General features: G+C 39.4%; 2 protein-coding genes across 2 annotated transcripts; both read left to right on the top strand.

Moving 5' to 3' along the window:
- The first annotated feature begins 13121 nt into the window (after nt 1–13121).
- On the top strand, nt 13122–24989 carry LOC139424170 (Fc receptor-like protein 5). Its single transcript, XM_071175853.1, has 5 exons — nt 13122–13134; nt 16678–16938; nt 17326–17568; nt 23470–23595; nt 24872–24989. Exons 1-5 carry the CDS (start codon nt 13122–13124, stop codon nt 24892–24894), a joined length of 666 nt encoding a protein of 221 aa, XP_071031954.1. The 3' UTR covers nt 24895–24989.
- A 4867-nt stretch (nt 24990–29856) lies between these two features.
- Nucleotides 29857–43199, top strand: LOC139424169 (butyrophilin subfamily 2 member A2-like). Its single transcript, XM_071175852.1, has 4 exons — nt 29857–29884; nt 38731–39075; nt 39333–39635; nt 43060–43199. The coding sequence occupies exons 1-4, from the start codon at nt 29857–29859 to the stop codon at nt 43197–43199; spliced, it is 816 nt and encodes a 271-aa protein (XP_071031953.1).
- Nucleotides 43200–72089: the final 28890 nt, after the last annotated feature.

Raw genomic sequence — 72089 nt, 5'->3', positions numbered from 1 at the left:
CTAGAGGTCATGCTATATATAGTCTATCTAGAGGTCATGCTATATATAGTATATCTATAGTTCATGCTATATATAGTGTAGAGGTCATGCCATATATAGTGTAGAGGTCATGATACATATAGTGTAGAGGTCATGCTATATATAGTGTAGAGGAGACTCTATAGTGTAGAGGTCATGCTATATATAGTGTAGAGGTCATGCTATATTTAGTGTAGAGGTCATGCTATATATAGTTTAGAGGTCGTGCTATATATATATAGGCTATCTAGAGGTCATGCTATATATAGTGTAAAGGTCATGCTATATATAGTGTAGAGGTCATGCTATATATAGTGTAGAGGTCATACTATATATAGTGTATCGAGAGGTCATGCTATATATAGTGTAGAGGTTGTGCTATATATAGTGTAGAGGTCATGCTATATATAGTGTAGAGGTCATGCTATATATAGTGTAGAGGTCGTGCTATATATAGTGTAGAGGTCGTGCTATATATATATAGGCTATCTAGAGGTCATGCTATATGTAGTGTAGAGGTCATGCTATATATAGTGTAGAGGTCATGCTATATATAGTGTAGAGGTCGTGCTATATATAGTGTAGAGGTCATGCTATATATAGTGTAGAGGTCGTGCTATATATAGTGTAGAGGTCGTGCTATATATAGTGTAGAGGTCGTGCTATATATATATAGGCTATCTAGAGGTCATGATATATATAGTGTAGAGGTCATGCTATATATAGTGTAGAGGTCATGCTATATATAGTGTAGAGGTCGTGCTATATATATATAGGCTATCTAGAGGTCATGCTATATATAGTGTAAAGGTCAAGTTATATATAGTGTAGAGGTCATGCTATATATAGTGTAGAGGTCATACTATATATAGTGTAGAGGTCATGCTATATATAGTGTAGAGGTCATGCTATATTTAGTGTAGAGGTCATGCTATATACAGTGTAGAGGTTGTGCTATATATATATAGACTATCTAGAGGTCATGCTATATATAGTGTAGAGGTCATGCTATATATAGTGTAGAGGTCATGCTATATATAGTGTAGAGGTCATACTATATATAGTGTATCAAGAGGTCATGCTATATATAGTGTAGAGGTCGTGCTATATATAGTGTAGAGGTCGTGCTATATATATATAGGCTATCTAGAGGTCATGCTATATGTAGTGTAGAGGTCATGCTATATATAGTGTAGAGGTCATGCTATATATAGTGTAGAGGTCGTGCTATATATAGTGTAGAGGTCATGCTATATATAGTGTAGAGGTCGTGCTATATATAGTGTAGAGGTCGTGCTATATATAGTGTAGAGGTCGTGCTATATATATATATATAGGCTATCTAGAGGTCATGCTATATATAGTGTAGAGGTCATGCTATATATAGTGTAGAGGTCATGCTATATATAGTGTAGAGGTCGTGCTATATATATATAGGCTATCTAGAGGTCATGCTATATATAGTGTAAAGGTCAAGCTATATATAGTGTAGAGGTCATGCTATATATAGTGTAGAGGTCATACTATATATAGTGTATCTAGAGGTCATGCTATATATAGTGTAGAGGTTGTGCTATATATAGTGTAGAGGTCATGCTATATATAGTGTAGAGGTCATGCTATATATAGAGTAGAGGTCATGCTATATATAGTGTAGAGGTCATGCTATATATAGTGTAGAGGTCATGCTATATATAGTGTAGAGGTCATGCTATATTTAGTGTAGAGGTCATGCTATATACAGTGTAGAGGTTGTGCTATATATATATAGGCTATCTAGAGGTCATGCTATATATAGTGTAGAGGTCATGCTATATATAGTGTAGAGGTCATGCTACATATAGTGTAGAGGTCATACTATATATAGTGTATCAAGAGGTCATGCTATATATAGTGTAGAGGTTGTGCTATATATAGTGTAGAGGTCATGCTATATATAGTGTAGAGGTCATGCTATATATAGTGTAGAGGTCATGCTATATATAGTGTATCTAGAGGTCATACTATATATAGTGTATCTAGAGGTCATGCTATATATAGTGTAGAGGTCGTGCTATATATAGTGTAGAGGTCATGCTATATATAGTGTATCTAGAGGTCATGCTATATATAGTGTATCTAGAGGTCATGCTATATATAGTGTAGAGGTCATGCTATATATAATGTAGAGGTCATGCTATATATAATGTAGAGGTCATGCTATATATAGTGTATAGGTCATGCTATATATAGTGTAGAGGTCATGCTATATATAGTGTAGAGGTCGTGCTATATATAGTGTAGAGGTCATGCTATATATAGTGTAGAGGTCGTGCTATATATAGTGTAGAGGTCATGCTATATATAGTGTATCTAGAGGTCATGCTATATATATAGTGTATCTAGAGGTCATGCTATATATAGTGTATCTAGAGGTCATGCTATATATAGTGTAGAGGTTGTGCTATATATAGTGTAGAGGTCATGCTATATATAGTGTAGAGGTCATGCTATATAGAGTGTATCTAGAGGTCATGCTATATATAGTGTAGAGGTCATGCTATATATAGTGTATCTAGAGGTCATGCTATAGTGTATCTAGAGGTCATGCTATATATAGTGTATCTAGAGGTCATGCTATATATAGTCTATCTAGAGGTCATGCTATATATAGTCTATCTATAGTTCATGCTATATATAGTGTAGAGGTCATGCCATATATAGTGTAGAGGTCATGATACATATAGTGTAGAGGTCATGCTATATATGGTGTAGAGGAGACTCATTTAGATAGACATCACTAGGATGTGTGATTTGATCCCTCATTTAGATAGACATCACTAGGATGTATGATCAGGATCTGGGGACACATTTAGATAGACATCACTAGGATGTATGATCAGGATCTGATCCCTCATTTAGATAGACATCACTAGGATGTATGATCAGGATCTGATCCCTCATTTAGATAGACATCACTAGGATGTATGATCAGGATCTGATCCCTCATTTAGATAGACATCACTAGGATGTATGATCAGGATCTGATCCCTCATTTAGATAGACATCACTAGGATGTATGATCAGGATCTGGGGACACATTTAGATAGACATCACTAGGATGTATGATCAGGATCTGATCCCTCATTTAGATAGACATCACTAGGATGTATGATCAGGATCTGATCCCTCATTTAGATAGACATCACTAGGATGTATGATCAGGATCTGATCCCTCATTTAGATAGACATCACTAGGATGTGTACATCTGGCAGTGACATGACCAGAGTGCTCATCTCTGGCAGACTGTGGGCCAGGCTTGTGAGAACGAGGTTCACTGAGTTGGGTGAACCTGCAGAAAGAGAGAGTCAGGGGGTGTAAATCTGGCAGTGACACGGAAATCCACCCAGGCTTGTGAGAGCGAGGTTCACTGAGTTGGGTGAACCTGCAGAAAAAGAGAGTCAGGGGGGTGTAAATATGGCAGTGACATAGCAGAGACTTCCTCCATAAAGCCACCCAGGCTGCCGCAGCAGGTGGTGGAGGGAGTCCAAGCTACCGGGTTCATTCAGCGAGCTGGTGAAGCATGGTGGTGGAGGGAGTCCAAGCTACCGGGTTCATTCAGCCAGCTGGTGAAGCATGGTGGTAGTGGGAGTCCAAGCTGCCGGGTTCATTCAGCGAGCTGGTGAAGCATGGTGGTAGAGGGAGTCCAAGCTACCGGGTTCATTCAGAGAGCTGGTGAAGCATGGTGGTGGAGGGAGTCCAAGCTACCGGGTTCATTCAGAGAGCTGGTGAAGCATGGTGGTGGAGGGAGTCCAAGCTACCGGGTTCATTCAGAGAGCTGGTGAAGCATGGTGGTAGAGGGAGTCCAAGCTGCCGGGTTCATTCGGCGAGCTGGTGAAGCATGGTGGTAGAGGGAGTCCAAGCTGCCGGGTTCATTCAGAGAGCTGGTAAAGCATAGTGGTGGCAGCATCAGGCTGTGGGGATGTTTTTCAGCTGTTGGATTGGGAGACTAGTCAGGATCGAGGGAAAGATGAATGGAGCAAAATACAGAGAGAACCTTGATTAAAATCTACTCCAGAGCGTTCAGGATCTCAGACTGGGGCGAAGGTTCACCTTCCAACAGCACAACGACCATAAGCACACAGCCAAGACAACGCAGGAGTGGCTTCGGGACAAGTCTCTGAATGTCTTTGAGTGGCCCAGCCAGAACCCGGACATGAACCCGATCGAACATCTCTGGAGAGACCTGAAAATAGCTGTGCAGCGACGCTCCCCATCCAACCTGACAGAGCTTGAGAGGATCTGCAGAGAAGAATGGGAGAAACTCCCAAATACAGGTGTGCCAAGATTGTGGCGTCATACCCAAGAAGACTTGAGGCTGTAATCACTGCCAAAGGTGCTTCAACAAAGTACTGAGTAAATGGTCTGAATATTTACAGTACCAGTCAAAAGTGTTAGAACACCTGCTCATTCAAGGGTTTTATTTTTTACTATTTTCTACATTGTAGAATAATAGTGAAGACATTAACACTATGAAATAACACATATGGAATCATGTAGTAATCAAAAAAAGTATTAAACAAATCAAAATATATTTTAGATTTTAGATTCTTCAGATTGCCACCCTTTGCCTTGATGACAGCTTTGCACACTCTTGGCATTCTCTCAACCAGTTTCATGAGGTAGTCACCTGGAATGCATTGCAAATAACAGGTGCATCTTATTAAAAGTTAATTTGTGGAATTTCTTTCCTTCTTATTAATGCGTTTCAACCAATTGTATTTTTATTTTATTTATTTCACCTTTATTTAACCAGGTAGGCAAGTTGAGAACAAGTTCTCATTTACAATTGCGACCTGGCCAAGATAAAGCAAAGCAGTTCGACACAAACAACGACACAGAGTTACACATGGAGTAAAACAAACATACAGTCAATAATACAGTATAAACAAGTCTATATACGATGTGAGCAAATGAGGTGAGATAAGGGAGGTAAAGGCAAAAAAAGGCCATGGTGGCAAAGTAAATACAATATAGCAAGTAAAACACTGGAATGGTAAATTTGCAATGGAAGAATGTGCAAAGTAGAAATAAAAATAATGGGGTGCAAATTATAGGTGGGCTATGTACAGGTGCAGTAATCTGTGAGCTGCTCTGACAGTTGGTGCTTAAAGCTAGTGAGGGAGTGTTTCCAGTTTCAGAGATTTTCGTAGTTCGTTCCAGTCATTGGCAGCAGAGAACTGGAAGGAGAAGCGGCCAAAGAAAGAATTGGTTTTGGGGGTGACTAGAGAGATATACCTGCTGGAGCGTGTGCTACAGGTGGGAGATGCTATGGTGACCAGCGAGCTGAGATAAGGGGGGACTTTACCTAGCAGGGTCTTGTAGATGACATGGAGCCAGTGGGTTTGGCGACGAGTATGAAGCGAGGGCCAGCCAACGAGAGCGTACAGGTCGCAATGGTGGGTAGTATATGGGGCTTTGGTGACAAAACGGATTGCACTGAGATCCAATTTGTTGAGTAGGGTATTGGAGGCTATTTTGCAAATGACATCGCCAAAGTCGAGGATTGGTAGGATGGTCAGTTTTACAAGGATATGTTTGGCAGCATGAGTGAAGAATGCTTTGTTGCGAAATAGGAAGCCAATTCTAGATTTAACTTTGGATTGTAGATGTTTGATATGGGTCTGGAAGGAGAGTTTACAGTCTAACCAGACACCTAAGTATTTGTAGTTGTCCACGTATTCTAAGTCAGAGCCGTCCAGAGTAGTAATGTTGGACAGGCGGGTAGGTACAGGTAGCGATCGGTTGAAGAGCATGCATTTAGTTTTACTTGTATTTAAGAGCAATTGGAGGCCACGGAAGGAGAGTTGTATGGCATTGAAGCTTGCCTGGAGGGTTGTTAACACAGTGTCCAAAGAAGGGCCAGAAGTATACAGAATGGTGTCGTCTGCGTAGAGGTGGATCAGAGACTCACCAGCAGCAAGAGAGACCTCATTGATGTATACAGAGAAGAGAGTCGGTCCAATAATTGAACCCTTTGGCACCCCCATAGAGACTGCCAGAGGTCCGGACAGCAGACCCTCCAATTTGACACACTGAACTCTATCAGAGAAGTAGTTGGTGAACCAGGCGAGGCAATTATTTGAGAAACCAAGGCTGTCGAGTCTGCCGATGAAGATGTGGTGATTGACAGAGTCGAAAGCCTTGGCCAGATCAATGAATACGGCTGCACAGTAATGTTTCTTATCGATGGCGGTTAAGATATTGTTTAGGACCTTGAGCGTGGCTGAGGTGCACCCATGACCAGCTCTGAAACCAGATTGCATAGCAGAGAAGGTATGGTGAGATTCGAAATGGTCGGTAATCTGTTTGTTGACTTGGCTTTCGAAGACCTTAGAAAGGCATGGTAGGATAGATATAGGTCTGTAGCAGTTTGGGTCAAGAGTGTCCCCCCCTTTGAAAGGGGGATGACCGCAGCTGCTTTCCAATCTTTGGGAATCTCAGAAAGAGCAGGCTAGTAATAGGGGTGGCAACAATTTCGGCAGATAATTTTAGAAAGAAAGGGTCCAGATTGTCTAGCCCGGTTGATTTGTAGGGGTCCAGATTTTGCAGCTCTTTCAGAACATCAGCTGAACGGATTTGGGAGAAGGAGAAATGGGGAAGGCTTGGGCGAGTTGCTGTGGGGGGTACAGTGCTGTTGACCGGGGTAGGAGTAGCCAGGTGGAAAGCATGGCCAGCCGTAGAAAAATGCTTATTGAAATTCTCAATTATGGTGGATTTATCAGTGGTGACAGTGTTTCCTATCTTCAGTGCAGCGGGTAGCTGGGAGGAGGTGTTCTTATTCTCCATGGACTTTACAGTGTCCCAGAACTTTTTTGAGTTCGTGTTGCAGGAAGCAAATTTCTGCTTGAAAAAGCTAGCCTTGGCTTTTCTAACTGCCTGTGTATAATGGTTTCTAGCTTCCCTGAACAGCTGCATATCACAGGGGCTGTTCGATGCTAATGCAGAACGCCATCAGTTGTGTTGTTACAAGGTAGGTGTTGTATACAGAAGATAGCCCTATAAGTCCATATTATGGCAAGAAAAACTCAAATAAGCATTCTTCTCTCTCTACCCCCCTTACATCACCACACGGTCTTTCACACCTCCCAGCCCTTCTCAGCAGAGAGGAAGTGGGCAGTGTGGAGGGAATAGGTGGGGTGGACAGGATATAAGTCATTAAAGAGTTTAGAGAGAGGAAGTGATAGAATACATTGAGATGGAACACACCTGTCTTCTACTCTGTGAGTAACTTTATGGTTTAATACCTGTATAGTTTAATATCTGTATAGTTTAAGATCTGTATAGTTTAATATCTGTATAGTTTAAGATCTGTATAGTTTAATACCTCTATAGTTTAATATCTGTATAGTTTAATATCTGTATAGTTTAATATCTCTATAGTTTAATATCTGTACAGTTTAATATCTATATAGTTTAATATCTGTATTGTTTAATATCTATATTGTTTAATATCTATATAGTTTAATATCTATATAGTTTAATACCTATATAGTTTAATATCTGTATTGTTTAATATCTGTATTGTTTAATATCTCTATAGTTTAATATCTATATAGTTTAATATCTGTATTGTTTAATATCTGTATTGTTTAATATCTCTATAGTTTAATATCTATATAGTTTAATATCTCTATAGTTTAATATCTGTATTGTTTAATATCTGTATTGTTTAATATCTCTATAGTTTAATATCTATATAGTTTAATATATGTATTGTTTAATATCTGTATAGTTTAATATCTATATAGTTTAATATCTCTATAGTTTAATATATGTATTGTTTAATATCTGTATTGTTTAATATCTCTATAGTTTAATATCTATATAGTTTAATATATGTATTGTTTAATATCTGTATAGTTTAATATCTATATAGTTTAATATCTCTATAGTTTAATATATGTATTGTTTAATATCTGTATTGTTTAATATCTATATAGTTTAATATCTCTATAGTTTAATATCTGTGGAACAGCTCAGTGTTTACATCATGTACCATAGTGATAGTTTTCTCTGTGTTTCAGTGCTGTTCAGTACACTGGTATACTCCGATCTCGGTCATAATGGAGGTACGTATCTATTTATTCATCACCTGCTCAATTTTCCTCCTCCTCTTCTTCTCCTCTTCTTCTCCTCTTCTTCTCCACTTCTTCTCTTCTCCTCTTATTCTCCTCTTCTTCTCCTCTTCTTCTCCTCTCCTCTTCTTCTCCACTTCCTCTCTTCTCCTCTTATTCTCCTCTTCTTCTCCTCTTCTTCTCCTCTCCTCTTCTTCTCCTCTTCTTCTCCTCTTCTTCTCCTCTCCTCTTCTTCTCCTCTTCTTCTCTGCTCCTCTTCTTCTCCTCTTCTTCTCCTCTTCTTCTCCTCTCCCCTTCTTCTCCTCTTCTTCTCTTCTCCTCTTCTTCTCCTCTTCTTCTCCTCTTCTTCTCCTCTTCTCTCTCTCTGTTTACTCCTGCTACTCCTCTCATATCAAGTCTCTCCTTCCTCTTCTTCTCCTCTTCTTCTCCTCTCCTCTTCTCTCTCTCTACTCCTGCTACTCCTCTCATATCAAGTCTCTCCCTCCTCTTCTTCTCCTCTTCTTCTCTTCTCTTCTTCTTCTCTTCTTCTTCTCTTCTCTCTCTACTCCTGCTACTCCTCTCATCCCAAGTCTCTCCCCCCTCTTCTTCTCCTCTTCTTCTCCTCTTCTCTCTCTCTCTACTCCTGCTACTCCTCTCATATCAAGTCTCTCCCTCCTCTTCTTCTCCTCTTCTTCTCTTCTCTTCTTCTTCTCTTCTTCTTCTCTTCTCTCTCTACTCCAGCTACTCCTCTCATATCAAGTCTCTCCTTCCTCTTCTTCTCCTCTTCTTCTCCTCTCCTCTTCTCTCTCTCTACTCCTGCTACTCCCCTCATATCAAGTCTCTCCCTCCTCTTCTTCTCCTCTTCTTCTCCTCTCCTCTTCTCTCTCTCTCTACTCCTGCTACTCCTCTCATCCCAAGTCTCTCCCCCCTCTTCTTCTCCTCTTCTTCTCCTCTTCTCTCTCTCTCTACTCCTGCTACTCCTCTCATATCAAGTCTCTCCTTCCTCTTCTTCTCTCCTCTTCTCTCTCTCTACTCCTGCTACTCCTCTCATATCAAGTCTCTCCCTCCTCCTCTTCTTCTCCTCTTCTTCTCCTCTCCTCTTCTCTCTCTCTCTACTCCTGCTACTCCTCTCATCCCAAGTCTCTCCCCCCTCTTCTTCTCCTCTTCTTCTCCTCTTCTCTCTCTCTCTACTCCTTCTACTCCTCTCATATCAAGTCTCTCCCTCCTCTTCTCCTCCTCTTCTTCTCCTCTTCTCTCTCTCTACTCCTTCTACTCCTCTCATATCAAGTCTCTCCTTCCTCTTCTTCTCCTCTCCTCTTCTCTCTCTCTACTCCTGCTACTCCTCTCATATGAAGTCTCTCCCTCCTCTTCTCCTCCTCTTCTTCTCCTCTTCTTCTCCTCTTCTCTCTCTCTACTCCTGTTTCTCTTCTCATATCAAGTCTCTCCCACCTCTTCTCCTCCTCTTCTTCTCCTCTTCTCTCTCTCTACTCCTGCTACTCCTCTCATATCAAGTCTCTCCCTCCTCTTCTTCTCCTCTTCTTCTCCTCTCCTCTTCTCTCTCTCTCTACTCCTGCTACTCCTCTCATATGAAGTCTCTCCCTCCTCTTCTCCTCCTCTTCTTCTCCTCTTCTTCTCCTCTTCTCTCTCTCTACTCCTGTTTCTCTTCTCATATCAAGTCTCTCCCTCCTCTTCTCCTCCTCTTCTTCTCCTCTTCTTCTCCTCTTCTCTCTCTCTACTCCTGTTTCTCTTCTCATATCAAGTCTCTCCCTCCTCTTCTCCTCCTCTTATTCTCCTCTTCTCTCTCTCTACTCCTGCTACTCCTCTCATATCAAGTCTCTCCCTCCTCTTCTCCTCCTCTTCTTCTCCTCTTTTTCTCCTCGTCTCTCTCTCTACTCCTGTTTCTCTTCTCAATTCAAGTCTCTCCCTCCTCTTCTTCTCCTCTTCCTCTCCTCTCCTCTCTCTCTCTACTCCTGCTACTCCTCTCATATCAAGTCTCTCCCTCCTCTTCTTCTCCTCTTCTTCTCCTCTCCTCTTCTCTCTCTCTCTACTCCTGCTACTCCTCTCATATCAAGTATCTCCCTCCTCTTCTCCTCCTCTTCTTCTCTTCTTCTTCTCCTCTTCTCTCTCTCTACTTCTGTTTCTCTTCTCATATCAAGTCTCTCCCTCCTCTTCTTCTCCTCTTCTTCTCCTCTCCTCTTCTCTCTCTCTCTACTCCTGCTACTCTTCTCATCCCAAGTCTCTCCCCCTCTTCTTCTCCTCTTCTTCTCCTCTTCTCTCTCTCTCTACTCCTGCTACTCCTCTCATATCAAGTCTCTCCTTCATCTTCTTCTCCTCTCCTCTTCTCTCTCTCTACTCCTGCTACTCCTCTCATATGAAGTCTCTCCCTCCTCTTCTACTCCTCTTCTTCTCCTCTTCTTCTCCTCTTCTCTCTCTCTACTCCTGTTTCTCTTCTCATATCAAGTCTCTCCCTCCTCTTCTCCTCCTCTTCTTCTCCTCTTCTTCTCCTCTTCTCTCTCTCTCTACTCCTGTTTCTCTTCTCATATCAAGTCTCTCCCTCCTCTTCTCCTCCTCTTCTTCTCCTCTTCTTCTCCTCTTCTCTCTCTCTACTCTTGTTTCTCTTCTCATATCAAGTCTCTCCCTCCTCTTCTTCTCCTCTTCTTCTCCTCTTCTCTCTCTCTCTACTCCTGTTTCTCTTCTCATATCAAGTCTCTCCCTCCTCTTCTCCTCCTCTTCTTCTCCTCTTCTTCTCCGCTTCTCTCTCTCTCTACTCCTGTTTCTCTTCTCATATCAAGTCTCTCCCTCCTCTTCTTCTCCTCTTCTTCTCTTCTCTCTCTCTCTACTCCTGCTACTCCTCTCATATCAAGTCTCTCCCTCCTCTTCTCCTCCTTTTCTTCTCCTCTTCTTCTCTTCTCCTCTTCTCTCTCTCTACTTATGCTACTCCTCTCATATCAAGTCTCTCCCTCCTCTTCTTCTCCTCTTCTTCTCCTCTTCTTCTCCTCTCCTCTTCTCTCTCTCTCTCTCTCTCTACTCCTGCTACTCCTCTCATATCAAGTCTGTAGTTGTGATTCTCTGTCTGGTGTAGTGATCTTGTGTGTGTGTGTGTTGTGTGTGTTGTGTTTCTGCAACCAGTCAGTGAGCAGTACATAGGTTACTGAGTAGCTTACGCATGAGCAGGGCCAGAAGGAAGGTCTTGTGGTCAAGCAGGTAAAGCGTTTCTCTTCTCAGTTCCCTTCTCAGTTCTCTTCTAGCTAGACAAGACGACAACAAAAAACTGCACAGGAATACAATTGGGAGGTCTGTCTCCAACAACGTAGTAGACACAAGCTAGTTGTTTCTCTCTGTGAGGTCACCTTCCTGACAACCAAAGCTAGTTGTTTCTCTATGTGAGGTCACCTTCCTGACAACCAAAGCTTGTTGTTTCTCTCTGTGAGGTCACCTTCCTGTCAACCAAAGCTAGTTGTTTTTCTCTGTGAGGTCACCTTCCTGACAACCAAAGCTTGTTGTTTCTCTCTGTAAGGTCACCTTCCTGACAACCAAAGCTAGTTGTTTCTCTCTGTGAGGTCACCTTCCTGACAACCAAAGCTAGTTGTTTCTCTCTGTGAGGTCACCTTCCTGACAACCAAAGCTAGTTGTTTCTCTCTGTGAGGTCACCTTCCTGACAACCAAAGCTAGTTGTTTCTCTCTGTGAGGTCAACTTCCTGACAACCAAAGCTAGTTGTTTCTCTATGTGAGGTCACCTTCCTGACAACCAAAGCTTGTTGTTTCTCTCTGTGAGGTCACCTTCCTGTCAACCAAAGCTAGTTGTTTTTCTCTGTGAGGTCACCTTCCTGACAACCAAAGCTTGTTGTTTCTCTCTGTAAGGTCACCTTCCTGACAACCAAAGCTAGTTGTTTCTCTCTGTGAGGTCACCTTCCTGACAACCAAAGCTAGTTGTTTCTCTCTGTAAGGTCACCTTCCTGACAACCAAAGCTTGTTGTTTCTCTCTGTGAGGTCACCTTCCTGACAACCAAAGCTAGTTGTTTCTCTCTGTGAGGTGACCTTCCTGACAACCAAAGCTAGTTGTTTCTCTCTGTGAGGTAACCTTCCTGACAACGTAAGCTTGTTGTTTCTCTCTGTGAGGTCACCTTCCTGACAACCAAAGCTAGTTGTTTCTCTCTGTGAGGTGACCTTCCTGACAACCAAAGCTAGTTGTTTCTCTCTGTGAGGTAACCTTCCTGACAACGTAAGCTTGTTGTTTCTCTCTGTGAGGTCACCTTCCTGACAACCAAAGCTAGTTGTTTCTCTCTGTGAGGTCACCTTCCTGACAACCAAAGCTAGTTGTTTCTCTCTGTGAGGTCAACTTCCTGACAACCAAAGCTAGTTGTTTCTCTATGTGAGGTCACCTTCCTGACAACCAAAGCTTGTTGTTTCTCTCTGTGAGGTCACCTTCCTGTCAACCAAAGCTAGTTGTTTTTCTCTGTGAGGTCACCTTCCTGACAACCAAAGCTTGTTGTTTCTCTCTGTAAGGTCACCTTCCTGACAACCAAAGCTAGTTGTTTCTCTCTGTGAGGTCACCTTCCTGACAACCAAAGCTAGTTGTTTCTCTCTGTAAGGTCACCTTCCTGACAACCAAAGCTTGTTGTTTCTCTCTGTGAGGTCACCTTCCTGACAACCAAAGCTAGTTGTTTCTCTCTGTGAGGTGACCTTCCTGACAACCAAAGCTAGTTGTTTCTCTCTGTGAGGTAACCTTCCTGACAACGTAAGCTTGTTGTTTCTCTCTGTGAGGTCACCTTCCTGACAACCAAAGCTAGTTGTTTCTCTCTGTGAGGTGACCTTCCTGACAACCAAAGCTAGTTGTTTCTCTCTGTGAGGTAACCTTCCTGACAACGTAAGCTTGTTGTTTCTCTCTGTGAGGTCACCTTCCTGACAACCAAAGCTAGTTGTTTCTCTCTGTGAGGTCACCTTCCTGACAACCAAAGCTTGTTGTTTCTCTCTGTGAGGTCACCTTCCTGACAACCAAAGCTGTGATGACACCTGGATGTGAGTCAGTGCTTTTTACAAGACTATTCTCTCTGTGATGACACCTGGATGTGAGTCAGCTAGTGCTTTTTACAAGACTATTCTCTCTGTGATGACACCTGGATGTGAGTCAGCTAGTGCTTTTTACAAGACTATTCTCTCTGTGATGTCACCTGGATGTGAGTCAGCTAGTGCTTTTAGACTATTCTCTCTGTGATGACACCTGGATGTGAGGCAGTGCTTTTTACAAGACTATTCTCTCTGTGATGTCACCTGGATGTGAGTCAGTGCTTTTAGACAATTATCTCTGTGATGACACCTGGATGTGAGTCAGCTAGTGCTTTTTACAAGACTATTCTCTCTGTGATGTCACCTGGATGTGAGTCAGCTAGTGCTTTTAGACTATTCTCTCTGTGATGACACCTGGATGTGAGGCAGTGCTTTTTACAAGACTATTCTCTCTGTGATGTCACCTGGATGTGAGTCAGTGCTTTTAGACAATTATCTCTGTGATGACACCTGGATGTGAGTCAGCTAGTGCTTTTTACAAGACTATTCTCTCTGTGATGACACCTGGATGTGAGTCAGCTTTTAGACCATTATCTCTGTGATGACACCTGGATGTGAGTCAGCTAGTGCTTTTAGACTATTCTCTCTGTGATGACACCTGGATGTGAGTCAGCTAGTGCTTTTTACAAGACTATTCTCTCTGTGATGTCACCTGGATGTGAGTCAGTGCTTTTAGACCATTATCTCTGTGATGACACCTGGATGTGAGTCAGCTAGTGCTTTTTACAAGACTATGCTCTCTGTGATGACACCTGGATGTGAGTCAGTGCTTTTAGACTATTCTCTCTGTGATGTCACCTGGATGTGAGTCAGCTTTTAGACTATTATCTCTGTGATGTCACCTGGATGTGAGTCAGTGCTTTTAGACCATTATCTCTGTGATGACACCTTGATGTGAGTCAGCTAGTGCTTTTTACAAGACTATTCTCTCTGTGATGACACCTGGATGTGAGTCAGTGCTTTTTACAAGACTATTCTCTCTGTGATGACACCTGGATGTGAGTCAGTGCTTTTAGACTATTCTCTCTGTGATGACACCTGGATGTGAGACAGTGCTTTTAGACTATTCTCTCTGTGATGACACCTGGATGTGAGTCAGCTAGTGCTTTTTACAAGACTATTCTCTCTGTGATGACACCTGGATGTGAGTCAGCTTTTAGACTATTCTCTCTGTGATGACACCTGGATGTGAGTCAGTGCTTTTTACAAGACTATTCTCTCTGTGATGTCACCTGGATGTGAGTCAGCTAGTGCTTTTTACAAGACTATTCTCTCTGTGATGACACCTGGATGTGAGTCAGCTTTTAGACTATTCTCTCTGTGATGTCACCTGGATGTGAGTCAGTGCTTTTTACAAGACTATTCTCTCTGTGATGTCACCTGGATGTGAGTCAGTGCTTTTTACAAGACTATTCTCTCTGTGATGACACCTGCATGTGAGTCAGCTAGTGCTTTTTACAAGACTATTCTCTCTGTGATGACACCTGGATGTGAGTCAGCTAGTGCTTTTTACAAGACTATTCTCTCTGTGATGACACCTGGATGTGAGTCAGTGCTTTTTACAAGACTATTCTCTCTGTGATGTCACCTGGATGTGAGTCAGCTAGTGCTTTTAGACTATTCTCTCTGTGATGACACCTGGATGTGAGGCAGTGCTTTTTACAAGACTATTCTCTCTGTGATGTCACCTGGATGTGAGTCAGTGCTTTTTACAAGACTATTCTCTCTGTGATGTCACCTGGATGTGAGTCAGTGCTTTTTACAAGACTATTCTCTCTGTGACGTCACCTGCCTGCAGTCTCAGTCAGCCTCTTCAACAGCCAACAGTTTGAATGACTGAGTCAATGATTTGGTTTAGTTGGAAAGGCTACTGTGTAACAGAGGTGGTTTCTTGAAACACGCCCCCACGTGATGACAAGTAACCTGGTCTGAGACATGATGACATGTATTGGGTACACGAGGCTTAAGCTCAGCGGGCTAAAACAGCCATTTGCAGTGCAGGAGATCTGGGTTCAAACCAGGGTCTCATATTGAATCCGGTGTAGACTGGTAGAACTAATCAATGGGTTTCATATTGAATCTGGTGTAGACTGGTAGAACTAATCAATGGGTTTCATATTGAATCTGGTGTAGACTGGTAGAACTAATCAATGGGTTTCATATTGAATCTGGTGTAGACTGGTAGAACTAATCAATGGGTCTCATATTGAATCTGGTGTAGACTGGTAGAACTAATCAATGGGTTTCATATTGAATCTGGTGTAGACTGGTAGAACTAATCAATGGGTCTCATATTGAATCTGGTGTAGACTGGTAGAACTAATCAATGGGTTTCATATTGAATCTGGTGTAGACTGGTAGAACTAATCAATGGGTCTCATATTGAATCTGGTGTAGACTGGTAGAACTCATCAATGGGTGTCATATTGAATCTGGTGTAGACTGGTAGAACTAATCAATGGGTTTCATATTGAATCTGGTGTAGACTGGTAGAACTAATCAATGGGTCTCATATTGAATCTGGTGTAGACTGGTAGAACTAATCAATGGGTTTCATATTGAATCTGGTGTAGACTGGTAGAACTAATCAATGGGTTTCATATTGAATCTGGTGTAGACTGGTAGAACTAATCAATGGGTCTCATATTGAATCTGGTGTAGACTGGTAGAACTAATCAAATGGTTTCATATTGAATCTGGTGTAGACTGGTAGAACTAATCAATGGGTCTCATATTGAATCTGGTGTAGACTGGTAGAACTAATCAATGGGTCTCATATTGAATCTGGTGTAGACTGGTAGAACTAATCAAATGGTTTCATATTGAATCTGGTGTAGACTGGTAGAACTAATCAATGGGTTTCATATTGAATCTGGTGTAGACTGGTAGAACTAATCCAAGGGTTTCATATTGAATCTGGTGTAGACTGGTAGAACTAATCCAAGGGTTTCATATTGAATCTGGTGTAGACTGGTAGAACTAATCCAAGGGTTTCATATTGAATCTGGTGTAGACTGGTAGAACTAATCCAAGGGTTTCATATTGAATCTGGTGTAGACTGGTAGAACTAATCAATGGGTTTCATATTGAATCTGGTGTAGACTGGTAGAACTAATCCAAGGGTTTCATATTGAATCTGGTGTAGACTGGTAGAACTAATCCAAGGGTTTCATATTGAATCTGGTGTAGACTGGTAGAACTAATCCAAGGGTTTCATATTGAATCTGGTGTAGACTGGTAGAACTAATCCAAGGGTTTCATATTGAATCTGGTGTAGACTGGTAGAACTAATCCAAGGGTTTCATATTGAATCTGGTGTAGACTGGTAGAACACATCAAAGAGTAACTTGGATGTGAGATTGATACAGCTCTCAGACTGACCCTTTCTCTCTCTTTCTGTCTCCCCTTCCTCTATCTCTCTCTGTCTCCCCCTCCTCTGTATTTCTGTCTCTCTGTGTCCCACTCCTCTCTGTCTCCCCCTCTCTCTTCCTCCAGTCTCTCTGAGCGTCCGTCCCAACCGATCTCAGTTCTTTGAATATGAGTCTTTAACTGTGAGCTGTGAGGTTCAGGGGAGCTCTGCTGGATGGACACTGAAGAGATACACATCGACTGGGAAGCTTTCAGCTTGTGGAAGCGACTGGGGAAAACAGCAAGGTTCTTCATGCATCGTGTCACTAATACTATCAGACAGTGGAGTGTACTGGTGTGAGTCTGGGTCTGGAGGACACAGCACTGCTGTCAACATCACAGTACACGGTGTGTCCACAAATCTACTGATATTATAGTGTTTAGTGTTTAATCTGGTTTCAGATAGCTGATGTTATGTTTATATATGATGTTTATATATTATATACAGCTGGGGCTGTGATCCTGGAGAGACCTGTTTATATATGATGATTATATATTATATACACCTGGAGCTGTGGTCCTGGAGAGACCTGTTTATATATGATGTTTATATATTATATACAGCTGGGGCTGTGATCCTGGAGAGACCTGTTTATATATGATGTTTATATATTATATACAGCTGGGGCTGTGATCCTGGAGAGACCTGTTTATATATGTTTATATATTATATACAGCTGGAGGTGTGATCCTGGAGAGACCTGTTTATATATGATGTTTGTATATTATATACAGCTGGAGGTGTGATCCTGGAGAGCCCTGCCCTTCCTGTGACTGAGGGAGATTCTGTGACTCTGCGCTGCAGATATCAGGGAACTCCCTCTGACCTCACAGCCGATTTCTACAAAGATGGATCCCTCGTCAGGACCGAGACTACGGGAGAGATGACCATCCCTGCAGTATCCAGGTCAGACGAAGGACTCTACAAGTGTTCCAACTCTGAAGGAGAATCACCGGAGAGACGGATGACTCTGACAGGTGTGAATTAAATCCCTCTTTGTACCATTAAGTTGATGCCTACGGTAAATACATCTATTAAACCTACGGTAAATACATCCATTAAACCTATGGTAAATACATCCATTAATTTGAAAACTACGGTAAATACATCCATTAAACCTACGGTAAATACATCCATTAAACCTACGGTAAATACATCCATTAAGTTGAAACCTACGGTAAATACATCCATTAAGTTGAAACCTACGGTAAATACATCCATTAAACCTACGGTAAATACATCCATTAAAGCTACGGTAAATACATCCATTAAACCTACGGTAAATACATCCATTAAACCTACGGTAAATACATCCATTAAACGTACGGTAAATACATCCATTAAGTTGAAACCTACGGTAAATACATCCATTAAACCTACGGTAAATACATCCATTAAGTTGAAACCTACGGTAAATACATCCATTAAACCTACGGTAAATACATCCATTAAACCTACGGTAAATACATCCATTAAAGCTACGGTAAATACATCCATTAAAGCTACGGTAAATACATCCATTAAACCTACGGTAAATACATCCATTAAACCTACGGTAAATACATCCATTAAACCTACGGTAAATACATCCATTAAGTTGAAACCTACGGTAAATACATCCATTAAACCTACGGTAAATACATCCATTATACCTACGGTAAATACATCCATTAAACCTATGGTAAATACATCCATTAAACCTACGGTAAATACATCCATTAAACCTACGGTAAATACATCCATTAAACCTACGGTAAATACATCCATTAAACCTACGGTAAATACATCCATTAAACCTACGGTAAATACATCCATTAAACCTACGGTAATAACATCCATTAAACCTACGGTAAATACATCCATTAAGTTGAAACCTACGGTAAATACATCCATTAAGCCTACGGTAAATACATCCATTAAACCTACGGTAAATACATCCATTAAACCTACGGTAAATACATCCATTAAGTTGAAACCTACGGTAAATACATCCATTAAGTTGAAACCTACAGTAAATACATCCATTAAGTTGAAACCTACGGTAAATACATCCATTAAGTTTAAACCTACGGTAAATACATCCATTAAACCTACGGTAAATACATCCATTAAGTTGAAACCTACGGTAAATACATCCATTAACCCTACGGTAAATACATCCATTAAACCTACGGTAAATACATCCATTAAAACTACGGTAAATACATCCATTAAGTTGAAACTTACGGTAAATACATCCATTAAACCTACGGTAAATACATCCATTAAACCTACGGTAAATACATCCATTAAGTTGAAACCTACGGTAAATACATCCATTAAACCTACGGTAAATACATCCATTAAACCTACGGTAAATACATCCATTAAGTTGAAACCTACGGTAAATACATCCATTGAACCTACAGTAAATACATCCATTAAACCTACGGTAAATACATCCATTAAACCTACGGTAAATACATCCATTAAACCTACGGTAAATACATCCATTAAACCTACGGTAAATACATCCATTAAGTTGAAACCTACGGTAAATACATCCATTAAACCTACAGTAAATACATCCATTAAGTTTAAACCTACGGTAAATACATCCATTAAGTTGAAACCTACGGTAAATACATCCATTAAGTTGAAACCTACGGTAAATACATCCATTAAACCTACGGTAAATACACCCATTAAACCTACGGTAAATACACCCATTAAACCTACGGTAAATACATCCATTAAACCTATGGTAAATACATCCATTAAACCTACGGTAAATACATCCATTAAACCTACGGTAAATACACCCATTAAACCTACGGTAAATACATCCATTAAACCTACGGTAAATACATCCATTAAACCTACGGTAAATACATCCATTAAACCTACGGTAAATACATCCATTAAACCTACGGTAAATACATCCATTAAGTTGAAACCTACGGTAAATACATCCATTAAACCTACGGTAAATACATCCATTAAACCTACGGTAAATACATCCATTAAACCTACGGTAAATACATCCATTAAACCTACGGTAAATACATCCATTAAGTTGAAACCTACGGTAAATACATCCATTAAACCTACGGTAAATACATCCATTAAACCTACGGTAAATACATCCATTAAACCTACGGTAAATACATCCATTAAACCTACGGTAAATACATCCATTAAGTTGAAACCTACGGTAAATACATCCATTAAACCTACGGTAAATACATCCATTAAACCTACGGTAAATACATCCATTAAGTTGAAACCTACGGTAAATACATCCATTAAGTTTAAACCTACAGTAAATACATCCATTAAGTTGAAACCTACGGTAAATACATCCATTAAGTTTAAACCTACAGTAAATACATCCATTAAGTTGAAACCTACGGTAAATACATCCATTAAACCTACGGTAAATACATCCATTAAACCTACGGTAAATACATCCATTAAGTTTAAAGCTACGGTAAATACATCCATTAAACCTACGGTAAATACATCCATTAAGTTTAAAGCTACGGTAAATACATCCATTAAACCTACGGTAAATACATCCATTAAGTTTAAACCTACGGTAAATACATCCATTAAACCTACGGTAAATACATCCATTAAACCTACGGTAAATACATCCATTAAGTTTAAAGCTACGGTAAATACATCCATTAAACCTACGGTAAATACATCCATTAAACCTACGGTAAATACATCCATTAAACCTACGGTAAATACATCCATTAAACCTACGGTAAATACATCCATTAAACCTACGGTAAATACATCCATTAAACCTACAGTAAATACATCCATTAAACCTACGGTAAATACATCCATTAAGTTGAAACCTACGGTAAATACATCCATTAAACCTACAGTAAATACATCCATTAAACCTACGGTAAATACATCCATTAAACCTACAGTAAATACATCCATTAAACCTACGGTAAATACATCCATTAAACCTACGGTAAATACATCCATTAACCCTACGGTAAATACATCCATTAAGTTGAAACCTACGGTAAATACATCCATTAAACCTACGGTAAATACATCCATTAAGTTTAAAGCTACGGTAAATACATCCATTAAACCTACGGTAAATACATCCATTAAACCTACAGTAAATACATCCATTAAACCTACGGTAAATACATCCATTAAACCTACGGTAAATACATCCATTAAACCTACGGTAAATACATCCATTAAACCTACGGTAAATACATCCATTAAACCTACGGTAAATACATCCATTAACCCTACGGTAAATACATCCATTAAGTTGAAACCTACGGTAAATACATCCATTAAACCTACGGTAAATACATCCATTAAGTTTAAACCTACGGTAAATACATCCATTAAACCTAGGGTAAATACATCCATTAAACCTACGGTAAATACATCCATTAAACCTACGGTAAATACATCCATTAAACCTACGGTAAATACATCCATTAAACCTACGGTAAATACATCCATTAAACCTACGGTAAATACATCCATTAAGTTGAAACCTACGGTAAATACATCCATTAAACCTACGGTAAATACATCCATTAAACCTACGGTAAATACATCCATTAAACCTACGGTAAATACATCCATTAAGTTTAAACCTACAGTAAATACATCCATTAAACCTACGGTAAATACATCCATTAAACCTACGGTAAATACATCCATTAAACCTACGGTAAATACATCCATTAAACCTATGGTAAATACATCCATTAAACCTACGGTAAATACATCCATTAAACCTACGGTAAATACATCCATTAAACCTACGGTAAATACATCCATTAAACCTACAGTAAATACATCCATTAAACCTACGGTAAATACATCCATTAAACCTACGGTAAATACATCCATTAAACCTACGGTAAATACATCCATTAAACCTACGGTAAATACATCCATTAAACCTACGGTAAATACATCCATTAAACCTACGGTAAATACATCCATTAAACCTACGGTAAATACACCCATTAAACCTACGGTAAATTCATCCATTAAACCTACGGTAAATACATCCATTAAACCTACGGTAAATACATCCATTAAACCTACGGTAAATACATCCATTAAACCTACGGTAAATACATCCATTAAACCTACGGTAAATACATCCATTAAACCTACGGTAAATACATCCATTAACCCTACGGTAAATACATCCATTAAGTTGAAACCTACGGTAAATACATCCATTAAGTTTAAACCTACGGTAAATACATCCATTAAACCTACGGTAAATACATCCATTAAACCTACGGTAAATACATCCATTAAACCTACGGTAAATACATCCATTAAACCTACGGTAAATACATCCATTAAACCTACGGTAAATACATCCATTAAACCTACAGTAAATACATCCATTAAACCTACGGTAAATACATCCATTAAACCTACGGTAAATACATCCATTAAACCTACGGTAAATACATCCATTAAACCTACGGTAAATACATCCATTAAACCTACGGTAAATACATCCATTAAACCTACGGTAAATACATCCATTAAACCTACGGTAAATACATCCATTAAACCTACGGTAAATACATCCATTAAACCTACGGTAAATACATCCATTAAACCTACGGTAAATACATCCATTAAACCTACGGTAAATACATCCATTAAACCTACGGTAAATACATCCATTAAACCTACGGTAAATACATCCATTAAACCTACAGTAAATACATCCATTAAACCTACGGTAAATACATCCATTAAACCTACGGTAAATACATCCATTAAACCTACAGTAAATACATCCATTAAACCTACGGTAAATACATCCATTAAACCTACGGTAAATACATCCATTAAACCTACGGTAAATACATCCATTAAACCTACGGTAAATACATCCATTAAACCTACGGTAAATACATCCATTAAACCTACGGTAAATACATCCATTAAACCTACGGTAAATACATCCATTAACCCTACGGTAAATACATCCATTAAGTTGAAACCTACGGTAAATACATCCATTAAGTTTAAACCTACGGTAAATACATCCATTAAACCTACGGTAAATACATCCACGGTAAATACATCCATTAAACCTACGGTAAATACATCCATTAAACCTACGGTAAATACATCCATTAAACCTACGGTAAATACATCCATTAAACCTACGGTAAATACATCCATTAAACCTACGGTAAATACATCCATTAAACCTACGGTAAATACATCCATTAAACCTACGGTAAATACATCCATTAAACCTACGGTAAATACATCCATTAAACCTACGGTAAATACATCCATTAAACCTACGGTAAATACATCCATTAAACCTACAGTAAATACATCCATTAAACCTACGGTAAATACATCCATTAAACCTACGGTAAATACATCCATTAAACCTACGGTAAATACATCCATTAAACCTATGGTAAATACATCCATTAAACCTACGGTAAATACATCCATTAAACCTACGGTAAATACATCCATTAAACCTACGGTAAATACATCCATTAAACCTACGGTAAATACATCCATTAAACCTACGGTAAATACATCCATTAAACCTACGGTAAATACATCCATTAAACCTACAGTAAATACATCCATTAAACCTACGGTAAATACATCCATTAAACCTACGGTAAATACATCCATTAAGTTTAAACCTACGGTAAATACATCCATTAAACCTACGGTAAATACATCCATTAAACCTACGGTAAATACATCCATTAAGTTGTATTTTGCAGTAACAAATATATTCATTTCAGGGGGAAAAAATCCTTCAGTTAAAATGTGTGTATTAGTGTGTATGAAAGATTTTGTCAACTTTCTCCCCTGTCTCCAACCCCAAGACCCCACTACAGTGCCGGTGTTGTCCATGTCTCTGCCCAGGCTGCTGGGTAGTCTACTGGTGGTGTGTCCCTACCTGCTGGTGACCGTCATACTGCTGGTGAAAGGCAACAGACGTAGGGCTCAAGGTAAGAACCTGAGTTCATACATTCCACTGGCTCCAACAACCTGTTGTCCAAATACATTATAACGGGGTCACGACGCTGAACCATGTCTTAGTGTTGATTACTGTATCTCTGATTGAACCATGTTGTTATGTGTTGATAACTGTAGCTCTGATTGATCCATGATTTAAAGAGTTGACAACTAGCTCTGATTGAACCATGTCTTAGTGTTGATTACTGTAGCTCTGATTGAACCATGATTTAGTGTTGATCACTGTATCTCTGACTGAACCATGTCTTAGTGTTGATAACTGTATCTCTGATTGAACCATGTTGTAATGTGTTGATTACTGTAGCTCTGATTGAACCATGATTTAAAGAGTTGACAACTAGCTCTGATTGAACCGTGATTTAAAGAGTTGACAACTAGCTCTGATTGAACCATGTAATGTGTTGATAACTAGCTCTGATTGAACCGTGATTTAAAGAGTTGACAACTAGCTCTGATTGAACCATGATTTAAAGAGTTGACAACTAGCTTGACAAGTAGCTCTGATTGAACCATGTTGTAATGTGTTGATAACTAGCTCTGATTGAACCATGTTGTAAAGTGTTGATAACTGTATCTCTGATTGAACCATGTTGTAATGTGTTGATAACTGTATCTCTGATTGAACCATGTTGTAAAGTGTTGATAACTGTAGCTCTGATTGAACCATGTTGTAATGTGTTGATAACTGTAGCTCTGATTGAACCATGTTGTAAAGTGTTGATAACTGTAGCTCTGATTGAACCATGTTTAAAGTGTTGATAACTGTATCTCTGATTGAACCATGTTGTAATGTGTTGATAACTGTATCTCTGATTAAACCATGTTGTAAAGTGTTGATAACTGTATCTCTGATTGAACCATGTTAAAGTGTTGATAACTGGAGCTCTGATTGAACCATGTTGATTGACAGGTGACTAACCCTACTGATTCTATGTAATACTGTATATCTCTTAGTAACTAAACACATACTACATTACCACAGTATTTCTGTGTGATTGACAGGGGTTAAACCCTACTGATTCTATGTAATACTGTATATCTCTAAGTAACTAACCACAGTATTTCTGTGTAATTAACAGGGGTTAAACCCTACTGATTCTATGTAATACTGTATATCTCTAAGTAACTAAACACATACTACATTACTACAGTATTTCTGTGTGATTGACAGGGGTTAAACCCTACTGATTCGATGAAATACTGTATATCTCTAAATAACTAAACACAGTATTTCCGTGTGATTGACAGGTGACCGTTTTGAAGAACAGTGAGGCTGAGAAACACCTGATCACCATGACAACACTCAGAATGGAACACACAACATTCTAATTCTGGACCTGTTATTTACACCCAAAACATTTATTCTTCTCCTGGCCCATAGTGGCATTTAAAAAATAAAATGAAACGATTTATTTAACTGCTTTGATGTATTTGTCTTATTTTAAGGTGTTTCAATATATGTTGTGTTGTATAATTCATTCAGCAGCAGTCCTTTTAAATGGGTAATCTGCAGATCAAAAATACAATACCACCCAGCCACTGTTTTGGTAAACAGCTGTGTAACCTATACAGCCGACGTGTGTTTTTGTTCATGACATTGATATGACTACGACTATCTGAGAATATAACTGATTGATTTGAATATACAAGTAATATAGGCCTCGTGTTTTTTATTTTTCAATTTAACATCTAGATACTATCTGACATTTTGTAACATAAATGAATTTCCTCATTCCTTTCTCCGTGCTTCCAAAACCAACTAAACTCACGGTGAAACAAAGTGAAAGTAACTTTTGTTTTGTTTCACTCTTCTACTTGCCGTCTTTCCTTGAACACGTTTGTGTCGCATTTAATTGTTATGTTGGTCCTAGATTATGTTCCTATGAGACTTTTGGGCTTTTCTTCCCGGGTTTACTGACTGGAACTCAGTTTTAATTTCCTATTACAAACAGCTTTCAGCAACAATATTTACATTTTAAAAAACATGTGAAATGAAGACGTCAGCAGCTTGTTGTTTCGGGGGAATTATTCTGTGCATCGGCCTTTCGTTGAGAGCAGCAGGTAGGTTTAAACTTTAATTATAGTTTTTAATTCCGATACCAGAGAAATGTTATTCAAAAACCGGCACTTGTTTTTATCAAACCCTCCCGTTGATTTTCGGCCCCATCGTCAAAAAGACAGAACGACATGTTTTTTATTTCCTTGCGCTCACAACGTAAGTACATACTCTGTCCAGCGTCATGTCTGGAGACCATTCCAAGGCGACAGGTGTCGTTGACAACAAACCTTGGTTACATTCCAAACACTTAACAGACACACCTTCACATCTGATGACGTTTCATGACGTCTGACGAGTTTACACTTACAAGGGGAGGGAGGAAGGAGAAGGCCTATTCTGTTTACAAATTTACGAAGAAGACTGAAAAGTTGTATTTTTTATGTATACAGTAACTAAGATGCTGTGTTACAGGTCTGCTCTGACTGTACACGATTATTGCTCTATTTAGTTAACATATTTCCAAGTGAAAAAGGTCTTAGGAACGTGTATTTGTAAAACCTTTTTTATTCCATTTTTTGGGTGATCAGTTTTCATATGCAATTAAAATAGTAGGTACCCTTTAATTTAAATTATTATTTTGTATTTTATTTCTCAGAATAGTTCCTGATTACACTAAAGAGGGTTTTTGGTCTCTCTTACTACAGAGAACCCTTGGTTTGGGTTTGAACATAATTTTCTGTTCAGTTGAATTTCAAACGCCGGATAACGTCTAGCTCAGAGTTGATGGAATCAGCTATTTTCACTTGAAATTGACTTAAATGGTGCAGATCTCAGTTCCTTGTCGATTTACATTCACTGCTCCTACAGTTATTCATTTTATATAATCTTTGTTGTTTTGTCTTTGTCTATAGTTTCTCTTAATGCTAGGGGGGATACGAAACAATGTAAAAAGCACAAGGCCTTATTTTTATTTGCTAAACAATTTAGAACAGATTTTGAGTCTCACTCAATTTCGGCTGAGGCCAACTTCTGGAGGTCACAGTGGGGCGACGATATTTGTCTTTCCCATGGCTCTGAACGCTCCGCTGGTGTCACTACAATGAAAAATACCTTTGGTGGTAATATTCTACACTCTGTTACCCCTTTGGTGGTAATATTCTACACTCTGTTACCCCTTTGGTGGTAATATTCTACACTCTGTGACCCCTTTGGTGGTAATATTCTACACTCTGTGACCCCTTTGGTGGTAATATTCTACACTCTGTGACCCCTTTGGTGGAAATATTCTACACTCTGTGACCCCTTTGGTGGTAATATTCTACACTCTGTGACCCCTTTGGTGGTAATATTCTACACTCTGTGACCCCTTTGGTGGTAATATTCTACACTCTGTGACCCCTTTGGTGGTAATATTCTACACTCTGTGACCCCTTTGGTGGAAATATTCTACACTCTGTGACCCCTTTGGTGGTAATATTCTACACTCTGTGACTCCTTTGGTGGAAATATTCTACACTCTGTGACCCCTTTGGTGGTAATATTCTACACTCTGTGACCCCTTTGGTGGTAATATTCTACACTCTGTGACCCCTTTGGTTGTAATATTCTACACTCTGTGACCCCTTTGGTGGTAATATTCTACACTCTGTGACCCCTTTGGTGGTAATATTCTACACTCTGTGACCCCTTTGGTGGTAATATTCTACACTCTGTGACCCCTTTGGTGGTAATATTCTACACTCTGTGACCCCTTTGGTGGTAATATTCTACACTCTGTGACCCCTTTGGTGGTAATATTCTACACTCTGTGACCCCTTTGGTGGTAATATTCTACACTCTGTGACCCCTTTGGTGGTAATATTCTACACTCTGTGACCCCTTTGGTCACTTTATTTGTCTTGTGATCTGTTACAATGACATTACACTCATTACTGTAAACTTCTACGGGTACAACACCAAACATGAGAATGATCAGTTACAATGACATTACGCTCATTACTGTAAACTTCTACGGGTACAATACCAAACATGAGAATGATCAGTTACAATGACATTACACTCATTACTGTAAACTTCTACGGGTACAACACCAAACATGAGAATGATGAGTTGCTTGAATCTATAGAGAAACATATACTTCATTGGTTATCTAAATGTATCTATTATCTACGTTTCCCACTTCGTTATTATTGATAGGAGGGGACTTTAACATCACTATAGATAATTCAACTGATAGATGGCCCCCAGGTAGGCCAACCAATCAGAATTTGGGTGTAATACTTTTTATGGAGAAGTTTGATCTTACTGATATATGGAGAGAGAGGTTTCCAACAAAACAGGTTCCAGACAACCCAGAATAGATTTAGGTTTATATCGAAATGTATTGAAAGTGAGTGTGTTACTACATATTTGTACTGCTCCCCTCACAGACCATAGGGCTATTTACATTGATATCAACATATTTACCCCTGATACTAACCTTGGTAGAGCATCCTACTGGAAGCTAAATAGCTTGTTATTAAATAATGATTTAGTTAAGTTTGAGGTTAAATATCTGCTTTCACACTTTTGGGAAAGGGCTTGTGAAGAAAAATCTTACTGCAAGAACTGGGAGCTCTTTAAATTTGAGATCTTGCTAAAACCAGAAGAGCTGAGGAGGAAAGGGTGATCGTTAAGGTAACTTGCCTTTCTCAGAGGTCCCCATCCAGCCTCTTGGCTCGTTAAGGTAACTTCCCTTTCTCAGAGGTCCCCAGCCAGCCTCTTGGCTCATTAAGGTAACTTCCCTTTCTCAGAGGTCCCCAGCCAGCCTCTTGGATCATTAAGGTAACTTCCCTTTCTCAGAGGTCCCCAGCCAGCCTCTTGGATCATTAAGGTAACTTGCCTTTCTCAGAGGTCCCCATCCAGCCTCTCGGGGAAGAAGAAGATGGAACTGATGGAGTTACAAAACCAACTGGATAATAGAGATGTATTAAATCAACTGGATAATAGAGGGAGATTAAAATCAACTGGATAATAGAGGGAGATTCAATCAACTGGATAATAGAGGGAGATTAAAATCAACTGGATAATAGAGATTGATTAAATCAACTGGATAATAGAGGGAGATTAAAATCAACTGGATAATAGAGATGGATTAAATCAACTGGATAATAGAGATGTATTAAATCAACTGGATAATAGAGATGGATTAAATCAACTGGATAATAGAGATGGATTAAAATCAACTGGATAATAGAGATGGATAAAATCAACTGGATAATAGAGGGAGATTAAATCAACTGGATAATAGAGATGGATTAAATCAACTGGATAGTAGAGGGAGATTAAAATCAACTGGATAATAAAGGGAGATTAAATCAACTGGATAATAGAGAGAGATTCAAATCAACTGGATAATAGAGATGGATTAAATCAACTGGATAATAGAGGGAGATTATAATCAACTGGATAATAGAGAGAGATTAAATCAACTGGATAATAGAGGGAGATTAAATCAACTGGATAATAGAGATGGATTAAATCAACTGGATAATAGAGGGAGATTAAATCAACTGGATAATAGAGGGAGATTAAATCAACTGGATAATAGAGGGAGATTAAATCAACTGGATAATAGAGAGAGATTAAATCAACTGGATAATAGAGGTAGATTAAATCAACTGGATAATAGGGATGGATTAAATCATCTGGATAATATAGGGAGATTAAATTCTTCACACAGATATTATATATGGAATAATCGGGACATATTGTATAAAAATAATTATTTGTTTTCAGAATATTGGTTCCAAAATAATATCCTATTGGAGCCTCTGGTAAATGCAGAGGGTCTTTTACTCAGTTATAAAGAATTCTGATCACTTTACAAGGTCCCTGTAACACCTAAAGATTTTGCCATTGTTTTAGATTCCATTCCCTCCGGTGTTGCTGTATTATTCAGGAACCTGTCAAGACCCTCAGACCTTCCATTGACCCTGTTGACTCATCGGTCGCGGCCGGCCCAGGTATCTTCCATTGACCCTGTTGACTCATCGGTCGCGGCCGGCACAGGTATCTTCCATTGACCCTGTTGACTCATCGGTCGCGGCCGGCCCAGGTATCTTCCATTGACCCTGTTGACTCATCGGTCACGGCCGGCACAGGTATCTTCCATTGACCCTGTTGACTCATCGGTCGCGGCCGGCACAGGTATCTTCCATTGACCCTGTTGACTCATCAGTAGGGTCATGGCATCATGGGTCTCCAGGTCGCGGCCGGCCCAGGTATCTTCCATTGACCCTGTTGACTCATCAGTAGGGTCATTGCCTCATGGGTCTCCCGGTCGCGGCCGGCACAGGTATCGACCCAGCATCTGTAGCAACGCAGTTTGCACTGCGATGCAGTGTCTTAGACCGCTGCGCCACCCGGGAGCCCCCATGATATAATGCCTTGCACAAAGTATCAAAATACAAAAATACTACTTACACCTGTTTGGGCTGAGCCAACGAATCCGCTAACGGGATCGATATGACAACAGCCAGTGAAAGTGCAGGGCGCCAAATTCAAACAACAGAAATCTCATTAAATCTCATTAAAATTCCTCAAACATACAAGTATTTTACACCATTTTAAAGATTTTAAAGATATACTTCTTGTTAATCCCACCACAGTGTCTGATTTCAAAAAGGCTTTACGATGAAAGCACACCATGCGATTATGTTAGGTGAGTGCCTAGTCACAGAAAAACACAACCATTTTTCCAGCCAAAGAGAAGAGTCACAAAAAGCAGAAATAGAGATAAATGAATCACTAACCTTTGATGATCTTCATCAGATGACACCCATAGGACTTCATGTTACACAATACATGTATGTTTTGTTCGATAAAGTTCATATTTATATCAAAAAATCTCAGTAGTTATGTTCAGTAGTTCCAAAACATCCAGTGATTTTGCAGAGAGCCACATCAATTTACATAAATACTCATAACAAACATTGCTAAAAGATACAACTGTTATGCTGTAACGGCTTTCTTCCTGGGAAGGAGAGGACCAAAGTGCAGCGTGGTGAGTGTTCAACATCTTTAATAAAGACGAATACCGAGAACACTACAAATATACAAAACAATAACCTAAATATGGTTCCCAATCAGAGACAATGTCTAACACCTGCCTCTGATTGAGAACTATATCAGGCCCAAACACAGAAACAGACAAACTAGACACACAACATAGAATGCCCACCCAGCTCACGTCCTGACCAACACTAAAATGAGGAAAACACACAAGAACTATGGAAAGCAAGCTAACTTTCACATGAACACGCGTGGTCAGCTCATGCCTCTCTGGCAGAGCCCTGACTTAATCCCCTCTCATTCCCCCCACTTCACAGTAGAAGCATCGCACAAGGTTCTAAAGTCTGTTGACATCTAGTGGAAGCCTTAGGAAGTGCAATATGACCCCATAGACACTGTGTATTCGATATGAAAAGAGTTGAAAAACTACAAACCTCAGATTTCCCACTTCCTGGTTGGATTTTTTCTCAGGTTATTGCCTGCCAGTTCTGTTATACTCACAGACATCATTCAAACAGTTTTAGAAACTTCAGAGTGTTTTCAATCCAATACTACTAATAATATGCATATATTAGCATCTGGGACTGAGTGACTACAGTTTGCATTGAATTGTGGGTCATATCAACCCCGCAAGTGACCAAAGTTGTTCACTCGCTCCCTCGAGCTAAATCGAGGGTCAAGGGGGGGTCCAACGTTTGTGAATTGGACCTCCACTTCAGATGGAAATCGAACTACATCCAGTCCCGCCCCCCCCCCCCCCCCCCCCGAGGGAAAGTGGCTAGCGCAAAGGGCTGAGGGGGTAAAAAATAACATGTTTAGACTGCAGCCCCTGTTCAGATAATAATGGGGCGTTCACGTGCTATCAGATAATAATGGGGCGTTCACTATCGGAGTTATCGGAAGCTCAGATAATAATGGGGCGTTCACTATCGGAGTTATCGGAAGCTCAGATAATAGTGGGGCGTTCACTATCGAAGTTATCGGAAGCTCGGATAATAATGGGGCGTTCACTATCGGAGTTATCGGAAGCTCGGAAGTTACAAGTGGGAAATTTCATTTGAATGAGTCTAGACTGAATACCCGTCTTTTAGCTAACATTCCACTCCTTGGAATGTTAGCTAAAAGACTGATTGGCCTTTTAGGCAATGTCAATGTTCAATATGCAGCCTGATTTACAGCGCAGTTTCTGATTGGTACTTGGAAACCACATCAATGTTCAATATGCAGCCTGATTTACAGCGCAGTTTCTGATTGGTACTTGGAAACCACATCAATGTTCAATATGCAGCCTGATTTACAGCGCAGTTTCTGATTGGTACTTGGAAACCACATCAATATTTTCCATGATGACGTTATGGAACATAAACTGCACGCAATTTTGGCTCAATTTAGAATTCGAATTTTCACAACAACATCAACAAACAATACCGCCGTGACCTTGTGAGAAGACAGTGGCAATGCAAGATCATGTTGTTCATAGCAGCTAGAGAGGACTAGAGAGGACTGGAGAGGACTAGAGAGGACTGGAGAGGACTAGAGAGGACTGGAGAGGGCTATAGAGGACTGGAGAGGACTAGAGAGGACTAGAGAGGACTGGAGAGGACTGGAGAGGACTGGAGAGGACTAGAGAGGACTGGAGAGGACTGGAGAGGGCTAGAGAGGACTCCGCAATGAGAGATATATAATGATAGATTCACTCAAGTTATATGGGGTCGTAGTAGTTACACTATATGACCAAAAGTATGTGGACATCTGCTCGTTAAACATCTCATTCCAAAATCATGGGCTTTAATATGGAGTTGATCCCCCCCCTTTGCTAGATGTAGGAACATTGCTGCTATAACAGACTTCACTCTTCTGGGAAGGCTTCCCACTAGATGTAGGAACATTGCTGCTATAACAGCCTCCACTCTTCTGGGAAGGCTTTCCACTAGATGTAGGAACATTGCTGCTATAACAGACTTCACTCTTCTGGGAAGGCTTCCCACTAGATGTAGGAACATTGCTGCTATAACAGACTTCACTCTTCTGGGAAGGCTTCCCACTAGATGTAGGAACATTGCTGCTATAACAGCCTCCACTCTTCTGGGAAGGCTTCCCACTAGATGTAGGAACATTGCTGCTATTACAGCCTCCACTCTTCTGGGAAGGCTTTCCACTAGATGTTGGAACATTGCTGCTATAGCAGCCTCCATCCACTCTTCTGGGAAGGCTTTCCACTAGATGTAGGAACATTGCTGCTATAACTGCCTCCACTCTTCTGGGAAGGCTTTCCACTAGATGTAGGAACATTGCTGCTATAGCAGCCTCCATCCACTCTTCTGGGAAGGCTTTCCACTAGATGTAGGAACATTGCTGCTACAACAGCCTCCACTCTTCTGGGAAGGCTTTCCACTAGATGTAGGAACATTGCTGCTATAACAGCCTTCACTCTTCTGGGAAGGCTTTCCACTAGATGTAGGAACATTGCTGCTATAACAGCCTCCACTCTTCTGGGAAGGCTTTCCACTAGATGTTGGAACATTGCTTGGGGACTTGTTCAGCCACAAGAGCATTAGTGAGGTCGGGCACCGATGTTGGGTGCTTAGGTCTGAACCATGAAAAACAGCATCATCAATCCAGAGAACGTGTTTCCACTGCTCCAGATTCCAATGGCAGCAAGCTTTCCACTCCACTCCAGCCGATGCTTGGCATTGAGGTGATCTTATGCTTGTGTGCAGCTGCTCGGCCATGGAGACCCATTTCAAGACACTCCCGACGAACAGTTATTGTGTTGACGTTGCTTCCACTAATTGGAAGGGGCGTCCACATAGTGTACGAACTGTGTGTGTGTGTGTGCGTGCGTGTGTGTGTACGTTCCAGTTGAATCCCATTAAAGAGATGAATGAAACACACAACTGCCACCAGTCACCACCACACTAATCACATAATCATCATTCCTCACACTAATCACATAATCATCATTCCTCACACTAATCACATAATCATCATTCCTCACACTAATCACATAATCATCATGACTTGATTACATTTGTTCTCTCAACATTATTATAATGCTCATTTCTGTTAAATAATGTCCCTCTTTCTTATTAGGAGATGGAGTCCAGACAGAAACTTTCTGGATGGACATAGAAAGTATTAGTGAACTCACACACACAGACACAGACACACACAGACACACACACACACACAGACACACACAGACACAGACACACAGACACAGACACACACAGACACACACAGACACAGACACACAGACACACACACACACAAACACACACAGACACAGACACACACACAGACACAGACACTCACACACACAGACACACCCTAAAAGGACACATCAATCAAAGCCACCAGCGCAACTCAGACATATGTCTCCTTTTCCAGCTCAGACATATGTCTCCTTTCCTAAAAACATAGTCAACATTATTATTATCAAATGAATTGACCAGGAACGTTTGAATAGGGGGGAGAGAGACAGCTATACTATCACTAGAGACGTTGCTTATGCCTGATTCCACAGGATGTGTCTTTCCAAACTGTTTGGGGTTTTTTTTAACTAAGGAAGCCTGGAGGTTTTTACTTCAACGTGTAGACGATAAAAGGCCACATCATTTGTGATCCTCCCTTTACCCTTTTGACTTATTCCACCTTTTGTGTTACAGTTTGAATTTAGAATGGTGCCTGAAGGAAACGAGGGCTGTTTTATAGGCTCCTGACCAATCGTGACCCAGCACCGCTTTTCAGCCATATGTAGCAACATTTTAAATGGTGTTTTTACATTGGTTAAAATTAAAAGAGAGCTACACAATGGTATATCATACACTGCAGTTGAGGAACACTGGGGAAAGTCATTCTGCTTTGAATGTTGATAAACTTGTAACTCTACTTCTGAGCAAATGGCCCTTGAACGTTTTGGTGCACCTACTGGGGAGCTCTTCTTTCTCTACGCTCATTCAGCAACGTTCACACCCTCTTAAGCCTTAGCCCCCACCCATCTCTTTAAGGATTCACATGTGAGGCCATGTGTTAAACAGAGGGAGTAGTGTAGTAAACAACCAAAGATTAAGACTAAAAGTGGTGAAAGTAGTAGACTACAATAAGGAAAAACTCCAGGTTAAAATACACTTTATCTAGTCCTTGGTCAATATACTGACTTTGGTGCAGGTCATGTTGTTTTACACGTCACCATCTCTGGTAAACACACACTATATCAATTAAAATACACGTTTATTTGTCACATGTGCAGGATACAGGAGGTGTAAACTGTACAGTGAAATAGTTACTGGCATAGTGGTAACAAAAAACAGAACGTGTCAATATATTAAAACAAGAACAACAAGTGTCAATGCCAGTAGAGAAAGAAGAATACAAGAACAATATAAATAACCATATCAGTGATACTGGTGATAGATGAGGTAGTTACAGTTGAAGTCGGAAGTTTACATACACCTTAGCCAAATACATTTAAATTCAGTTTTTGACACTGTGTGCTCGCGTTATAAGGGGACATCGGCAGACTCGATCCTCTGTCAATTAGTAGACGACGTGAGAAACATTTTCACAGAACTACTGAAAGTAACAAAAATGCAGTTTTCATGTTCTAGTATCAAAACAGTCATTAAACCAAGTGGAAACCTACAGTCATTAAACCAAGTGGAAACCAGCCTGAAGCGGTTTGTGTTCTTCTTTTGGGCTCCTTTTATTTCTGAGGTGCCACATCCACGACTGCATAAATTCTCGTGGACATTTTTTTGACTTCACTAATTTTCTCACGCCGAAACCAGATGAGATACATAGCTAGTTAAATCAGAGCTTAAAAGCCTAAAATATGACATTATCGACGTCAGAGTGGACTGTTTTTTTTGTGACTTTACCCTTTTTTTGTGACTTTACCCTTTGCCAAAGTTTAAAAAAAATTGATAAGGAGTGCAACGGCGAATTGAGTTAATGCGCACACGCACACGAAAATATGCAAATAAATGCTAGAACGAGCCAATAGGATCTCACTAGCACGATTTTTGGCTCTGCCCACCTCCTTGCTTGTTCTGCCCACAATTATTAATTTTCACCCATTGGAAACAACAGGCTGTGGTCTATCTTCGTCAGGCTGTGGGTAACTGGTGCATGGAATCAGGCGCAGGAGAGCAGAGATGAGTGTAGTAAGGTAATTTATTCCACGAACAGCACCAAGTATAAAACAAAGACTAAAGGTGCGTGAAATAACCGGTCGCTCGTAAATAACGGGCAACAAACCCGTCAAACAATACCAGCCAACCAGTAACGACCTGAACATTATATACAAACAATACCAGCCAACCAGTAACAACCTGAACATTATATACAACAATACCAGCCAACAAGTAACGACCTGAACATTATATACAAACAATACCAGCCAACCAGTAACGACCTGACCATTATATACAACAATACCAGCCAACAAGTAACGACCTGAACATTATATACAAACAATACCAGCCAACAAGTAACGACCTGAACATTATATACAAACAATACCAGCCAACCAGTAACGACCTGAACATTATATACAACAATACCAGCCAACCAGTAACAACCTGAACATTATATACAAACAATACCAGCCAACCAGTAACGACCTGAACATTATATACAAACAATACCAGCCAACCAGTAACGACCTGAACATTATATACAACAATACCAGCCAACCAGTAACGACCTGAACATTATATACAAACAATACCAGCCAACCAGTAACGACCTGAACATTATATACAAACAATACCAGCCAACAAGTAACGACCTGAACATTATATACAACAATACCAGCCAACCAGTAACGACCTGAACATTATATACAAACAATACCAGCCAACAAGTAACGACCTGAACATTATATACAAACAATACCAGCCAACCAGTAACGACCTGAACATTATATACAAACAATACCAGCCAACCAGTAACGACCTGAACATTATATACAACAATACCAGCCAACCAGTAACGACCTGAACATTATATACAAACAATACCAGCCAACCAGTAACGACCTGAACATTATATACAAACAATACCAGCCAACAAGTAACGACCTGAACATTATATACAACAATACCAGCCAACCAGTAACGACCTGAACATTATATACAAACAATACCAGCCAACCAGTAACGACCTGAACATTATATACAAACAATACCAGCCAACAAGTAACGACCTGAACATTATATACAAACAATACCAGCCAACCAGTAACGACCTGAACATTATATACAAACAATACCAGCCAACCAGTAACGACCTGAACATTATATACAAACAATACCAGCCAACCAGTAACGACCTGAACATTATATACAAACAATACCAGCCAACCAGTAACGACCTGAACATTATATACAAACAATACCAGCCAACCAGTAACGACCTGAACATTATATACAAACAATACCAGCCAACCAGTAACGACCTGAACATTATATACAACAATACCAGCCAACCAGTAACGACCTGAACATTATATACAAACAATACCAGCCAACCAGTAACGACCTGAACATTATATACAACAATACCAGCCAACAAGTAACGACCTGAACATTATATACAAACAATACCAGCCAACCAGTAACGACCTGAACAATATATACAAACAATACCAGCCAACCAGTAACGACCTGAACATTATATACAAACAATACCAGCCAACCAGTAACGACCTGAACATTATATACAACAATACCAGCCAACCAGTAACGACCTGAACATTATATACAACAATACCAGCCAACCAGTAACGACCTGAACATTATATACAACAATACCAGCCAACCAGTAACGACCTGAACATTATATACAAACAATACCAGCCAACAAGTAACGACCTGAACATTATATACAACAATACCAGCCAACCAGTAACGACCTGAACATTATATACAAACAATACCAGCCAACCAGTAACGACCTGAACATTATATACAAACAATACCAGCCAACAAGTAACGACCTGAACATTATATACAAACAATACCAGCCAACCAGTAACGACCTGAACATTATATACAACAATACCAGCCAACCAGTAACGACCTGAACATTATATACAACAATACCAGCCAACAAGTAACGACCTGAACATTATATACAAACAATACCAGCCAACCAGTAACGACCTGAACATTATATACAAACAATACCAGCCAACCAGTAACGACCTGAACATTATATACAAACAATACCAGCCAACCAGTAACGACCTGAACATTATATACAAACAATACCAGCCAACCAGTAACGACCTGAACATTATATACAAACAATACCAGCCAACCAGTAACGACCTGAACATTATATACAAACAATACCAGCCAACCAGTAACGACCTGAACATTATATACAACAATACCAGCCAACCAGTAACGACCTGAACATTATATACAACAATACCAGCCAACCAGTAACGACCTGAACATTATATACAAACAATACCAGCCAACCAGTAACGACCTGAACATTATATACAAACAATACCAGCCAACCAGTAACGACCTGAACATTATATACAACAATACCAGCCAACCAGTAACGACCTGAACATTATATACAAACAATACCAGCCAACAAGTAACGACCTGAACATTATATACAAACAATACCAGCCAACCAGTAACGACCTGAACATTATATACAAACAATACCAGCCAACCAGTAACGACCTGAACATTATATACAAACACGCACACAAATATGGGGGAACCAGAGGGTTAAATAATGAACATGTAATTGGGGAATAGAAACAAGGTGTGTGGAAAACAAAAGACAAAACAAATGGAAAATGAAAAGTGGATCGGCGATAAGCTAGAAAGCCGGTGACGTCGACCGCCGAACGCCGCCCGAACAAGGAGAAGGACCGACTTTGGCGGAAGTCGTGACAATCTTGGGATAGTTATAAAAACATTAGCTAACGTTAGCATGCTCGCGCTAGCTAAGACTCAGTAGAGGGCGCACATAAGGAGAAAATTCAAGTATTTAATTCACTGTGTCATTTTGTTTTTTTCTCCAGGGTCGTCTCAGATTCAACTTGTCGGTTCAGCTGATCCAGTCGTTGCCTTGGCTGGTGACAACGTCATACTACCATGTTACCTGGAACCCAACGTCAGTGCTGTGGACATGATGGTGGAGTGGACAAGATCTGACCTGAAACCTCAAAGGGTCCATCTTTACCGTGAAGGTCGAGACTCCGACGGTGAACAGCTTCCGTCCTACAGGGGAAGGACATCACTGTTTAAAGAAGAACTGAAGAACAGCAATGTCTCTTTAAAACTGACCGGAGTTACCCTCTCTGATGCTGGAGACTACAAGTGCTTCATTCCAACACTGAAGGAAACAACCATTCCACTCATAGTTGGTAAATCATAAATACTGGAGTGAACAAGTGATCAGAGGTTTCTGAGTACAATCATAGCTCTATATGCTGAAAGGGGAAATGATCGTGTCTGTTTTTATATTGTATCTGTGTAGGTGCTGTATCTCAGCCAGTGATCTCTGTTTTATCTTGTATCTGTGTAGGTGCTGTATCTCAGCCAGTAATCTCTGTTTTATCTTGTATCTGTGTAGGTGCTGTATCTCAGCCAGTAATCTCTGTTTTATCTTGTATCTGTGTAGGTGCTGTATCTCAGCCAGTGATCTCTATTAATGGAACCAAAGACTGGGGGGTGGTCCTGAAGTGTGACTCCGGAGGCTGGTACCCACAGCCCGAGCTTGAGTGGTTGGACAGTCATGGAAACGTCCTCTCTGCTACTGAACCCACTGAGACAAGCAACTCAACAGAGACCGAGATGAACCCTGAGGGTCGCTACACCGTGAGACGATATGTCACCGTCCGGAACACTGACAACAACAGGTTCACCTGTAGAGTTGTACAGCCGCAGATCAACCAGACAAGGGAGACACAGATTCATGTCCCAGGTGAGGTTTTCATTGGTTAACCCGCGTACCTGAGACCTTTTCTTTAGATAGACTAGTGGAAAAGATCAGGTTTCCAATAGGATGACCTTGATGGTCTAAGCTGTTTTGAGTTGTATTATGTTATATACTATAATTTACTCCCTGTCATACAGTAGATATATAGGTGTTATAATGTGTTATAATGGTTCTACCTGTCATACAGTAGATATATAGGTGTTATAATGTGTTATAATGGTTCTACATGTCATACAGTAGATATATAGGTGTTATAATGTGTTATAATGGTTCTACCTGTCATACAGTAGATATATAGGTGTTATAATGTGTTATAATGGTTCTACCTGTCATACAGTAGATATATAGGTGTTATAATGGTTCTACCTGTCATACAGTAGATATATAGGTGTTATAATGGTTCTACCTGTCATACAGTAGATATATAGGTGTTATAATGGTTATACCTGTCATACAGTAGATATATAGGTGTTAAAATGGTTCTACCTGTCATACAGTAGATATATAGGTGTTATAATGTGTTATAATGGTTCTACCTGTCATACAGTAGATATATAGGTGTTATAATGTGTTATAATGGTTCTACCTGTCATACAGTAGATATATAGGTGTTATAATGGTTGTACCTGACATACAGTAGATATATAGGTGTTATAATGGTTCTACCTGTCATACAGTATATATATAGGTGTTATAATGGTTCTACCTGTCATACAGTAGATATATAGGTGTTATAATGGTTCTACCTGTCATACAGTAGATATATAGGTGTTATAATGGTTCTACCTGTCATACAGTAGATATATAGGTGTTATAATGGTTCTACCTGTCATACAGTAGATATATAGGTGTTATAATGGTTCTACCTGTCATACAGTAGATATATAGGTGTTATAATGGTTCTACCTGTCATACAGTAGATAAATAGGTGTTATAATGTGTTATAATGGTTCTACCTGTCATACAGTAGATATATAGGTGTTATAATGGTTCTACCTGTCATACAGTAGATATATAGGTGTTATAATGTGTTATAATGGTTCTACCTGTCATACAGTCGATATATAGGTGTTATAATGGTTCTACCTGTCATACAGTAGATAAATAGGTGTTATAATGTGTTATAATGGTTCTACCTGTCATACAGTAGATATATAGGTGTTATAATGGTTCTACCTGTCATACAGTAGATATATAGGTGTTATAATGTGTTATAATGGTTCTACCTGTCATACAGTAGATATATAGGTGTTATAATGTGTTATAATGGTTCTACGTGTCATACAGTAGATATATAGGTGTTATAATGTGTTATAATGGTTCTACCTGTCATACAGTAGATAAATAGGTGTTATAATGGTTCTACCTGTCATACAGTAGATATATAGGTGTTATAATGTGTTATAAGGGTTCTACCTGTCATACAGTAGATAAATAGGTGTTATAATGTGTCATAATGGTTCTACGTGTCATACAGTAGATATACAGGTGTTATAATGTGTTATAATGGTTCTACCTGTCATACAGTAGATATATAGGTGTTATAATGTGTTATAATGGTTCTACCTGTCATACAGTAGATATATAGGTGTTATAATGGTTCTACGTGTCATACAGTAGATATATAGGTGTTATAATGGTTCTACCTGTCTAACAGTAGATATATAGGTGTTATAATGGTTCTACCTGTCATACAGTAGATATATAGGTGTTATAATGGTTCTACCTGTCATACAGTAGATATATAGGTGTTATAATGTGTTATAAGGGTTCTACCTGTCATACAGTAGATATATTGGTGTTTTAATGGTTCTACCTGTCACACAGTAGATATATAGGTGTTATAATGGTTCTACCTGTCATACAGTAGATATATAGGTGTTATAATGTGTTATAATTGTTCTACCTGTCATACAGGAGATATATAGGTGTTATAATGTGTTATAATTGTTCTACCTGTCATACAGGAGATATGTATGTGTTATAATGTGTTATAATGGTTCTACCTGTCATACAGTAGATATATAGGTGTTATAATGGTTCTACCTGTCATACAGTAGATATATAGGTGTTATAATGTGTTATAATTGTTCTACCTGTCATACAGGAGATATGTATGTGTTATAATGTGTTATAATGGTTCTACCTGTCATACAGTAGATATATAGGTGTTATAATGGTTCTACCTGTCATACAGTAGATATATAGGTGTTATAATGTGTTATAAGGGTTCTACCTGTCATACAGTAGATATATAGGTGTTATAATGTGTTATAATGGTTCTACCTGTCATACAGTAGATATATAGGTGTTATAATGTGTTATAATGGTTCTACCTGTCATACAGTAGATATATAGGTGTTATAATGGTTCTACGTGTCATACAGTAGATATATAGGTGTTATAATGGTTCTACCTGTCTAACAGTAGATATATAGGTGTTATAATGGTTATACCTGTCATACAGTAGATATATAGGTGTTATAATTGTTCTACCTGTCATACAGTAGATATATAGGTGTTATAATGTGTTATAAGGGTTCTACCTGTCATACAGTAGATATATTGGTGTTTTAATGGTTCTACCTGTCATACAGTAGATATATAGGTGTTATAATGGTTCTACCTGTCATACAGTAGATATATAGGTATTATAATGTGTTATAATGGTTCTACCTGTCATACAGTAGATATATAGGTGTTATAATGGTTCTACCTGTCATACAGTAGATATATAGGTGTTATAATGGTTCTACCTGTCATACAGTAGATACATAGGTGTTATGTGTTATAATGGTTCTACCTGTCATACAGTAGATATATAGGTGTTATAATGGTTCTACCTGTCATACAGTAGATATATAGGTGTTATAATGGTTCTACCTGTCATACAGTAGATATATAGGTGTTGTAATGGTTCTACCTGTCATTCAGTAGATATATAGGTGTTATAATGGTTCTACCTGTCATACAGTAGATATATAGGTGTTATAATGGTTCTACCTGTCATACAGTAGATATATAGGTGTTATAATGTGTTATAATGGTTCTACCTGTCATACAGTAGATATATAGGTGTTATAATGTGTTATAATGGTTCTGTGTGTCATACAGTAGATATATATGTGTTATAATGTGTTATAATGGTTCTACCTGTCATACAGTAGATATATATGTGTTATAATGTGTTATAATGGTTCTACCTGTCATACAGTAGATATATAGGTGTTATAATGGTTCTACCTGTCATACAGTAGATATATAGGTGTTATAATGTGTTATAATGGTTCTACCTGTCATACAGTACATATATAGGTGTTATAATGGTTCTACCTGTCATACAGGAGATATGTATGTGTTTTTATGTTGTGTAATGTTTTAATGTTATAATAGTTCTTCTCTGTTTCAGACGATATGTTTCCTAGCGTGTGGAGGATTGTTGGTATAATAATACCAACTGTAGCAGCCATTGTAGCTGTTGTTGTGCTATTCTACTTTTGCAGAAAACATCGTCATAAACTCAAGAAAGAAGGTAGTTTTTTGTCTTGAACTCTGTGATTGTTACGATCAACTTCTTGGTTTTGTACCATTTTAATTGCTTGTTTCCTTTGTGCTGCCATTTAAATTATTGATTTGTAACTATTTATCTGTCATTTTAAGTGTTAAGGTACTGGCCTACTGTTTCAAATAACATTTTGTTTGTCACATGCTTCGTAAACAACAGGTGTAGACTAACACTGAAATGGTCCGTTTCCAACAATGCAGAGTTAAAGATAACATTTATTTTTAGCTTTGTTCTAGGAATACGATGCATTAAAACTAAAAGCAGATTTGCTCGTGGAGAACCTAGGAACCTCAAGAATTAATGGGTTACCCAACTCAGGTGTCTATACTTCAACTGCAAAGTTAGATAAGACAGAAGTTTATGAGATCTATGGGTCCATGGTGAAGTCCAGCCAACCTCTTGATACAGAATGCAGTGATCTATGGGTCCATGGTGAAGTCCAGCCAACCTCTTGATACAGAATGCAGAGATCTATGGGTCCATGGTGAAGTCCAGCCAACCTCTTGATACAGAATGCAGAGATCTATGGGTCCATGGTGAAGTCCAGCCAACCTCTTGATACAGAATGCAGTGTTGAGTATCATAACAGTCACCTGTAACAAAACGTAGGGCATTATGGGAGATGGCATCCAACAGTTTAAGAGCAGTAGCAGCTGCCCTTTAATAAATAATAACATCATCATAATCAACAACAGATCAAAAGGTCAAGGCCTACCTTCAAACTCAGTGCCTCTTTGCTTGACATTGTGGGAAAATCAAAAGAAATCAGACAAGACCTCAGAAAAAAAATTGTTGACCTTCACAAATCTGGTTCATCCTTGGGAGCAATTTCCAAATGCCTAAAGGTACCAGGTTCATCTGTACAAACAATAGTACGCAAGTATAAACACCATGGGACCACGCAGCCGTCATACCTCTCAAGAAGGAGACGCGTTCTGTCTCCTAGAGATGAATGTATTTTGGTGCGAAAAGTGAAAATCAATCCCAGAACAACAGCAAAGGACCTTGTGAAGATTCTGGAAGAAACAGGTACAAAAGTATCTATATCCACAGTAAAACGAGTTCTATATCGATATAACCTGAAAGGCCGCTCAGCAAGGATGAAGCCATTGCTCCAAAACCGCCATAAAAAAGCCAGACTGCGGTTTGCAACTGCACATGGGGACAAAGATCGTACTTTTTGGAGAAATGTCCTATGGTCTGATGAAACAAAAACAGAACTGTTTGGCCATAATGACCATTGTTATGTTTGGAGGAAAAAGGGGGAGGCTTGCAAGCTGAGGAACACCATCCCAACCGTGAAGCACGGGGGTGGCAGCATCATGTTGTGGGGGTGCTTTGCTGCAGGAGGGGCTGGTGCACTTCACATAATTGATGGCATCATGAGGTTGGAAAATTATGTGGATACATTGGAGCAACATCTCAAGACATCAGTGAGGAAGTTAAAGCTTGGACACAAATGGGTCTTCCAAATGGACAATGACCCCAAGCATACTTCCAAAGTTGTGGCAAAATGGCTTAAGGACAACATAGTCAAGGTATTGGAGTGGACATCACAAAGCCTTGACGTCTGGCCCCTCGACTTTGCGAATGTTAACCTGTTTAAAGGTCTTACTCACATAAGTTACGGAGAGCGTGATTGCACAGTCGTCCGGAACAGCTGGTGCTCTAATGCTTGGTTCAGTGTTTTTATGAGTGTCAGTACAGGATCTTATGGTTTATTCATGTCTGTATTATTTTTATTTACAGCAAAAAAAAATCTAGATCTTCAGACTAAGCTGGATACAGGTAGGTGGGCAATGTGTGTGTCAGACCTGGATTTAAATACTATTTGAAATGTAGTCTACATTTACTACATACTATTGAGGACATACTGTGTACTAATCATTCTACATACTATTAAGGACATACTGTTTAATAGAAACGTATGCAGTCAGCAACAAATATCAACATACTAGTCTGATCTATAATAAGAAGGATTGATCTAATCTGTTTTACCTACAACTTACTAAAACTACATACCGTGTACTCATCATACTACACACTATTGAGGACATACTGTGTTCTCATCATACTACATACTATTGAGGACATACTATGTTCTCATCATACTACATACTATTGAGGACATACTGTGTACTCATCATTGTACACACTATTGAGGACATACTGTGTACTCATCATACTACACACTATTGAGTACATACTATGTACTCATCATACTACATACTATTGAGGACATACTGTGTACTCATCATACTACACACTATTGAGTACATACTGGGTACTCATCATACTACACACTATTGAGTACATACTGGGTACTCATCATTCTACACACTATTGAGTACATACTGTGTACTCATCATACTACACACTATTGAGTACATACTGGGTACTCATCATACTACACACTATTGAGTACATACTGGGTACTCATCATTCTACACACTATTGAGTACATACTGTGTACTCATCATAGTACACACTATTGAGTAAATACTGGGTACTCATCATACTACACACAATTGAGGACATACTGGGTACTCATCATACTACAAACTATTTAGGACATACTGTGTACTCATCATACTACACACTATTGAGGACATACTGTGTACTCATCATACTACATACTATTGAGGAGATACTGTGTACTCATCATACTACATACTATTGAGAACATACTGTGTACTAATTATACTACATACTATTTAGGGCAGGGATGGGCAACTTTAATTAAGGTGGGGGGCCCCAAAAAAGGAACTCAACATGATGGGCAGCAGTGACTCAAGGGTCTGTGTATCCAAATCCCTGATTTATAACAAACTGTTTCGTTAAAATGTCATTTCAAAATCTGAGATGACAGGGTGATTAACAAAAGGCTAAGCTGTGTTTCACTATATTTCACTTCTGATTTCATAAATATGAATATTTTCTAGTAATATGTTTTGTCCGTTGCGTTATGCTAATTAGTGTCAGTTGATGACAATTCTACCGGATCCGGGAGGGGTAGTTCTAAGAGTTAATTAACCTGTATAGGTCTTACTCACATCGGCTACGGAGAGCGTGATTGCACAGTCATCCGGAACAGCTGGTGCTCTCAGGCTTGGTTCAGTATTTTTATGAGTGTCAGTACAGGATCTTATGGTTTATTCATTTCTGTTTTCTTTTAATTTACAGTGAAAAAAAATCTTCAGACTTAGCTGGATACAGGTAAATGGGCTATGTGTGTGTCAGACCTGGGTTTAAATACTATTTGAAATGTAGTCTATATTTACTACATATTATTGAGGACATACTGTGTACTCATCATACTACACACTATTGAGTACATACTGTGTACTCATCATAGTACACACTATTGAGTACATACTGGGTACTCATCATACTACACACTATTGAGTACATACTGGGTACTCATCATACTACACACTATTGAGGACATACGGTCATCATACTACATACTATTGAGGACATACTGTACTCATCATACTATTGAGGACATACTGTGTACTCATCATACTACACACTATTGAGGACATACTGTGTACTCATCATAGTATACATTGTTGAGGACATACTGTGTACTCATCATACTACACACTATTGAGGACATACTGTGTACTCATCATAGTACACACTATTTAGGAGATACTGTGTACTCATCATACTACATACTATTGAGGACATACTGTGTACTCATCATAGTACACACTATTGAGGACATACTGTGTACTCATCATACTACATACTATTGAGGACATACTGTGTACTCATCATAGTACACGCTATTTAGGACAGGGATGGGCAACTTTAATTAAGGTGGGGCAGTGTCTCGTGGGTCTGTGTATCCAAATCCCTGATTCATAACAAACTGTTTCGTTAAAATGTAAGTTAACAATGAATCACCTACTAGGCTCATCCACACTGAGACTGCGTCAAGTCATCTAATGCACAACATTCGTTCATTTTGGACATCTGTGTGTATGTGTGTGTGTGTGTGTGTGTGCGTGTGGGTCTGTGTGTATATATAGAGTTCATGATGCTAACTCTTATATTCATTTGTTGTCTCTCAATCTACAGAGGAGCGCATTAGACAGCATGTAGAGGAGAAGGGTAAGTGTCTGTTTTTTTAAAGGGATATCTGGGGGGGGGGTCTTAAAGGGATATCTGTGGGAGTCTTAAAGGGATATCTGGGGGAGTCTTAAAGGGATATCTGGGGGAGTCTTAAAGGGATAACTGGGGGAGTCTTAAAGGGATATCTGGGGGGGTCTTAAAGGGATATTTGGGGGAGTCTTAAAGGGATATCTGGGGGGGTCTTAAAGGGATATCTGGGGGGGGGGGGGGTCTTAAAGGGATACTATGGGTTAAATAAATAAAGAGAAACAATACCTTAAAGGGATACTTTGGGTTTAGGGCCATTAAAGGGGCAGGTGGGTGGTGGGTTAAATAAAGAGAAACAAGACCTTAAAGGGATACTTTGGGTTTAGGGCCATTAAAGGGGCAGGTGGGTGGTGTGTTGAATAAAGAGAAACAAGACCTTAAAGGGATACTTTGGGTTTAGGGCCATTAAAGGGGCAGGTGGGTGGTGTGTTGAATAAAGAGAAACAAGACCTTAAAGGGATACTTTGGGTTTAGGGCCATTAAAGGGGCAGGTGGGTGGCGGGTTGAATAAAGAGAAACAAGACCTTTTAAAAAAAAAAATCCATAAATGTATAATTCTAGTTAGGGTTAGGGTTAGGGTTTTTTCTTTCATTATTATCAATCGCCAAAAATAATGTTTTTGGGAACGGGCAGAAAAAGTTGACATCAATCCACGGAGGTAAAAAAAACAGACATTGTTGAAGTTTAATTCAATAATAGAAAAGCTGCGATATGGAGAAGAGACCAGAACAGTAGTCTGTTATAGAAGGGCCAGAACAGTAGTCTGTTATAGAAGGGCCAGAACAGTAGTCTGTTATAGAAGGACCAGAACAGTAGTCTGTTATAGAAGGGCCAGAACAGTAGTCTGTTATAGAAGGACCAGAACAGTAGTCTGTTATAGAAGGACCAGAACAGTAGTCTGTTATAGAAGGACCAGAACAGTAGTCTGTTATAGAAGGACCAGAACAGTAGTCTGTTATAGAAGGACCAGAACAGTAGTCTGTTATAGAAGGACCAGAACAGTAGTCTGTTATAGAAGGACCAGAACAGTAGTCTGTTATAGAAGGACCAGAACAGTAGTCTGTTATAGAAGGGCCAGAACAGTAGTCTGTTATAGAAGGACCAGAACAGTAGTCTGATATAGAAGGACCAGAACAGTAGTCTGATATAGAAGGATCAGAACAGTAGTCTGTTATAGAGGACCAGAACACTAGTCTGTTATAGAAGGACCAGAACAGTAGTCGGTTATAGAAGGACCAGAACAGTAGTCTGTTATAGAAGGACCAGAACACTAGTCTGTTATAGAAGAGAGGACCAGAATAGTAGTCTGTTATAGAAGGACCAGAACACTAGTCTGTTATAGAAGGACCAGAACACTAGTCTGTTATAGAAGGACCAGAACACTAGTCTGTTATAGAAGAGAGGACCAGAACACTAGTCTGTTATAGAAGGACCAGAACAGTAGTCTGTTATAGAAGGGCCAGAACAGTAGTCTGTTATAGAAGAGAGGACCAGAACACTAGTCTGATATAGAAGGACCAGAACAGTAGTCTGATATAGAAGGATCAGAACAGTAGTCTGTTATAGAAGGACCAGAACAGTAGTCTGATATAGAATAGAGGGCCAGAACAGTAGTCTGTTATAGAAGGGCCAGAACAGTAGTCTGTTATAGAAGGACCAGAACACTAGTCTGTTATAGAAGGACCAGAACAGTAGTCTGTTATAGAAGGATCAGAACAGTAGTCTGTTATAGAAGGACCAGAACAGTAGTCTGTTATAGAAGAGAGGACCAGAACAGTAGTCTGTTATAGAAGGACCAGAACAGTAGTCTGTTATAGAAGGACCAGAACACTAGTCTGTTATAGAAGAGAGGACCAGAACAGTAGTCTGTTATAGAAGGACCAGAACACTAGTCTGTTATAGAAGAGAGGACCAGAACAGTAGTCTGATATAGAAGGACCAGAACAGTAGTCTGTTATAGAAGGACCAGAACAGTAGTCTGTTATAGAAGGACCAGAACACTAGTCTGTTATAGAAGGATCAGAACAGTAGTCTGTTATAGAAGAGAGGACCAGAACAGTAGTCTGTTATAGAAGGACCAGAACACTAGTCTGTTATAGAAGAGAGGACCAGAACAGTAGTCTGATATAGAAGGACCAGAACAGTAGTCTGTTATAGAAGGACCAGAACACTAGTCTGTTATAGAATAGAGGACCAGAACAGTAGTCTGTTATAGAAGGATCAGAACAGTAGTCTGTTATAGAAGGACCAGAACACTAGTCTGATATAGAAGGACCAGAACACTAGTCTGTTATAGAAGAGAGGACCAGAACAGTAGTCTGTTATAGAAGGACCAGAACACTAGTCTGATATAGAAGGACCAGAACACTAGTCTGTTATAGAAGAGAGGACCAGAACAGTAGTCTGATATAGAAGGATCAGAACAGTAGTCTGTTATAGAATAGAGGACCAGAACAGTAGTCTGTTATAGAAGGACCAGAACAGTAGTCTGTTATAGAAGGACCAGAACAGTAGTCTGTTATAGAAGGACCAGAACAGTAGTCTGTTATAGAAGGACCAGAACAGTAGTCTGTTATAGAAGGACCAGAACAGTAGTCTGTTATAGAAGGACCAGAACAGTAGTCTGTTATAGAAGGACCAGAACAGTAGTCTGTTATAGAAGGGCCAGAACAGTAGTCTGTTATAGAAGGACCAGAACAGTAGTCTGATATAGAAGGGCCAGAACAGTAGTCTGTTATAGAAGGGCCAGAACAGTAGTCTGTTATAGAAGGGCCAGAACAGTAGTCTGTTATAGAAGGACCAGAACACTAGTCTGTTATAGAAGGACCAGAACAGTAGTCTGTTATAGAATAGAGGACCAGAACAGTAGTCTAATGTTATAGAAGAGAGGACCAGAACAGTAGTCTGATATGGAAGGGCCAGAACAGTAGTCTGTTATAGAAGGGCCAGAACAGTAGTCTGTTATAGAAGGGCCAGAACAGTAGTCTGTTATAGAAGGACGAGAACACTAGTCTGATATAGAAGGGCCAGAACAGTAGTCTGTTATAGAAGGGCCAGAACAGTAGTCTGTTATAGAAGAGAGGACCAGAACAGTAGTCTGTTATAGAAGGACCAGAACAGTAGTCTGTTATAGAAGGACCAGAACAGTAGTCTAATGTTATAGAAGGACCAGAACAGTAGTCTGTTATAGAAGGACCAGAACAGTAGTCTAATGTTATAGAAGGACCAGAACAGTAGTCTGATATAGAAGGACCAGAACAGTAGTCTGTTATAGAATAGAGGACCAGAACAGTAGTCTAATGTTATAGAAGAGAGGACCAGAACAGTAGTCTGATATAGAAGGACCAGAACAGTAGTCTGTTATAGAATAGAGGACCAGAACAGTAGTCTGATATAGAAGGACCACAACAGTAGTCTGTTATAGAATAGAGGACCAGAACAGTAGTCTAATGTTATAGAAGAGAGGACCAGAACAGTAGTCTGATATAGAAGGGCCAGAACAGTAGTCTGTTATAGAAGGGCCAGAACAGTAGTCTGTTATAGAAGGGCCAGAACAGTAGTCTGTTATAGAAGGACCAGAACACTAGTCTGATATAGAAGGGCCAGAACAGTAGTCTGTTATAGAAGGGCCAGAACAGTAGTCTGTTATAGAAGGGCCAGAACAGTAGTCTGTTATAGAAGGACCAGAACACTAGTCTGATATAGAAGGACCAGAACAGTAGTCTAATGTTATAGAAGGGCCAGAACAGTAGTCTGTTATAGAAGAAAGGACCAGAACAGTAGTCTGTTATAGAAGGACCAGAACAGTAGTCTGTTATAGAAGGACCAGAACAGTAGTCTAATGTTATAGAAGGACCAGAACAGTAGTCTGTTATAGAAGGACCAGAACAGTAGTCTAATGTTATAGAAGGACCAGAACAGTAGTCTAATGTTATAGAAGGACCAGAACAGTAGTCTGTTATAGAAGGACCAGAACAGTAGTCTGTTATAGAAGGGCCAGAACAGTAGTCTGTTATAGAATAGAGGACCAGAACAGTAGTCTGTTATAGAAGAGAGGACCAGAACAGTAGTCTGTTATAGAAGGACCAGAACAGTAGTCTGTTATAGAATAGAGGACCAGAACAGTAGTCTAATGTTATAGAAGGGCCAGAACACTAGTCTGATATAGAATAGAGGGCCAGAACACTAGTCTGTTATAGAAGAGAGGACCAGAACACTAGTCTGTTATAGAATAGAGGGCCAGAACAGTAGTCTAATGTTATAGAAGAGAGGACTAGAACAGTAGTCTGTTATAGAAGGACCAGAACAGTAGTCTGTTATAGAATAGAGGACCAGAACAGTAGTCTGTTATAGAATAGAGGACCAGAACAGTAGTCTGTTATAGAAGGACCAGAACAGTAGTCTGATATAGAATAGAGGGCCAGAACACTAGTCTGTTATAGAAGAGAGGACCAGAACACTAGTCTGTTATAGAATAGAGGGCCAGAACAGTAGTCTGTTATAGAATAGCGGGCCAGAACAGTAGTCTGATATAGAAGAGAGGGCCAGAACAGTAGTCTGTTATAGAAGGGCCAGAACAGTAGTCTGATATAGAAGAGAGGACCAGAACAGTAGTCTGTTATAGAAGGGCCAGAACACTAGTCTGATATAGAATAGAGGGCCAGAACACTAGTCTGTTATAGAAGAGAGGACCAGAACACTAGTCTGTTATAGAATAGAGGGCCAGAACAGTAGTCTGTTATAGAATAGCGGGCCAGAACAGTAGTCTGATATAGAAGAGAGGGCCAGAACAGTAGTCTGTTATAGAAGGGCCAGAACAGTAGTCTGATATAGAAGAGAGGACCAGAACAGTAGTCTGTTATAGAAGGGCCAGAACAGTAGTCTGTTATAGAAGGGCCAGAACAGTAGTCTGATATAGAAGAGAGGACCAGAACAGTAGTCTGTTATAGAAGGACCAGAACAGTAGTCTGTTATAGAAGGGCCAGAACAGTAGTCTAATGTTATAGAAGGGCCAGAACACTAGTCTGATATAGAAGAGAGGACCAGAACAGTAGTCTGTTATAGAAGGGCCAGAACACTAGTCTGATATAGAATAGAGGGCCAGAACACTAGTCTGTTATAGAAGAGAGGACCAGAACACTAGTCTGTTATAGAATAGAGGGCCAGAACAGTAGTCTGTTATAGAATAGAGGGCCAGAACAGTAGTCTGATATAGAAGAGAGGGCCAGAACAGTAGTCTGTTATAGAAGGGCCAGAACAGTAGTCTGATATAGAAGAGAGGACCAGAACAGTAGTCTGTTATAGAAGGGCCAGAACAGTAGTCTGTTATAGAAGGGCCAGAACAGTAGTCTGATATAGAAGAGAGGACCAGAACAGTAGTCTGTTATAGAAGGGCCAGAACAGTAGTCTGATATAGAAGAGAGGGCCAGAACAGTAGTTTAATGTTATAGAATAGAGGACCAGAACAGTAGTCTAATGTTATAGAAGAGAGGGCCAGAACAGTAGTCTAATGTTATAGAAGAGAGGACCCGAACAGTAGTCTGATATAGAAGAGAGGACCAGAACAGTAGTCTGTTATAGAAGGGCCAGAACAGTAGTCTGATATAGAAGAGAGGGCCAGAACAGTAGTCTAATGTTATAGAAGAGAGGACCAGAACAGTAGTCTGTTATAGAATAGAGGACCAGAACAGTAGTCTAATGTTATAGAAGAGAGGACCAGAACAGTAGTCTAATATTATAGAAGAGATGACCAGAACAGTAGTCTGTTATAGAAGAGAGGACCAGAACAGTAGTCTGATGTTATAGAAGAGAGGACCAGAACAGTAGTCTAATGTTATAGAAGAGAGGACCAGAACAGTAGTCTGGTAGAGAATAGAGGACCAGAACAGTAGTCTAATGTTATAGAAGAGAGGACCAGAACAGTAGTCTGATGGTATAGAAGAGAGGACCAGAACAGTAGTCTAATGTTATAGAAGAGAGGACCAGAACAGTAGTCTAATGTTATAGAAGAGAGAACCAGAACAGTAGTCTGATATAGAAGAGAGGACCAGAACAGTAGTATAATGTTATAGAAGAGAGGACCAGAACAGTAGTCTGTTATAGAAGAGAGGACCAGAACAGTAGGCTGATGTTCTAGAAGAGAGGACCAGAACAGTAGTCTAATGTTCTAGAAGAGAGGACCAGAACAGTAGTCTAATGTTATAGAAGAGAGGACCAGAACAGTAGTCTGTTATAGAATAGAGGACCAGAACAGTAGTCTAATGTTAGAGAAGAGAGGACCAGAACAGTAGTCTAATGTTATAGAAGAGAGGACCAGAACAGTAGTCTAATGTTATAGAAGAGAGGACCAGAACAGTAGTCTAATGTTATAGAAGAGAGAACCAGAACAGTAGTCTGATATAGAAGAGAGGACCAGAACAGTAGTATAATGTTATAGAAGAGAGGACCAGAACAGTAGTCTGTTATAGAAGAGAGGACCAGAACAGTAGGCTGATGTTATAGAAGAGAGGACCAGAACAGTAGTCTGTTATAGAAGAGAGGACCAGAACAGTAGTCTGTTATAGAAGAGAGGACCAGAACAGTAGTCTAATGTTATAGAAGAGAGGACCAGAACAGTAGTCTGATATAGAAGAGAGGACAGAACAGTAGTCTGTTATAGAAGAGGACCAGAACAGTAGTCTGTTATAGAAGAGAGGACCAGAACAGTAGTCTGTTATAGAAGAGAGGACCAGAACAGTAGTCTGTTATAGAAGAGAGGACCAGAACAGTATTCTAATGTTATAGAAGAGAGGACCAGAACAGTAGTCTAATGTTATAGAAGAGAGGACCAGAACAGTAGTCTAATGTTATAGAAGGACCAGAACAGTAGTCTGTTATAGAAGAGAGGACCAGAACAGTAGTCTAATGTTATAGAAGAGAGGACCAGAACAGTAGTCTAATGTTCTAGAAGAGAGGACCAGAACAGTAGTCTGTTATAGTAGAGAGGACCAGAACAGTAGTCTAATGTTATAGAAGAGAGGACCAGAACAGTAGTCTAATGTTATAGAAGAGAGGACCAGAACAGTAGTCTGTTATAGTAGAGAGGACCAGAACAGTAGTCTGATGTTATAGAAGAGAGGACCAGAACAGTAGTCTAATGTTATAGAAGGAATAGAACAGTAGTCTAATGTTATAGAAGAGAGGACCAGAACAGTAGTCTAATGTTATAGAAGAGAGGACCAGAACAGTAGTCTGTTATAGAAGAGAGGACCAGAACAGTTGTCTGTTATAGAAGAGAGGACCAGAACAGTTGTCTGTTATAGAAGAGAGGACCAGAACAGTAGTCTAATGTTATAGAAGAGAGGACCAGAACAGTAGTCTGTTATAGAAGAGAGGACCAGAACAGTTGTCTGTTATAGAAGAGAGGACCAGAACAGTAGTCTGTTATAGAAGAGAGGACCAGAACAGTAGTCCAATGTTATAGAAGAGAGGACCAGAACAGTAGTCTGTTATAGAAGAGAGGACCAGAACAGTAGTCTAATGTTATAGAAGAGAGGACCAGAACAGTAGTCTGTTATAGAAGAGAGGACCAGAACAGTTGTCTGTTATAGAAGAGAGGACCAGAACAGTAGTCTGTTATAGAAGAGAGGACCTGAACAGTAGTCTAATGTTATAGAAGAGAGGACCAGAACAGTAGTCTGTTAGAGAATAGAGGACCAGAACAGTAGTCTGTTATAGAAGAGAGGACCAGAACAGTAGTCTGTTAGAGAATAGAGGACCAGAACAGTAGTCTGGTAGAGAATAGAGGGCCAGACCAATAGTCTGGTAGAGAATAGAGGTGGGAGACTCTGTCCATAGGACAACAATCAGTCGTATATTGCACAAATCTGGCCTTTATGGAAGAGTGGCAAGAAGAAAGCCATTTCTTAAAGATATCCATAAAAAGTGTTGTTTAAAGTTTGCCACAAGCCACATGGGATACACACCAAACATGTGGAAGAAGGTGCTCTGGTCAGATGAAACCAAAATTGAACTTTTTGGCAACAATGCAAAACGTTATGTTTGGTGTAAAAGCAACACAGCTCATCACCCTGAACACACCATCCCCACTGTCAAACATGGTGGTGGCAGCATCATGGTTTGGGCCTGCTTTTCTTCAGCAGGGACAGGGAAGATGGTTAAAATTGATGGGAAGATGGATGGAGCCAAATACAGGACCATTCTGGAAGAAAACCTGATGGAGTCTGCAAAAGACCTGAGACTGGGACGGAGATTTGTCTTCCAACAAGACAATGATCCAAAACATAAAGCAACATCTACAATGGAATGGTTCAAAAATAAACATATCCAGGTGTTAGAATGGCCAAGTCAAAGTCCAGACCTGAATCCAATCGAGAATCTGTGGAAAGAACTGAAAACTGCTGTTCACAAATGCTCTCCATCCAACCTCACTGAGCTCGAGCTGTTTTGCAAGGAGGAATGGGAAAAAATGTCAGTCTCTCGATGTGCAAAACTGATAGAGACATACCCCAAGCGACTTACAGCTGTAATCGCAGCAAAAGGTGGCGCTACAAAGTATTAATTTAAGGGGGCTGAATAATTTTGCACGCCCAATTTTACAGTTTTTGATTTGTTAAATTTTTTTGAAATATCCAATAAATGTCGTTCCACTTCATGATTGTGTCCCACTTGTTGTTGATTCTTCACAAAAAAATACAGTTTTATATCTTTATGTTTGAAGCCTGAAATGTGGCAAAAGGTCGCAAAGTTCGAGGGGGCCGAATACTTTCGCAAGGCACTGTAATATGAACTGTAGGTCTATAACCTCTCATATAATATGAACTGTAGGTCTATAACCTCTCATATAATATGAACTGTAGGTCTATAACCTCTCATATAATATGACTGTAGGTCTATAACCTCTCATATAATATGAACTGTAGGTCTATAACCTCTCATTTAATATGAACTGTAGGTCTATAACCTCTCATATAATATGAACTGTAGGTCTATAACCTCTCATATAATATGAACTGTAGGTCTATAACCTCTCATATAATATGAACTGTAGGTCTATAACCTCAATATGAACTGTAGGTCTATAACCTCTCATATAATATGAACTGTAGGTCTATAACCTCTCATATAATATGAACTGTAGGACTATAACCTCTCATATAATATGAACTGTAGGTCTATAACCTCAATATGAACTGTAGGTCTATAACCTCTCATATAATATGAACTGTAGGTCTATAACCTCTCATATAATATGAACTGTAGGTCTATAACCTCTCATATAATATGAACTGTAGGTCTATAACCTCAATATGAACTGTAGGTCTATAACCTCTCATATAATATGAACTGTAGGTCTATAACCTCTCATATAATATGAACTGTAGGTCTATAACCTCTCATATAATATGAACTGTAGGTCTATAACCTCTCATATAATATGAACTGTAGGTCTATAACCTCAATATGAACTGTAGGTCTATAACCTCTCATATAATATGAACTGTAGGTCTATAACCTCTCATTTAATATGAACTGTAGGTCTATAACCTCTCATATAATATGAACTGTAGGTCTATAACCTCTCATATAATATGAACTGTAGGTCTATAACCTCTCATTTAATATGAACTGTAGGTCTATAACCTCAATATGAACTGTAGGTCTATAACCTCTCATATAATATGAACTGTAGGTCTATAACCTCTCATATAATATGAACTGTAGGTCTATAACCTCAATATGAACTGTAGGTCTATAACCTCTCATATAATATGAACTGTAGGTCTATAACCTCAATATGAACTGTAGGTCTATAACCTCTCATATAATATGACTGTAGGTCTATAACCTCTCATATAATATGAACTGTAGGTCTATAACCTCAATATGAACTGTAGGTCTATAACCTCTCATATAATATGAACTGTAGGTCTATAACCTCTCATATAATATGAACTGTAGGTCTATAACCTCTCATATAATATGAACTGTAGGTCTATAACCTCTCATATAATATGAACTGTAGGTCTATAACCTCAATATGAACTGTAGGTCTATAACCTCTCATATAATATGAACTGTAGGTCTATAACCTCTCATTTAATATGAACTGTAGGTCTATAACCTCTCATATAATATGAACTGTAGGTCTATAACCTCTCATATAATATGAACTGTAGGTCTATAACCTCTCATATAATATGAACTGTAGGTCTATAACCTCAATATGAACTGTAGGTCTATAACCTCTCATATAATATGAACTGTAGGTCTATAACCTCTCATATAATATGAACTGTAGGACTATAACCTCTCATATAATATGAACTGTAGGTCTATAACCTCAATATGAACTGTAGGTCTATAACCTCTCATATAATATGAACTGTAGGTCTATAACCTCTCATATAATATGAACTGTAGGTCTATAACCTCTCATATAATATGAACTGTAGGTCTATAACCTCAATATGAACTGTAGGTCTATAACCTCTCATATAATATGAACTGTAGGTCTATAACCTCTCATATAATATGAACTGTAGGTCTATAACCTCTCATATAATATGAACTGTAGGTCTATAACCTCTCATATAATATGAACTGTAGGTCTATAACCTCAATATGAACTGTAGGTCTATAACCTCTCATATAATATGAACTGTAGGTCTATAACCTCTCATTTAATATGAACTGTAGGTCTATAACCTCTCATATAATATGAACTGTAGGTCTATAACCTCTCATATAATATGAACTGTAGGTCTATAACCTCTCATTTAATATGAACTGTAGGTCTATAACCTCAATATGAACTGTAGGTCTATAACCTCTCATATAATATGAACTGTAGGTCTATAACCTCTCATATAATATGAACTGTAGGTCTATAACTCATATAATATGAACTGTAGGTCTATAACCTCTCATATAATATGAACTGTAGGTCTATAACCTCAATATGAACTGTAGGTCTATAACCTCTCATATAATATGAACTGTAGGTCTATAACCTCAATATGAACTGTAGGTCTATAACCTCTCATATAATATGAACTGTAGGTCTATAACCTCAATATGAACTGTAGGTCTATAACCTCTCATATAATATGAACTGTAGGTCTATAACCTCTCATATAATATGAACTGTAGGTCTATAACCTCTCATATAATATGAACTGTAGGTCTATAACCTCTCATATAATATGAACTGTAGGTCTATAACCTCTCATATAATATGAACTGTAGGACTATAACCTCTCATATAATATGAACTGTAGGTCTATAACCTCTCATATAATATGAACTGTAGGTCTATAACCTCTCATATAATATGAACTGTAGGTCTATAACCTCTCATATAATATGAACTGTAGGTCTATAACCTCTCATATAATATGAACTGTAGGTCTATAACCTCTCATATAATATGAACTGTAGGTCTATAACCTCTCATATAATATGAACTGTAGGTCTATAACCTCTCATATAATATGAACTGTAGGTCTATAACCTCTCATATAATATGAACTGTAGGTCTATAACCTCTCATATAATATGAACTGTAAAACCTTAATATTAATTCCTGCAGAGTTAATCATTTTCTTACATTAAAATACAGAGACATGATCTGACGTAATCTCCTTGTTTCGGTCTAAATGTAATATATTATTCTCTTTTCTAACCAGTGGTCGGGTTTTTGGATGCGCGCAGGCCGAAGCTCGTTGACAATGTTACCGAGGTGATGCCATTAGCAGACGCCCTGAGGCCCATGATCCAACAACAGGATTACTCTGATATCTGTGCTGCTGGGACCAGCGTGGAGAAGATGAGGGTTCTGTTCACGGCCGTAGATTCAGGCGGGGAAAAGGTGAAATCAGCTTTTTACAAGAGTCTGATGAGAGAAGAACCTGCTTTAGTCTTAGACATTCTGAAAGAAGAACCTGATCGAGTCATAAACCTACTGGGTGAAGAACTGGGTAAGAATCTGTCTACCTATGTTGGATATATACAGTATCACTGGGAAAAAAATATTGTTTTATGTTGTCATAGTTTTCAAATTCAGTTCAACGTTTCTACAAACTACTGTCTTTACTGGTTGAGCAGCTAAAACCAGGTTTGAGCCGATGTGAGATAAATCCATTGATTATTATCATTATTCACTGTGTCAATCCAAGGTGTTATTAATTTAGAGAGGAAACAGATTTAGTTGGAGATCTTGGTGTTCTCTAACTTACTCTGTTCTTTTAGGCATCTATCCACAAACAGATGTTGTTGATGATGATCTACCTGGTAAGTATCTGCCTGTCTTCCTGTCTTCCTTACTGCCTACCTGTCGTCCTTACTGCCTGCCTGTCTTCCTTACTGCCTGCCTGTCTGCCTGTCTTCCTTACTGCCTGCCTGTCTTCCTTACTGCCTGCCTGTCTTCCTTACTGCCTACCTGTCTTCCTTACTGCCTGCCTGTCTTCCTTACTGCCTACCTCTCTTCCTTACTGCCTGCCTGTCTTCCTTACTGCCTGCCTGTCTGCCTGTCTTCCTTACTGCCTGCCTGTCTTCCTTACTGCCTGCCTGTCTTCCTTACTGCCTGCCTGCCTGCCTGTCTTCCTTACTGCCTGCCTGCCTGCCTGTCTTCCTTACTGCCTGCCTGCCTGTCTTCCTTACTGCCTGCCTGCCTGTCTTCCTTACTGCCTGCCTGCCTGTCTTCCTTACTGCCTGTCTGTCTTCCTTACTGCCTGCCTGTCTTCCTTACTGCCTGTCTTCCTTACTGCCTGCCTGCCTGTCTTCCTTACTGCCTGTCTGTCTTCCTTACTGCCTGCCTGCCTGTCTTCCTTACTGCCTGTCTTCCTTACTGCCTGCCTGCCTGTCTTCCTTACTGCCTGTCTGTCTTGCTTACTGCCTGTCTGTCTTGCTTACTGCCTGTCTTCCTTACTGCCTGCCTGCCTGTCTGTCTGTCTGTCTGTCTGTCTGTCTGTCTGTCTGTCTGTCTGTCTGTCTGTCTGTCTGTCTGTCTGTCTGTCTGTCTGTCTCTGTCTGTCTGTCTGTCTCTGTCTGTCTCTGTCTGTCTGTCTCTCCGTCCCACATTCCTGTAACATACAGTAATGTCACATATCAACAACTCTCCGAGATAGGAAATTATTACCAGTTGATGTCACCCACCTCAATAAATATGTTGTTTGCCACACAGAATGATTTAAATTATTATATATAAGACCTCAGGCTTTATGAGTCTAATGTGTAATTACTGGTCAGGTTATTAATGTTGTTGTCCTCAGGGAGAGAAGACCTCAGGCTTTATGAGTCTAATGTGTAATTACTGGTCAGGTTATTAATGTTGTTGCCCTCAGGGAGAGTAGACCTCAGGCTTTATGAGTCTAATGTGTCCTGGTCAGGTTATTAATGTTGTTGTCCTCAGGGAGAGAAGACCTCAGGCTTCATGAGTCTAATGTTTAATTACTGGTCAGGTTATTAATGTTGTTGTCCTAAGGGAGAGAAGACCTCAGGCTTTATGAGTCTAATGTGTAATTACTGGTCAGGTTATTCTGTGTGAATGTTGTTGTCCTCAGGGAGAGTAGATCTCAGGCTTTATGAGTCTAATGTGTACTGTAATTACTGGTCAGGTTATTAATGTTGCTGTCCTAAGGGAGAGAAGACCTCAGGCTTTATGAGTCTAACGTGTAATTACTGGTCAGGTTATTAATGTTGTTGTCCTCAGGGAGAGAAGACCTCAGGCTTTATGAGTCTAATGTTTAATTACTGGTCAGGTTATTAATGTTGTTGTCCTAAGCGAGAGAAGACCTCAGGCTTTATGAGTCTAATGTGTAATTACTGGTCAGGTTATTCATGTTGTTGTCCTCAGGGAGAGTAGACCTCAGGCTTCATGAGTCTAATGTGTAATTACTGGTCAGGTTATTAATGTTGTTGTCCTAAGGGAGAGAAGACCTCAGGCTTTATGAGTCTAATGTGTAATTACTGGTCAGGTTATTCATGTTGTTGTCCTCAGGGAGAGTAGACCTCAGGCTTTATGAGTCTAATGTGTAATTACTGGTCAGGTTATTCTGTGTGAATGTTGTTGTCCTCAGGGAGAGTAGATCTCAGGCTTTATGAGTCTAATGTGTACTGTAATTACTGGTCAGGTTATTAATGTTGCTGTCCTAAGGGAGAGAAGACCTCAGGCTTTATGAGTCTAACGTGTAATTACTGGTCAGGTTATTAATGTTGTTGTCCTCAGGGAGAGAAGACCTCAGGCTTTATGAGTCTAATGTTTAATTACTGGTCAGGTTATTAATGTTGTTGTCCTCAGGGAGAGAAGACCTCAGGCTTTATGAGTCTAATGTGTAATTACTGGTCAGGTTATTAATGTTGTTGTCCTCAGGGAGAGAAGACCTCAGGCTTTATGAGTCTAATGTGTAATTACTGGTCAGGTTATTCATGTTGTTGTCCTCAGGGAGAGTAGACCTCAGGCTTTATGAGTCTAATGTGTAATTACTGGTCAGGTTATTCTGTGTGAATGTTGTTGTTTCCTTCTGAATCATCCTTTCTATATTTTATTTCAACAGATGAGTCTGGGAGTAACAGAGTTGAAATGATGGAGATGCAACCTTTACTGGGTCCTGGATCAGAGACGGAGAAAGGAGGAAGACAGGCTGTTGATGCTCTAGAAGACCAGGAGAGAGAGGAGGGAAGACAGGCTGTTGATGCTCTAGAAGATCAGGAGAGAGAGGAGGGAAGACAGGCTGTTGATGCTCTAGAAGACCAGGAGAGAGAGGAGGGAAGACAGGCTGTTGTTGCTCTAGAAGACCAGGAGAGAGAGGAGGGAAGACAGGCTGTTGATGCTCTAGAAGACCAGGAGAGAGAGGAGGGAAGACAGGCTGTTGATGCTCTAGAAGATCAGGAGGCCACCTAAGACAGTACTGGGTTGGTTAGGACGTTCTGGTTAATTAAAGTTTATTTTGAAAAGAGAAGAGTGAGAGAGCGAGAGACACGACTCTCTCTCTCGATGGAGTTTTTATTATTATTATTTTAAAGGAGATGGGAATTCCAACCTCCTTAATCATCTTTATTTAAATTTGGACGGTACAGCGTGTAGAGATGGAGACAGATAGTAGGGGCATAGACGGAGGGTGGTTTGAGATGGGACTCAAACCCCTCTTCGCCCTGAAGTCTAGAGATTAGACTGTTACACCAGACTGCAGCACATTGTGGATGGGTTTAAAGACCAACTCATGTTACAGCCTGCTGGAAAACGTATGATCAGGGACTGACCTGTAGTATAATTTAATTAGCAAGGCCTGAGGTGGTGACTATTACCTTTAGTACAACCTGGATACAGCCCTAGGTACAGCCCTTACTACAGCCTGGATACAGCCCTTAGTACAGCCCTTAGTACAGCCTGGATACAGCCCTAGGTACAGCCCTTACTACAGCCTGGATACAGCCCTTAGTACAGCCCTTAGTACAGCCTGGATACAGCCCTAGGTACAGCCCTTACTACAGCCCTTAGTACAGCCCTTAGTACAGCCTGGATACAGCCCTTAGTACAGCCCTTAGTACAGCCCTTAGTACAGCCCTTAGTACAGCCTGGATACAGCCCTTAGTACAGCCCTTAGTACAGCCTGGATACAGCCCTTAGTACAGCCCTTAGTACAGCCCTTACTACAGCCTGGATACAGCCCTTAGTACAGCCCTTAGTACAGCCTGGATACAGCCCTAGGTACAGCCCTTACTACAGCCTGGATACAGCCCTTAGTACAGCCCTTAGTACAGCCCTTACTACAGCCTGGATACAGCCCTTAGTACAGCCCTTAGTACAGCCCTTAGTACAGCCTGGATACAGCCCTTAGTACAGCCCTTAGTACAGCCCTTACTACAGCCTGGATACAGCCCTTAGTACAGCCCTTAGTACAGCCTGGATACAGCCCTTAGTACAGCCCTTAGTACAGCCTGGATACAGCCCTTAGTACAGCCTGGATACAGCCCTTAGTACAGCCTGGATACAGCCCTTAGTACAGCCTGGATACAGCCCTTAGACAGCCTGGATACAGCCCTTAGTACAGCCCTTAGTACAGCCCTTAGTACAGCCTGGATACAGCCCTTAGTACAGCCCTTAGTACAGCCTGGATACAGCCCTTAGTACAGCCCTTAGTACAGCCTGGATACAGCTCTTAGTACAGCCCTTAGTACAGCCTGGATACAGCCCTTAGTACAGCCCTTAGTACAGCCTGGATACAGCCCTTAGCACAGCCTGGATACAGCCCTTAGTACAGCCCTTAGTACAGCCATTAGTACAGCCTGAATACAGCTCTTAGTACAGCCTGAATACAGCCCTTAGTACAGCCTGGATACAGCCCTTAGTACAGCCCTTAGTACAGCCCTTAGTACAGCCTGGATACAGCCCTTAGTACAGCCGTTAGTAGAGCCTGGATACAGCCCTTAGTACAGCCCTTAGTACAGCCTGGATACAGCCCTTAGTACAGCCTGGATACAGCCCTTAGTACAGCCTGAATACAGCCCTTAGTACTGCCTGGATATAGCCCTTAGTACAGCCCTTAGTACAGCCTGGATACAGCCCTTAGTACAGCCCTTAGTACAGCCTGGAAACAGCCCTTAGTACAGCCCTTAGTACAGCCCTTAGTACAGCCTGGATACAGCCCTTAGTACAGCCTGAATACAGCTCTTAGTACAGCCTGAATACAGCCCTTAGTACAGCCTGGATATAGCCCTTAGTACAGCCCTTAGTACAGCCTGGATACAGCCCTTAGTACAGCCCTTAGTACAGCCTGGATACAGCCCTTAGTACAGCCCTTAGTACAGCCTGGATACAGCCCTTAGTACACCCTGGATACAACCCTTAGTACAGCCCTTAGTACAGCCCTTAGTACAGCCTGGATACAGCCCTTAGTACAGCCCTTAGTACAGCCCTTAGTACAGCCTGGATACAGCCCTTAGTACAGCCCTTAGTACAGCCTGGATACAGCCCTTAGTACAGCCTGGATACAGCCCTTAGTACAGCCTGGATACAGCCCTTAGTACAGCCCTTAGTACAGCCCTTAGTACAGCCCTTAGTACAGCCTGGATACAGCCCTTAGAACAGCCTGGATACAGCCCTTAGTACAGCCCTTAGTACAGCCCTTAGCACTGAGTCCCCTGTTAGAAGGAACAAGCTACCAACCTGTTAGAAGGAACAAGCTACCCCACTGAGTCCCCTGTTAGAAGGAACAAGCTACCCCGCTGGGTCCCCTGTTAGAAGGAACAAGCTACCTCACTGAGTCCCCTGTTAGATGGAACAAGCTACCCCGCTGAGTCCCTTGTTAGAAGGAACAAGCTACCCTGCTGAATACCCTGTTAGAAGGAACAAGCTACCCTGCTGAATACCCTGTTAGAAGGAACAAGCTACCTCACTGAGTCCCCTGTTAGAAGGAACAAGCTACCCCGCTGAGTCCCCTGTGTATATATATATATATATATATATATATATATATATATATATATAGTATAGCAGGAAGAGACACGGGGGCATTATGAAACGTTATAGTATAGCAGGAAGAGACACGGGGAGGAAGGTAGAAAGAGACATCTTGGCAAATCCAGTCCCACTACTTTGTTTCCATTTCAATCAGGGACCGATTTAGACCTTTCACAACAAAGTGTGTTAATTATCAGGTTGAACAGAAACCCAGCCGGATCCCATTTGTATTTACATTTATTTAACCTTTATTTAACCTTTATTTAACCTTTATTTAACCTGGGTTAGAGTTGAATACTACAGCAGTAGTCTACATATATATATAACGTGTCAGTGATTGGACACCAAGTCGATTGACAAACTGATTAGTTAAGACTCTGGAATCTGTTTTCAGTACAGTAACGTACCATGTTTAGTTTGTCAGACTGTTTACTGGGCCATGTTTACATCATGTGGATGTTGTTTAGTTTGTCAGACTGTTTACATCATGTGGATGTTGTTTAGTTTGTCAGACTGTTTACATCATGTGGATGTTGTTTAGTTTGTCAGACTGTTTACATCATGTGGATGTTGTTTAGTTTGTCAGACTGTTTACATCATGTGGATGTTGTTTAGTTTGTCAGACTGTTTACATCATGTGGATGTTGTTTAGTTTGTCAGACTGTTTACATCATGTGGATGTTGTTTAGTTTGTCAGACTGTTTACATCATGTGGATGTTGTTTAGTTTGTCAGACTGTTTACATCATGTGGATGTTGTTTAGTTTGTCAGACTGTTTACATCATGTGGATGTTGTTTAGTTTGTCAGACTGTTTACATCATGTGGATGTTGTTTAGTTTGTCAGACTGTTTACATCATGTGGATGTTGTTTAGTTTGTCAGACTGTTTGTATCATGTGGATGTTGTTTAGTTTGTCAGACTGTTTGTATCATGTGGATGTTGTTTAGTTTGTCAGACTGTTTGTATCATGTGGATGTTGTTTAGTTTGTCAGACTGTTTACATCATGTGGATGTTGTTTAGTTTGTCAGACTGTTTACATCATGTGGATGTTGTTTAGTTTGTCAGACTGTTTGTATCATGTGGATGTTGTTTAGTTTGTCAGACTGTTTGTATCATGTGGATGTTGTTTAGTTTGTCAGACTGTTTACATCATGTGGATGTTGTTTAGTTTGTCAGACTGTTTACATCATGTGGATGTTGTTTAGTTTGTCAGACTGTTTACATCATGTGGATGTTGTTTAGTTTGTCAGACTGTTTGTATCATGTGGATGTTGTTTAGTTTGTCAGACTGTTTACATCATGTGGATGTTGTTTAGTTTGTCAGACTGTTTGTATCATGTGGATGTTGTTTAGTTTGTCAGACTGTTTACATCATGTGGATGTTGTTTAGTTTGTCAGACTGTTTACATCATGTGGATGTTGTTTAGTTTGTCAGACTGTTTGTATCATGTGGATGTTGTTTAGTTTGTCAGACTGTTTACATCATGTGGATGTTGTTTAGTTTGTCAGACTGTTTACATCATGTGGATGTTGTTTAGTTTGTCAGACTGTTTGTATCATGTGGATGTTGTTTAGTTTGTCAGACTGTTTACATCATGTGGATGTTGTTTAGTTTGTCAGACTGTTTACATCATGTGGATGTTGTTTAGTTTGTCAGACTGTTTACATCATGTGGATGTTGTTTAGTTTGTCAGACTGTTTACATCACGAGGATGTTGTTTAGTTTGTCAGACTGTTTACATCATGTGGATGTTGTTTAGTTTGTCAGACTGTTTACATCATGTGGATGTTGTTTAGTTTGTCAGACTGTTTACATCATGTGGATGTTGTTTAGTTTGTCAGACTGTTTGTATCATGTGGATGTTGTTTAGTTTGTCAGACTGTTTACATCATGTGGATGTTGTTTAGTTTGTCAGACTGTTTACATCATGTGGATGTTGTTTAGTTTGTCAGACTGTTTACATCATGTGGATGTTGTTTAGTTTGTCAGACTGTTTACATCATGTGGATGTTGTTTAGTTTGTCAGACTGTTTACATCATGTGGATGTTGTTTAGTTTGTCAGACTGTTTACATCATGTGGATGTTGTTTAGTTTGTCAGACTGTTTACATCATGTGGATGTTGTTTAGTTTGTCAGACTGTTTACATCATGTGGATGTTGTTTAGTTTGTCAGACTGTTTACATCATGTGGATGTTGTTTAGTTTGTCAGACTGTTTACATCATGTGGATGTTGTTTAGTTTGTCAGACTGTTTACATCATGTGGATGTTGTTTAGTTTGTCAGACTGTTTACATCATGTGGATGTTGTTTAGTTTGTCAGACTGTTTACATCATGTGGATGTTGTTTAGTTTGTCCGACTGTTTACATCATGTGGATGTTGTTTAGTTTGTCCGACTGTTTACATCATGTGGATGTTGTTTAGTTTGTCAGACTGTTTACATCATGTGGATGTTGTTTAGTTTGTCAGACTGTTTACATCATGTGGATGTTGTTTAGTTTGTCAGACTGTTTACATCATGTGGATGTTGTTTAGTTTGTCAGACTGTTTACATCATGTGGATGTTGTTTAGTTTGTCAGACTGTTTACATCATGTGGATGTTGTTTAGTTTGTCAGACTGTTTACATCATGTGGATGTTGTTTAGTTTGTCAGACTGTTTACATCATGTGGATGTTGTTTAGTTTGTCAGACTGTTTGTATCATGTGGATGTTGTTTAGTTTGTCAGACTGTTTACATCATGTGGATGTTGTTTAGTTTGTCAGACTGTTTACATCATGTGGATGTTGTTTAGTTTGTCAGACTGTTTGTATCATGTGGATGTTGTTTAGTTTGTCAGACTGTTTACATCATGTGGATGTTGTTTAGTTTGTCAGACTGTTTACATCATGTGGATGTTGTTTAGTTTGTCAGACTGTTTACATCATGTGGATGTTGTTTAGTTTGTCAGACTGTTTACATCATGTGGATGTTGTTTAGTTTGTCAGACTGTTTACATCATGTGGATGTTGTTTAGTTTGTCAGACTGTTTACATCATGTGGATGTTGTTTAGTTTGTCAGACTGTTTACATCATGTGGATGTTGTTTAGTTTGTCAGACTGTTTACATCATGTGGATGTTGTTTAGTTTGTCAGACTGTTTACATCATGTGGATGTTGTTTAGTTTGTCAGACTGTTTACATCATGTGGATGTTGTTTAGTTTGTCAGACTGTTTACATCATGTGGATGTTGTTTAGTTTGTCAGACTGTTTACATCATGTGGATGTTGTTTAGTTTGTCAGACTGTTTACATCATGTGGATGTTGTTTAGTTTGTCAGACTGTTTACATCATGTGGATGTTGTTTAGTTTGTCAGACTGTTTACATCATGTGGATGTTGACTGTTTGTATCATGTGGATGTTGTTTAGTTTGTCAGACTGTTTACATCATGTGGATGTTGTTTAGTTTGTCAGACTGTTTACATCATGTGGATGTTGTTTAGTTTGTCAGACTGTTTACATCATGTGGATGTTGTTTAGTTTGTTTAGTTTGTCAGACTGTTTACATCATGTGGATGTTGTTTAGTTTGTCAGACTGTTTACATCATGTGGATGTTGTTTAGTTTGTCAGACTGTTTACATCATGTGGATGTTGTTTAGTTTGTCAGACTGTTTACATCATGTGGATGTTGTTTAGTTTGTCAGACTGTTTACATCATGTGGATGTTGTTTAGTTTGTCAGACTGTTTACATCATGTGGATGTTGTTTAGTTTGTCAGACTGTTTACATCATGTGGATGTTGTTTAGTTTGTCAGACTGTTTACATCATGTGGATGTTGTTTAGTTTGTCAGACTGTTTACATCATGTGGATGTTGTTTAGTTTGTCAGACTGTTTACATCATGTGGATGTTGTTTAGTTTGTCAGACTGTTTACATCATGTGGATGTTGTTTAGTTTGTCAGACTGTTTACATCATGTGGATGTTGTTTAGTTTGTCAGACTGTTTACATCATGTGGATGTTGTTTAGTTTGTCAGACTGTTTACATCATGTGGATGTTGTTTAGTTTGTCAGACTGTTTACATCATGTGGATGTTGTTTAGTTTGTCAGACTGTTTACATCATGTGGATGTTGTTTAGTTTGTCAGACTGTTTACATCATGTGGATGTTGTTTAGTTTGTCAGACTGTTTGTATCATGTGGATGTTGTTTAGTTTGTCAGACTGTTTACATCATGTGGATGTTGTTTAGTTTGTCAGACTGTTTACATCATGTGGATGTTGTTTAGTTTGTCAGACTGTTTACATCATGTGGATGTTGTTTAGTTTGTCAGACTGTTTGTATCATGTGGATGTTGTTTAGTTTGTCAGACTGTTTACATCATGTGGATGTTGTTTAGTTTGTCAGACTGTTTGTATCATGTGGATGTTGTTTAGTTTGTCAGACTGTTTACATCATGTGGATGTTGTTTAGTTTGTCAGACTGTTTTACATCATGTGGATGTTGTTTAGTTTGTCAGACTGTTTGTATCATGTGGATGTTGTTTAGTTTGTCAGACTGTTTACATCATGTGGATGTTGTTTAGTTTGTCAGACTGTTTACATCATGTGGATGTTGTTTAGTTTGTCAGACTGTTTGTATCATGTGGATGTTGTTTAGTTTGTCAGACTGTTTACATCATGTGGATGTTGTTTAGTTTGTCAGACTGTTTACATCATGTGGATGTTGTTTAGTTTGTCAGACTGTTTACATCATGTGGATGTTGTTTAGTTTGTCAGACTGTTTACATCATGTGGATGTTGTTTAGTTTGTCAGACTGTTTACATCATGTGGATGTTGTTTAGTTTGTCAGACTGTTTACATCATGTGGATGTTGTTTAGTTTGTCAGACTGTTTACATCATGTGGATGTTGTTTAGTTTGTCAGACTGTTTGTATCATGTGGATGTTGTTTAGTTTGTCAGACTGTTTACATCATGTGGATGTTGTTTAGTTTGTCAGACTGTTTACATCATGTGGATGTTGTTTAGTTTGTCAGACTGTTTACATCATGTGGATGTTGTTTAGTTTGTCAGACTGTTTACATCATGTGGATGTTGTTTAGTTTGTCAGACTGTTTACATCATGTGGATGTTGTTTAGTTTGTCAGACTGTTTACATCATGTGGATGTTGTTTAGTTTGTCAGACTGTTTACATCATGTGGATGTTGTTTAGTTTGTCAGACTGTTTACATCATGTGGATGTTGTTTAGTTTGTCAGACTGTTTACATCATGTGGATGTTGTTTAGTTTGTCAGACTGTTTACATCATGTGGATGTTGTTTAGTTTGTCAGACTGTTTACATCATGTGGATGTTGTTTAGTTTGTCAGACTGTTTACATCATGTGGATGTTGTTTAGTTTGTCAGACTGTTTACATCATGTGGATGTTGTTTAGTTTGTCAGACTGTTTACATCATGTGGATGTTGTTTAGTTTGTCAGACTGTTTACATCATGTGGATGTTGTTTAGTTTGTCAGACTGTTTACATCATGTGGATGTTGTTTAGTTTGTCAGACTGTTTACATCATGTGGATGTTGTTTAGTTTGTCAGACTGTTTACATCATGTGGATGTTGTTTAGTTTGTCAGACTGTTTACATCATGTGGATGTTGTTTAGTTTGTCAGACTGTTTACATCATGTGGATGTTGTTTAGTTTGTCAGACTGTTTACATCATGTGGATGTTGTTTAGTTTGTCAGACTGTTTACATCATGTGGATGTTGTTTAGTTTGTCAGACTGTTTACATCATGTGGATGTTGTTTAGTTTGTCAGACTGTTTACATCATGTGGATGTTGTTTAGTTTGTCAGACTGTTTACATCATGTGGATGTTGTTTAGTTTGTCAGACTGTTTGTATCATGTGGATGTTGTTTAGTTTGTCAGACTGTTTACATCATGTGGATGTTGTTTAGTTTGTCAGACTGTTTACATCATGTGGATGTTGTTTAGTTTGTCAGACTGTTTACATCATGTGGATGTTGTTTAGTTTGTCAGACTGTTTACATCATGTGGATGTTGTTTAGTTTGTCAGACTGTTTACATCATGTGGATGTTGTTTAGTTTGTCAGACTGTTTACATCATGTGGATGTTGTTTAGTTTGTCAGACTGTTTACATCATGTGGATGTTGTTTAGTTTGTCAGACTGTTTACATCATGTGGATGTTGTTTAGTTTGTCAGACTGTTTACATCATGTGGATGTTGTTTAGTTTGTCAGACTGTTTACATCATGTGGATGTTGTTTAGTTTGTCAGACTGTTTGTATCATGTGGATGTTGTTTAGTTTGTCAGACTGTTTACATCATGTGGATGTTGTTTAGTTTGTCAGACTGTTTACATCATGTGGATGTTGTTTAGTTTGTCAGACTGTTTACATCATGTGGATGTTGTTTAGTTTGTCAGACTGTTTACATCATGTGGATGTTGTTTAGTTTGTCAGACTGTTTACATCATGTGGATGTTGTTTAGTTTGTCAGACTGTTTACTGGACCATGTTTGTATCATGTGGATGTTGTTTAGTTTGTCAGACTGTTTACATCATGTGGATGTTGTTTAGTTTGTCAGACTGTTTACATCATGTGGATGTTGTTTAGTTTGTCAGACTGTTTACATCATGTGGATGTTGTTTAGTTTGTCAGACTGTTTACATCATGTGGATGTTGTTTAGTTTGTCAGACTGTTTACATCATGTGGATGTTGTTTAGTTTGTCAGACTGTTTACATCATGTGGATGTTGTTTAGTTTGTCAGACTGTTTACATCATGTGGATGTTGTTTAGTTTGTCAGACTGTTTACATCATGTGGATGTTGTTTAGTTTGTCAGACTGTTTACATCATGTGGATGTTGTTTAGTTTGTCAGACTGTTTACATCATGTGGATGTTGTTTAGTTTGTCAGACTGTTTACATCATGTGGATGTTGTTTAGTTTGTCAGACTGTTTACATCATGTGGATGTTGTTTAGTTTGTCAGACTGTTTACATCATGTGGATGTTGTTTAGTTTGTCAGACTGTTTACATCATGTGGATGTTGTTTAGTTTGTCAGACTGTTTACATCATGTGGATGTTGTTTAGTTTGTCAGACTGTTTACATCATGTGGATGTTGTTTAGTTTGTCAGACTGTTTACATCATGTGGATGTTGTTTAGTTTGTCAGACTGTTTACATCATGTGGATGTTGTTTAGTTTGTCAGACTGTTTACATCATGTGGATGTTGTT

Source organism: Oncorhynchus clarkii, chromosome 13 (assembly GCF_045791955.1).
Source record: "Oncorhynchus clarkii lewisi isolate Uvic-CL-2024 chromosome 13, UVic_Ocla_1.0, whole genome shotgun sequence".
Classification (NCBI taxonomy): Eukaryota; Metazoa; Chordata; class Actinopteri; order Salmoniformes; family Salmonidae; genus Oncorhynchus; species Oncorhynchus clarkii.
The sequence above is the reverse complement of the archived record's forward strand: the minus strand, read 5'-3'. Positions and strand labels throughout refer to the sequence as shown.

What these genes read in the sequence shown, in the direction of transcription:
- LOC139424169 (XM_071175852.1), top strand. Translation starts at nt 29,857, where the DNA reads ATGGGTCTCCAGGTCGCGGCCGGCCCAG. An exon ending in AACCATTCCACTCATAGTTG is followed by an intron (nt 39,076 to 39,332) that starts GTAAATCATAAA and finishes GTATCTGTGTAG; the next exon opens with GTGCTGTATCTCAGCCAGTG. An exon ending in GACACAGATTCATGTCCCAG is followed by an intron (nt 39,636 to 43,059) that starts GTGAGGTTTTCA and finishes TCTCTGTTTCAG; the next exon opens with ACGATATGTTTCCTAGCGTG.
- LOC139424170 (XM_071175853.1), top strand. An exon ending in GAGACGGATGACTCTGACAG is followed by an intron (nt 17,569 to 23,469) that starts GTGTGAATTAAA and finishes TCCAACCCCAAG; the next exon opens with ACCCCACTACAGTGCCGGTG. An exon ending in CAACAGACGTAGGGCTCAAG is followed by an intron (nt 23,596 to 24,871) that starts GTAAGAACCTGA and finishes TGTGATTGACAG; the next exon opens with GTGACCGTTTTGAAGAACAG.